This window comes from Nothobranchius furzeri, chromosome 11 (genome assembly GCF_043380555.1).
Source record: "Nothobranchius furzeri strain GRZ-AD chromosome 11, NfurGRZ-RIMD1, whole genome shotgun sequence".
Taxonomy (NCBI): Eukaryota; Metazoa; Chordata; class Actinopteri; order Cyprinodontiformes; family Nothobranchiidae; genus Nothobranchius; species Nothobranchius furzeri.
In genome coordinates this window covers 59,415,560-59,487,464 of record NC_091751.1, presented here as the reverse complement: position 1 = coordinate 59,487,464, position 71,905 = coordinate 59,415,560, and the positions used below count along the sequence as shown (strand labels likewise).

General features: G+C 41.2%; 2 protein-coding genes across 5 annotated transcripts; both read right to left on the bottom strand.

The window, feature by feature from the left end:
- Window positions 1–38,037: 38,037 nt before the first annotated feature.
- klhl20 (kelch-like family member 20) lies at window positions 38,038–50,313 on the bottom strand. 3 transcript variants are annotated; one of them, XM_054736928.2, is made up of 15 exons: window positions 50,193–50,313; window positions 48,562–48,625; window positions 47,419–47,536; window positions 45,314–45,571; window positions 45,126–45,234; window positions 44,812–45,018; window positions 43,019–43,177; window positions 42,839–42,933; window positions 42,541–42,656; window positions 42,239–42,422; window positions 41,948–42,091; window positions 41,449–41,582; window positions 41,078–41,286; window positions 39,258–39,364; window positions 38,038–39,046 (listed from the first exon to the last, which is right to left on the bottom strand). In XM_054736928.2, exons 3-15 carry the CDS (start codon window positions 47,433–47,435, stop codon window positions 38,962–38,964), a joined length of 1,824 nt encoding a protein of 607 aa, XP_054592903.1. In that variant the 5' UTR covers window positions 47,436–47,536; window positions 48,562–48,625; window positions 50,193–50,313; the 3' UTR covers window positions 38,038–38,961. The 3 variants fall into 3 exon arrangements, with proteins under 3 accessions (XP_054592903.1, XP_015812786.1, XP_015812787.1); XM_015957300.3 differs by lacking the exon at window positions 47,419–47,536; XM_015957301.3 differs by lacking the exons at window positions 47,419–47,536; window positions 48,562–48,625 and having other exon boundaries at window positions 50,193–50,282.
- Window positions 50,314–54,251: 3,938 nt separating this feature from the next.
- On the bottom strand, window positions 54,252–61,320 carry lhx8a (LIM homeobox 8a). Of its 2 annotated transcripts, none has more exons than XM_015957740.3 (9): window positions 61,182–61,320; window positions 60,564–60,662; window positions 59,337–59,495; window positions 59,079–59,200; window positions 57,314–57,534; window positions 56,915–57,018; window positions 56,191–56,286; window positions 55,192–55,369; window positions 54,252–55,036 (listed from the first exon to the last, which is right to left on the bottom strand). In XM_015957740.3, the coding sequence occupies exons 1-9, from the start codon at window positions 61,206–61,208 to the stop codon at window positions 54,960–54,962; spliced, it is 1,083 nt and encodes a 360-aa protein (XP_015813226.2). In that variant the 5' UTR covers window positions 61,209–61,320; the 3' UTR covers window positions 54,252–54,959. The 2 variants fall into 2 exon arrangements, with proteins under 2 accessions (XP_015813226.2, XP_054592948.1); XM_054736973.1 differs by lacking the exon at window positions 61,182–61,320 and adding an exon at window positions 60,869–60,970.
- Between the last annotated feature and the right edge of the window lie 10,585 nt (window positions 61,321–71,905).

Genomic DNA, 71,905 nt, shown 5'->3' with positions numbered 1-71,905 from the left:
ATAAATGATGTAATATTTATGCCAATTTAAGCCTTTATGGGTGACCAGGACTCTGTGTTTATGAATGTGGAAGACACCCAGCATCCTGTGATGGCACTAATAACATCAAGAGATAATAAATAAGGTAATATTTAGGTAAATGTAACCCTTTACACGTGACCAGGACACTGTAATCAATTTTTGGCAAGGGAAATGATCATTTGTTGCCATTTTTGAGGTGTTTATGAATGTGAAAGACACCGGCATCCTGTGATGGCACTAATAACATCAAGAGATAATAAATAAAGTAATATTTAGGTAAATGTAACCCTTTACAGGTGACCAGGACACTGTAATCAATTTTTGGCAAGGGAAATTATCTTCTTTTCTTTTTTTTTTTCTTTTTTTTTTGCCATTTTTGGGGTGTTTTTGATGACACAGTAGGCAGTATGAGTACAGTAACATCAACAGATAATACATAAAACCCTTATTTGGTCAATTTTAGCCTCCATGAAAATCTGAGCGATTCAATCACTTTTTGGCAAGTAAAATGCCATTTTAGTTGTCTACAATTAAATCATCAATAAAGAATTTAAAGATATTTTGAGGCGTTTCTTATAGGTAAACGGGAGGGTGTAGTCTATTTGGCAAGTGACAATCTTAATTGTATGTGCTGAAGTGCTTTTATCTTGTTACTTTTAAATAGAGCAAAGTAATGTATAGATAGTAACCTACACAGTGTCATTAAAGCCGAAGCTTGATCAGTTTAAATACTATTTTTCTAGTAAAAAATGTGCCCCAAACTAGTTAACTGTGGCTCCATGTCAAGTAGACTAAAGAAAGGAAGGGGAAAAAATTAAATTGCTGGAGAATTGTTTATTTCCATTTATACAACGTTTACATTCAATACAGGGTGCCATTTTACATTGTTTATTTATTTTTTTAGTATCAAGGCTGTAACATAAAGAAAGCCAGTTCTTACCACAAACCATCTTTCAATCGCAAATATTGCAAAAAGGATTAATACGTCCTCATTGTGAACGTTTAAGACAAATAGCAACACTTAAAACAACTTCCGAACTGGAAAAACTAATGTGGCAAGGTGCAGAAACGAGTGCCCGGGCGGGATTCGATCCCCAGACTCCCGGGTGAGAGTCATACGCTCTAACCAGTCAGCCAAAGGGACATCTACTTGGCCAAGTAGCCAGGGCACATCATCAATCGGGACATTGTGGATGCTCACCACACTGCCACATCTTACTCCCTCTTTCCACAAGCACGTCCTCGTGCTCCCGCGCAGGGTGCCACAAACACTGCCACACTAATATCCGCGATAAACATCTGTTTAAGTACCGGAGAGGTTATCTTTTCTTTCTGAATGTCCATATTGCTAGATATGCTGAGTTTTAGGGCGAAATCCTGGGGAATTTTGTCTAGAAATGCAATTACCTAACCGTGCGCGATCCCGCGGTGGCTAATCATTTTTTGGCAGCGAGTCAATTTATGGCACAACACCGGCTCGGGTTTCTCCTCCTCCTCCCTCTTTTCTTCTCCAACCTGTCGCTGGGCTGAGGCTCCATCACTTCCTAAATTGATCTTACTTGAACCTTCACTACCAAACAACTGTGAGATTTTAACACATGTGCCAGCATCAGCCTGAAGGGACAGTTTCTTTTTTAGTCGAATTTTCTCCGCTCCTCCTTTCCGTTTTTTGTTCTCCATTTTGTAAAGCTCGTCTGTCTGTTTACTGAGATTCACAAACAACTGGCGGGTGCATCAGACCTCTGGCTATTGGTCCAGCCCAGAGTGTATTATTACCAATTGGCCAATCCACCAACTTTTACGAGGCGTCGCGTGGGGCGGCGCGGGCAAGTTGTCCGCAACAACTAGAGGCCAGGAAAAAAAAAAAAAAAAAAAAAAAACAGACACCGGCCCATAAAAGATGAAAGGGTCGGCCCAGCGGGCAGTTGCCCGCTATGCCCTATGGTCAGTCCAGCACTGCCTCCGGGCCACACTCACACACACGGGACTGTCTCAGCTGTTATTTTCGTTAAGGAGTGTGCACGTACAGCATGCGCGCCTCATGCATGAGCCTACTATTGAAGCTGCCGTTACGCTTTTAGCCTGAGGGGGCAATCACGAGCATAAAAAATTAAAAAGTCCGTAAAGTCCCTTTAAAACTAACTAACTCTTGATCAGCATTTTGTCAACTTGTTCACTGATTAACAAAATATGTGAACCCAAACAATACCCTCAGATCATTTTTGATTTTCCACTGAACTACTCCAGCAACAAAGGAGGAGTTTATGAAATTTCTGTTCACTCTTCTTTGACCAGTTGTCTCCTTTGATCACTTCTAAACTTGGTAATCATGATTTACTTGCTAAATCAGTGATATAAGCTTCAAATGTACATAAGAATGTTGCTGTTTAGCATGTTGTGGGCTACAATTACTAGTAATCTAAGCAAAAAGTGCCTCCATCACAGTTTTACAGTTGCTGCAGAATGAATTATGACTTATCAAAATCTAAATTTGTGTAGCTTCTTTAGAAAACTTTAGAAAAAAGAAAACTTTGAGTGAAGAAAAGATGAAACATAAAAGCAGCGTGTTTTGCGTTATCACCAACAATTAAGCACAGCAGGTGCATTAACCCTCCCACTGTCCTTATGGGTGGCCCCACGAGGAAAGTGTACCACTGAGCAGGATTGATGATTTGTCCACGTGGCAGGGGTGAGGTGGTGCTCACTCCTCACTTCCTCCTTTTTTTTTACTGCCAGAGTCCATAATCAGATTTTTTTTGTCAATGTCTTGAATTTTTTTATTATCTTGTTTTTTAAACAAAGCATTCCCATTTTTTATGTACTTTTCAAGAGGTTCCACATAAAATTACCATTTATATTCACAGATTGGGTCTAACTCTAACCCCTAACCCTAACCCACAGACATTTTAAATCTGATATTTTGGTTATAACACAATGCTATAACTTCAGGGTACGTAAGTCCTTTTTTCATAAAAACAAAACATAAACATGTAACTGTCCTTGAGGTCAGAGCTTCCCCACTAAGCTCCTGTTAAACCTGTTAACTGTCATCTAAAATTAAACACACTGTCTGACCAATGCAGTAGCATGCAGACAAAGTGTATTTTCCTAAATGCACACAAGAACATAAACGAGCAATACGGAGAAAGGAGGAGATAGAAAGGTTCCTGACAATTTTAATGAAATTTGCAGTGGATGCAGGAACAAAAACATGTCAGATCTGAGTTTCTAAGGATGACAAATGAAACCACTGAAATAATCTCAGTGCATTTTTTGAGTATTTTTCTGCTAAAGCAAAAAAAAAAAATAAAGCAGGTTCTAAAGAGTTTGAGTTCAAAATGTAAATAAATTAAACATGACTCGACATAAAATCTACATAAGTCAGAGTCGAAATAGTTCTTGTAAAACATCCTGTTAAATGTAATGTTCAATCTAAAAATAAGAAAGTTCTCCGCAGCCTCTGTTTGGTGTGTGAGGAAGCAGGTTAAATGGGGTTAAGTGCTGTATGAAAGAGCCTCTAATGCCGGATATTGATTCTAATAAACTTGAGCACTCCACTGGAATTGCCTCCTGGTGTAATGATTTAGTGGAAGGGAACAGATTAAGCTGTGGTATTTCACTGTACATGTGCATATTTTGATTTTGTGAAAAGGATAAAGCGGTCAATACTCCAATTATAGAGATCACAGGATGAAAGTCATGTAAGAACTGTTAATGTACCACGAGCTTCACTTTTAGTTTTTTTTATGTGGCAAAGTTTTAATTAATCATGAATTTAAGACATTTTTCATGTAATAGCAAATTAATGACATTGTGAAGATATGAATGTAAATGGAGTAGTATATTTACCAGTGTTTTTGTTCTCTCTTCCTGTTGTTGGTTTCTGTTTGGAAAAATCAAGTTTGTAAAATGAATCTTCTCAGAAAGAACTTTTCTTTTACACAACTCTGGCGAGTTACAAATGTTCCCACTGCATCGTTTAGATCAGTGCAACTCGGCAACATTGTGCGCTCTGTTTCAACGTGGCCTTCCTTTCAACATGATTGAGACGACTGTATTCCCCCCGGTACACTCCAACTCCCTCTACTCCCCCACTCGTCCAGATCTGGGCTATCGGTTTGGAGGGTGGGATGTTATTGCGAATGAGAAAACTATCAAAGATGACAACAGCTCATTTGAAACTACTTTGCCATCAAGTTTGGATTATTTAGACTTGGGCTCTTGTTTGAGTCAAGAGCAGAGAGGTACTTATGTCCTTTATTTAAAAGAAAGGATGTATTTGCATCTTCAACGGTGAATGGTGGACCACCCCATTGACTGACATCCATAGCGGTGAATATGAGACATTCGTTGTCCAATAGCATATGGAGCCTCATGACTGAGCTCTGTCTATGGCCAGACTATCTCATGTCATAAATTTGTATCTAAACGATGCTATTTAACATCGACTCACTACTTTAGTGATATAGTGATATTTATATTACATTACAGGCCAAAGGTTTGGACACACCTGTGTTTTCTTTATGCCATTTACAATTGGAAGATTTTCACTGAAGGCATCAAAACTATGAATGAACACATGTGGTTACTTATGTACTTAACCAAAAAAAGTAAAATAACTGAAACCATGTTTAGTATTTTATTTTCTTTTTAAAAAAGCCACCCTTTGCTCTGAAAACTGCTTTGCACACTCTCGGCATTTCCTTGATGAGCTGCAAGAGGTAGTCACCTGAAATGGTTTTCCAACAGTTTTGAAGTAGTTCCCAGAGGTGTCTGTCTATCTGTCTGTCTGTCTGTCTGTCTGTGGATAGATAGATAGATAGATAGATAGATAGATAGATAGATAGATAGATAGATAGATAGATAGATAGATAGATAGATAGATAGATAGATAGATAGATAGATAGACGGACGGACGGACGGACGGACAGATAAATTTATGACATCAGCCTACATAACAGAATTTACCAGCATTTAAGCCAATCTTACAATCAGTATTGCAGGTTGTGCTACATAAAAATCATTTAAATAAATAAATTAGTTTCAAATATGAATTTAAAAGCTGTTGAACTCTTGATTATTTGTGTATGTAGAATGAAGCAGAGAGATTCTGCTTGTTCCTGATCCTTCTGTCAGAATCAATTGCCACATTAGCAGCTAAATGTTCTATTTATCTCATTTTAGTTTGTTAAATAAAACAAAAAACATGCCTCATTTATTTTATTTTTGGTGTACTTGACTTTGTGGCATTTTCATTACACTCGCGTGTGCAAAAGCAATAGAACATGCAAAGCAAGTTTATAAAAGAAGTAAAAGTTATTTGAGGACATGAAACTGCTGCGGGTGAAACATGATCTAAAGCTGACTAAAGTTCAGCCTATGGGGGCGGTGGAGATTTACTGCCCACCTCAAGCAGTAATTTACAATATTGAGTTTGAAATGTACACGGTCCTTTAATGCACCATCAAGGATTAACTGCTGAAGGAGCAAGTACTTCTAAAGTTCGGAGCTTAGGCAGCAGTCGATCCAGAACCAAGTCTGCCCAGGCTGAGGCTGATCGATGAACAGAAACCTATGATTTCATAGGCTAAATTAACACATGTGGGTGTTTAAATGAAAGAGCATCAAGAGTGATTCTACAAAGGCTTTATATGAATACTAAGTGGCTTAGAAAAATGCCATTAAAGGATTGTGGGCTTTTACAACCTATTGTTCACACAACTGAGCAGCAGACTTGATAGGTTTCTTGAAGCAAGTTAAGGGATTTTTCTCCATTTCATAGAAAATGGTTTTAGTATGAACAGTTAATTCCATGGCTGTCTCCTGCCTAAACAGATTTACACGTTGGTTCACTCCAAAAACAAGCAGTAGAGGAAAGGATGTAGGAGTTGTGTAAAGAGAGCTCTGAAGGACAGAACCCTCCAGAACTCCTGTGCACGGGCACTCCTGCAGTAAGCTGGGTGGAATTACAATTTTGCCCCTCCTTGGGACCCAAGAGGGAACCCGGCTGCAGTGTCTGCTGAGGAAAAAAACATTGGTTTGCGTTACCAGATGACCAGTTTTGGTTTCAAGAACTCATGACCCCAGGATTTTATTATTTAATTCCCAGCCAATTATGATCTCTTGGGAATGTGGATCCTGCAGATGAGGCTTTAATAAAACAAGGTTATGGTTAGAGTGAGGATATGGTAGAGGTTAGATTTTGAGGTCAAGTGCCATTAGTGAATCTCGATTTGAGCTAAACCGATTGTTCACAGGTCCCTAGTTAGGGTTTAGATGTATGGTAACTGCATTAAAATTCCTTCTGATTAATTTTGCACAATTTTAGGACACATCGTCAGCAGTAGACCCAGAAATCATCGAGTGTTTCGGCCGTTAGGGTGAGGAGGCAATAACAACGGCATCTACGCTTTTTGGCACAAAGTCGAAACAACTGACTCAGTAATGCATTTCTGGATTTCGACACACACATTTTTTGAAAATTACCAGGGCTTTTGAAACCATATGAGATTTCCTGTCTAGCCCTATGTTAACTGCAGAAATGTACATGTCTCAGAAGCGGCATGTGGCAAAAATAGAACCTAATCCTATCTTCTTCTGGGATGCGCCTGAAATGTTCTGCGTCACAGCTGGTTGGAATCACCCCCATAGACTATAATGTATTCTATTTTAAGCAGTGATGTTCCACTACCGTTCCGCACCGCTGATGCTTTCAGTGTGAAGTAAGGGTCACGCTGAAAATCAAGATGTTAGCTTCCATGTTTAACAGATTGCAAGACAGATAGAGGAGGGAGAGTTTATAAATCTGTCACGTTGAGCAGGGGTTAGGACCCAAAAACGCAGAAACACTCAAGACAGGCGCAGATGAAATAAGTAAGTCCTTTATTTAAAGGAGGAGACGTGATCCAGCGGTCAAAAAATACAAAAACTGAGCACAGACACGGGCAGAACTCTGGAGAAGACAGAACAACGAAGACACAAAACAATGGACCGACAAACACTGAGGGACAAGACAGGGCTTTTAAACACAGAGGGAGGTGATCAGAGGAACAGGTGATAGGTGAGAGTGATCTGGAGGGAAGGCAGGTACATTCAATAAACTAAATGGAGAAAGAACTAAGCAGGAGAACCTGGAGGAGAACAGGAGGAGGCTGGGGACAGAGGGACACAGAACATGACAAAATCTCTAACAACTCAATGGGAGTGAGATGGATCTGAAGAATCCAGTTGAAAGAAATTATTTTTATTATCTTATGGTCATCAAATACTGATGGTTTTATTAACTCCTCCTCCTCTGCCTGTTTGACAATTTGTTACAAATGAAAGCACAAATGATGAAATATGGTGTTTCAATCATGTCAAAATTCAAACGTTTATAAACTTTTTTGAGTAACAATGCATCAACCTGCCAGACCAATAAAAGGACCGACATAGCTGTCTCATTATGTTCGGACCTCAAAATGTGCATGTTTAACTTTTACTTACTTCAAAGTATTTAACCTTTATTTAACCAGATGAGTTGATTGAGAACTCATTCTCATTTACAACGAAGACTTGGCCAAAGTGAAGATCACAAGGATGCCTCGCCATTGTCTTCTTGTGTCTTCTCCCAGTTTGAATGCCTGCTTTTGCCCGTGAAAGAACCACTCCACCATCTAGAGCAGGGGTGGGCATCATTGGTCCTACCTAGCAGGTTTTAGTTGTTTCTCTGCTTAAACACACCTGGTTTAAATCTTCTTGTGATTAACAGGCTGCTGCAGAGCCCGATGAGCTGCTGAACAGGTGATCCATCCAGGAATCAGGGGTGTTGAAGCAGGTAAACAACAGAAACCTGCTGTGTAGTGGCCCTCAAGGACCAGGATTGCCCACCCCTGCTCTAGAGGTTGTTTCTTATTATTGCTTATTTTTTTCGCGGCTCATAAACACACAAACAGTATATGTCTAAATAAATTTTGAATATTAAAAAATAAATGTTGGTCTATCTTTTATAACTACAAGATGCTGAGATATTTTATTTTTCCTCATAAAAACATATATGTCTCTTCAACACAAGTTTAGATTACCTCCAAAGAAAATCTGGGTTTTCCCACTTTCACCCAGCATTCAAACGCACCATGTACACACAAATCTGTCATGTGTGAAAACAGTCTGAATCATTTGTGTACTTGTAAGCTGATCTGTGTTTATTGTAGTTTGTCCATGTGTATCAGGTGGTTTGTTGCTTATTTAATTATTTGAATGTGTAGGTGCTCAAGCTACACACTAATATGTAAACACAAGTTACAAATCAAGGGTTACACGTTGCACACACACAGACCTTTTGAGGCAAATTTCCCTCCATAGATTTGATTATTACTGAGTAAAATTCTTACACATTTTTCCTTTAATACTTATTTCAACTTTCAGGGGGACATTTAACAGTTACTGCATTCACAACACTTTTTCATACGTTAAAGTTATGATTTAAAGTGTGACTGTTAACTTCAGACTAAAACTTGCTCAAAATAACTAATGGTAGTTGAATGTTAACCTTCCAAACTGTAACACCACCTTTTAAAAGTCACATATTCTGTAGTTTCTCAGTCTATCTGGTGGTACTGGAATCGATAAAAAAAGGTTTGTGCTTCTTTGTTTTCTTGAAGAAATGTCACGTTTTATTTAAGGAACTATATCAGATCAAACAGAAATGTGCAAAATACCCAGTGTAAGGTCATTAACGTGTGTCAGATATAAAACAACTACCTTAATAATCTCTCGTGGGAACTGTTGGGATCTTTCATGTGTTGTTCCACTAGCAAGACTCAAGCAGCTCCCAGGAGGAGAATTGGAGGATTTATCTGTAAACTGATTCTCCTTAATGAAGCTCTCACTACAGTTTAAAAGCGTGGTACTCGGCTCTTTTCTGTTTTTACTGAAACTGCTCCTTGGATGAGAAGTGAAACGTCTTAAATGTAATAAAGAAGTCAAGTTTCCTTTTTTATTTAATTAGTAAATGTTTCCTTTTTTCTTGATCCTTTCTATCCCTCACCACGAGAGAAGCCAGCTTATTTTAATTTGTGTTCTTTTAGATTAATATTCTTCTACCTTTGGTTTGGGGTCATTGTTAGGTTTATTCTTCACCTTTCTAGTTCAAGTCGTGTCAACTCCACTGTCGTGATCTGCAGTTTTTGTTTTGTGTTCCTTTCAGCTCACCAGACCCTCCTTCTTCTCACCATCTGTCTTATTCAGCTCAGCTGAGCCTCATTGTCTCACCATTTCACCTTTGCACAGCTCTACATGACCTCGGATCACAGATCCAAGTTCCCATTCACATCCCATGATTATCCCCATCTCTCCCATGATGGATCTCTACAGCTTTTCTGATATCTGGACACTGACCCCTAATTCATGTCACGACCACCGATTTTTGCCACATCCTCTTGATAAATACTTCAACCTCTGCCTCCCTTTCATTGGCTTCTTTTTGGATTTTGTAGTTTGTGTTGTGCATTTTGGAGTTCTTCAATATATGTGATGCCCACAAAGATACACAAACTGAAGAGGAGAGTACATCTGTTAGAGGATGGTATTTTTACATGTATGAAATATCTTTTAGGAGCTTTAGTCAATGCAACTTTTAACATCCAACTGAAAAATATTACAATTACAGTTCTGAAATATTTTCAAAATCAAAGGAGAATCAATGATGAAATTCATAAAAGACCAACCCCAGTGTTTGGTTGAGCAACATTTTGTTCTCCACCTTTGACTCTGCTACACTGCTGTTTTATCTCCACAAATAACACAAGCCTGAAGGGGTTTTGCTGTGTGGTGGAGCTGCTGATGTGATTAGTTCACTTCTACTAACCACAATAATCTCTGGTGTTTCCTGGACACAGGGCAAACAGAGTCAGTGGAAGAGTTGTGTTGCTGTTAGCCAATCAGAGGAGATGTACAAAAATCAGGGGGAAAAAATTCCAAATACTGCCATCATAAGCTCACTTCTGCTCTTGCTGAACTCTACTTCCTGAAACAGGAGCGCCAGAGCTTTATTACCAGATAGATCAACTCACAAGGTAATCATTTATTCTAGAGATCACAAAATGTATTGAAAAAATGAGTGAACTTGGTTTTCTTGTTACGGCCCCGTAATTGCTCAGGAGGTCAGCACCCTGGACAGCACCTATGCAAGCTACCGCTCTTTGCTCCAGCACTGTTTTCCGCTTTCCCATTCAGCCCCATGGAGAGAGGCATGCTGCTGCTCAACACCAGCTGAGGCAAATCAGCCATTAGACAACTTAAGCGTTTAAAAGTCTCCTTGACTGTGGCTTGTGTGTACTCAAAACTATCAACTTTACACATCAAGCTTGTGCAATATTTGCCCACTCTTCTTTACAGAACCATTCAAGTTTGGTCAAATTGGATGGTAGTTGTTGAGGAACCGTAATCTTTAAATCTCCCCTCAGGTTTTAAATGGGATTTAGGTCTGGGCTCTGAATGGGCTACTTGAGAACATTCACTTGTACCTCTTTTAGCCACTGTGTGGTCAAGTTTGCTGTGTGCTTTAGATCATTGTCATGATGAAAGGTGAACCTTCTGCCTATTTTCAAGTTTCTGGCAGAAGGTAGAAAGTTTTCTTAAAGAATATGATGCAATTTTGCCCCATCCAGGTTTCCTTCTACCCTAACAATGGTCCCTGTCACTGAGGCAGAGACACACCCCATACCAGGATGCTTCCACTACCATGCTTTACTGTAGGTGTGGTGTGTTGTGGATGGTGAGCTGCGTTGGATTTATGACAGGTGTACTGTTTTGTGTTGAGGCCAAAACGTTTTTTTCTTTCAAGCCAAATTTTCTAATTTTGCTTGTGTGTCAATACGGTGACGGATGTGTTACTTTGTGCATAGTTTGGTTGTTTATGACATGTAACACGTGTACTTGAGTCTCCTCTGTGTAGAGCCTACTTTACCCTCATGTTACTGTGAGCTGATGAAAAACTGACATGCCAAACGGATAAACAACCATGTCAGAAGAGAAACTCAGTGACAGACACACAGCTGTCACACTCTGATGATTTCTGAAAAAGGCCGATGCTGAAAATTGTTTGTCTGTCTGGAAAATATATGAGATGCCATGTGGCAATTTCCTTTGAAAAGTCTTATTTTGTTTTCTTTCTTTGAAGAGCTGCTGTGAGACAAATAGTAAAAAATGATGATGATGATGATGATGATGATACAGAAAGCTGCCACATCTATGGAAATAAATTGACTGTTTAGCAATTTCCCCCGTTGTTATTCCAACACAAATGATTATTTTGCAAGTAATGCAAAAAAATAAATAAAAAAAAATAAAGACATACTTTATTCCCTGCCTCATAACGTGCTTCTGTATGTTGTCTGACTGTTCTTTTTATGTTTCACTTAAATATGGTGAGTTATGAATGTTTCCTGGTTGTTTTGTTTGTGGACTGCAAAATTAACTCTTCATAAATTACAATGTTGTAAATATTTGATACGTTTACTGGCTATTGCTTTTCATAATCATGATTAGCTTCTAGAACACCACCCACTGGAGTTTACAATAGGTTTTTGGACCAATCTTTAAGTAGAATTGTAATTAAAGACCAAGTTCCCTGAGAAACTGTTTTTTACGTGTTAATTTTGAAATAAGAATGTTCATTATGAACTTCACATTCAGGCTAAACATGAAAAAGTCATCAACTCCTGCATCGTTGCAACATCATTTCCTGCATCGGCCGCCGATAAGCTTTGCTCCACTCCTCTACTGCAGTAGGCAGAGGGATTGTAAAGGTGTCCCATCAGTTCAGTTTGCTTTCAGGGTGTCATGGTTTTTGCTGAGTCTAACTGTGTTGTGCTGAGTCTTCTGTGTGCAGGTGGGTGTGTCTGGAGAGCAGCTGCTACCTATCTGTTCATCAGTGGTCAGGGGATTTAAGGAGCGTTGGGACAACTCATCAGTACCGGATGATACTCAGCATTGGGTAGAACTTTGCCAGCACCTAGCTTATGTCTGAAAACTTGTATTTTTGTGTATCTTGCCTTCCTGAGATTATCTGTCCTGTTCTCCTCCGACCTCCTCAGGAAACTTCTCCTCCACCATCCAAGCCTCCATCAGCTGCAAGAAAACTCACCGGATTCCAACCCTGTCTGCCAGTCCCGTCGCTCACCCCTGACCGCCTGCTCTCCAATCCCCACCTGCCAACTCGGACACCCCCAACTCTGGTACTCAGCTCCCAGCCTCACCTGACTCTCGCTCTACCAGCTCAGCCAGCCGTGACTTGCCTACCCCTCCAAGCCTTACCAACAACCAGGAGACTGTAAGCTACAAACTCATTTCTTTCACGGTCAAACCTGCATATACTCACTCCAGTCTCTGTTCTAGAACTCCACCGGAACCATCGGATCTCAGACCATCATCTCCTTCGTACATTATAATAAACCTCTTTTTACTTACCTTTGTCTCCGTGCATGATTCTGCATGTCGTGGGTCAAAAAGCTGCAGCCCAGCATGACACAGGGAGAATAACGCATTTACATGCATTTTTTTAAAAAGGGTGTTAGTCTATTTAAATGGACAATTCATAAGAATGACATCCTGTGGTCAATTATTGTTAATGCAGGCCACTTTTTGAATCAAAAATATTACTTTTTCACAACCATTCTGTGAGTTTCATGGCTGTTGTCAGTTACGGATCAGCACCAAGAAAAGGCGAGTCATACACAGTAAGTTGATACGTAGATAAATACATTGTCATTTCTGGTGTTAGTACTCTTGGGTATTTTAATGGTAGGAAGCACTTACTGCATTCATTATGGTAGTTTGACACCGGCATTACAGGAAGTGTTGTTTGTTGTCTTGATGTTAGCTTGCTGTTATAGTTCTGAACTACTCATTAAAGTAAATTACCACGATTGACTCATGATTTACTTCACACATACATTTCACTGTAATATCGAGTAGCTTGAGATATTGTTAAAAGAAAAAGATGCAGGGGCTACTTATGGGAACAAGAAATGACTTCTCTTCTTTAGAGCTGCTATAGCAAATCTAATGAACAAGCTAGGTTTTGAATGCAAACAAGGTCACAGGACATGTACCCCTCCCCTCAGGTATCTTCCCTCTTCTGCCAGAACCAAAACGCCATGGTTTGAGGAAATAAGAGGGCCTCATCAGTTGCCATTTTTTCTTCTTCTTATTTCCTCTCCCATGTCTTGTCTGACAGTAAAGCAATTAGAAATTATGTCTGAGTGGCAAAAACAAGCCTTACAGTTATACTCTCACAGGTGGAGATTCAGCTTTAACCTCCTGAGAGCCGAATTTGTATTTGGTGTGATGGAAAATAAAATCAAATAAAAATATAGGCTAACCTCCTAAAAAGTAGAACTAAAAGGATAAAATTTGAAAAAATTGTAAATCAACTGTCTATAAATAATAGAAAAAAAAGTTGAAGAGAACAAAATATTATAGTTCAAGAAGCCAGTGCCTTCATATGTATACACAGAGTCCCAGGAGGAAAATACCCCACCTTTTATCAAAGCTTTATTAAAAATGTCATCTGTCGAAAGTGTCTACCTCACCCAGTTTCAGGAGACCCCCTTCTGGATCCGAGATGTCAGGTGGAGATGATTTCCTCTGGGCACGGGGCTGGTAGAAGGACCTCAATGCGACCAAATCAGTCCTGGGACGTCTACGTGGGTCACACGACTGATGAAACTATTTGCGTCTCAAAATCAATAACTGTGAAGGAGTTTCGCGTCAGCTGGTTATCGTGCGTTTATTCAAAGCTATTCTATCAGCGTGACGGAACAGCAGGTAGAGGCTTCAGGGCGGCCGTTCCCTTATCCTCAGGATGGTGGTTGGTTCACGAACTGAACTTTTGCTGCTGGAAAGTTAGTTTTAACAAACCCCTCAGAACACGCCCACTCTCAGCAAGAAAGCTTTGGTCATGAGTCAAAGACATGTGATGGCAGTTTACTTTTACCCTGTGGTACCCTCTGTGTGAGGCTGGTTACGTGCAAATGACCTTCTGGTTTACTGAACACACATGACTGATTATCAACCATAATCATAATTATACCCAAAGAATAATAAGTCATTTCAGTAATTAAAATACATTTACTGAACCAAGAGATTATTTATGATGATTATCATAACAGTAATAAAGTCAAAGAGTTTATTAAAATTAATATTTAAAAAGTATTATTGTGATCTTGAAGTGTCCTTCAATCTGGGGTGGAACAGCAGCAGATATAGATGATATTCGGCAGACATCATGGCTCCTGGGTTAATCTGTGGAACCAAAAGTTACAGTCTGACCCAGCTTGACCTAGCTGGGAAAATGTGACCTTTGTCACAAATTAGAGGACCTTCGTGACGCTACAAAAGGAAGAAGTGGGGTGAAAAAAAGTCAACAAAAATTAACAAAGGATGCACTGCTTCTAGATCTGCAGAAAGAGAGGATAAATGGACACAAAAATACAACAGAACCAAGCTGTTACTGTGCCAGACAACATCAGGATATATAACAGTAACAAGATTTGCTGAAAAGCTCACTGTAATAAATTCCTGGTGCATTTAGTGCCAACCACAGCTCAAGGTAATGTGTCAAAAACACCACAGTCCAGACTCGTGAGAACACCATGTGAGCACCTGTGCATACACTCGCTTGTGTGTGTAAAGTTTCTCAACTGTAGAACACCCCCCACCCACAGAGGCACAGAGAATCACCCTGGGTGGGGCAACCAGCAGCCGTGCCAGAGGACCAGGAGATCATAACAATGATTACTCAAACCTCTTACTGTTCTGTTGCTAAGTATGCGACTGTGAAATGAATTGAGGACCCAGGGAAGTGAAGCAGTTCTTTTGGTCATGTTAGAATAGTGTTAAGACACCTGAAAAGAAATGTTTTTAGCTAACATGTTTACCAAAATTGCCATAGCAGCTTTAAAAAACTCTGGAGTTTTGTGCCTGTCTTTGTCAAATTACAAATGTCTGTGATGTTGGTCACCTCGCTGCAAAGTGTCAACAATAACATTTTCCCTCTTTTGTTATTTTTAAGGAGAAAACCTGACAACCGGCTGAGAAGGAAATCTGTTTCAGTATAACCTTCCTTGCAACATTGAGATGGACTGTTTTGTGACAATTTCATTGTAAAATTCTTTCCTAATGTTCCTTTTGAAGAAAAGCAAATGAGAAAATTTAGAGAAACATACTTTATCAGAATTGATGTTATAACCTGAATATTTCCTTTTCAGTTTTTTATAGCGTAACAGTTTGACATTAGACATGAAAATAAAATTGCATTAACTTTTTGCAATGCTCATTTCCAAATACAAAGGAATGTTTTACCCTGTGATCTCTCAGATGGAGCCTGACACCACACCATGCAATCGCTAAAAATAAATACTTTTTCAGAGCATGACAGCTCAACGACTCTTTAAAGTCAATAGATGAACAAAATTTATGAGACCACCAGAGCCGACAGTTTGACAAATACATTAAAGAGGGGAATAAAAGCATCCTCTTTTGTTTCATAGTTTCAGGAAGTTTCTTGTTCTTAGCTTGACATTTTATCCAACAACCTTCAGCCAACACATCTGGATGAGTCACTTAATTGAACTAAATGCATTTTTTTTTCTTCCACTCTGTGTGTGTGTGTGTGTGTGTGTGTGTGTGTGTGTGTGTGTGTGTGTGTGTGTGTGTGTGTGTGTGTGTGTGTGTGTGTGTGTGTGTGTGTGTGTGTGTGTGTGTGTATGTGTGTGTGTGTGTGTGTGTGTGTGTGTGTGTGTGTGTTATTCTTTTGTGACTGAGTTTACTTTTGTTTTAACCCTCCCACTGTCCTACTGGGTGTGACTCCACGAGGAAAGTTGACCGTTGAGCAGGGTTGATGGTTTATCCCTTGGGTCCACGTGGCAGGGGTGAGGAGTGAGCACCACCTCACCCCTGCCACGTGGACCTCAAGGGATAAATCATCAACCCTGCTCAATGGTCAACTTTCCTCGCGGGGTCACCCATAAAGACAGTGGGAGGGTTAAAGAACCATTTCATTAGTTTACGGTTTGGGATGTAAGCGCTTATAAAGACCTTACACCTATCCCTTACAGTTAGATAAAATTCAACTCAAAGATAACTGTGACATGACTGGAATCCAGAGCTCTCCGAAGCTTTACAAAGACATTTTTGCCATCTTTGGGGTTGAATGGCATTGATTGTACTGGTCTTCACACAGCCATTATTGATGTCCCGCGTTTCAGAGTGCAAGTCATCTGAACTCTTTTCTATCTCTGCTCTGGCTAAAACACAACATTGGCTTCATCACTTACCGTGCTTTTGCAGTGTGATTCCCTGTAAATGACTTCATCCCGGCCAGCACCTGGAAGGGTCTCTGCGTTCTGTGTAATAACCAGTGACCCTGGGAGATGAAAGCAAAGAGGGGGAGGCTGTTGCAGTGTGCAAATGGAAGGTGCCGAGCCTGGAGTCAGTTACAGGATCCATATTTTTATTGCTCCCACAGATACACACATGCACACAAACAACCATACACACAGATGTACACACATCTATATACAGTGTGTGTGCACAGTGTGTGTGCACAGGGAGATCAACATTCATACCTCCCCCTCAGAGCAAAGATAGAGAGGCTGATTGTGGCCTTGTTCTCACCATTGTTCACCACCAGCTTATGTGTCTCCTCCTCTGGTCCTCTTTACTATGATTATATCTTTTGGTACAATTTTCTGTCTTTTTTCTCAAATCAATTTAAATCTGTTATTTTTAAATCATCATTCTTGTGTTTAAAAAAATATATAAAGTATTTTCTGGTAATGCTTTTATCCTGATGCTGATGTGGAGGGATGCTGTACTGTCCATCCAGCCAGTGCCCCGTCCAGCTTTTTTCCTCCACTTATATTACGGTAGGATTGCAGGGAACTCCAGACATCCTTCTCTTCAGTGACACTCCCTGACTCAGATCCCCAGGTTCTTCCAGACGAGAGAGGATATGTAGTTGCTCCTGCAATTCCTGTGTCTTCCCAGGAAGTAATTTCCCAATTGGATGTTGCAGGAAACCCTCCAGAAGAAGGCAACCAGGGGGCATTGTAATCACACTTCCTTAGCGACCTCAGCTGACTTGTTTTGATGCAGAGAAGTGACTCTACTCTGAGTTCCTACTCCTATCTTAAGAGCTGAGCAGGGCTACCCAGTGGAAGAAGCCAATTTCAGCTGATTACATCCAGAAGCTCTGTCTTTTGGTCATTATCCACACCCCATGACACTAGGCCAGGGTTCGAATGTAGACAAACCAGTTCATTGAGAGCTACACCTTTGTCTCAGCTCCTTCTTCACCGCCACAATGACCTAATTATTAAGAACAAAGCCCCGATCTGTCGGTCCTACTTCTCTATTCTACCATTACTTATTGCTTCAATGGCAAGTTTGGATAACAAATTAGCTTAAAACATTTGTTTCATGGCTCCTAACATTCTTAAATCAAGTGGCTACCATTTCTTGTGGAGATTAAGAAAAATAAAAGTAATAAAGTGGTTCTCTCGCATTCGTCTAAAAACCTCCACCAATAACGCATTTCGAATTTAAAGCAACCATTGTACCACCCGGTTGTCTGTCTGGCCGAACCCCCGCACTTCAGCATTTCTCTGGGTCTTTCATTCATTACCCACTCACACATTTAGCAACAGAACGCCACTGGTGTGAGAGGTTCTCCGCTCAATATCAGAAAAGGGGAAACAGCCGTCTGCTACCGCTTCAACTTTAGGACAAACTACTAAAGTTCCAAAAAGAAATGCACCATTTTAAAGTCACGGACAACAAAAGACATTTGGACCTAGAAAACAGTGACTAGGGTGTTTAGTGCTATCTTGTTTCTTCTTGAAATGCAGGTGTCCAGTTTTAGCAGAAGAGACCCGAGGGGAGGAGTGAGAGTTCTGTGACTATGCTAAAGCTGCTTTAAGAACAAGACACATAGCTACTTAAACTCCTCCACTTGAAGAAAAGACTTATTCCCAACCGGCTGGAACATCCCGTTTTTATCTGGTGAAGAACAATGTCCTCAGCAATGGTGCCAAACTGCTACCCCCACCCCCCAGCAAAAGCAACTGCTGTGTTAATAAATCATTTTATTGTTCACTTAAACCATAAATTGATCTTACTTATTCAAGACATAATTGTAAAACAAAATAAAATATATACAAGTAACAAGTAAAGAAATAATCAGAATAAATGAATATGAACATGTTTCTGCTGCTCACCATTTTAAAAAAGTTGTTATCTCCATAGTTTTTTGTGAACACAGCAACAGGTGAATTAAACTAAAAATAAATTTAAAAATACAATTTGAAAGAACATTTTAAATAACTGAAATTTATTTTTCTGAAATGTTTGTGTTTGTAAACTTTTGGATACATACTCTTTTTTAATAAAAACAAATAAAGGAGCAATGCAATACATCGCCACAGGCTAAACACTACCAGAGTTACCACAAGGACCAGTTTGGTGTGCCGCCCCAACAATTTGGCCACCCCTGTTAACATTTTCTGGAGGCGCCCCTGTCCAGGAATGGACTTCTAATGAAGTTCTGTGTTTACATGATGTCACAGGTGAGTGGTAATAAAAAAAAATAACCAAGATAGGTTTAGGTTCTAAACATTCCACTCATCCATCTTTTAGTCTTCACACTTTCCAAAAACTAGTTCCCAGTACAACTGCCTGACTATAAATCAATAGGCTGTGTGCCCTCCAGCTACCTCCTCCATCTTTTCCAGGGAGCTGTTGTGCTTTCAATGCAGTTTTGAAGCAGAGTCTCTCCAACAGGTCTTTCCAGAAGCCCCTTCCCAGATGATTGTGTCCAGATTTCAGGACCATGTTTTGAACAACATTCCTTGATAGTGAAGAACAGGGATCATATTCCCTGAAGGTCAACTTTCTCAGCCTTTCCCAGAACCTGAAGAAAGCTTCTTTTGGCCATATTTTGTTTGTTTTACCTAAACAGCTGAAAAGCAAAAGTGAGGGTTTAAACTCAGATGATTAGGTCAAAGAAAAGAAGACCTAACTAAGAAAATGTATTATGTTTATCAAATCACAAAATATCTCAATGCTGACCCAAGATCAGCAGAGCACTAATCTGGAATCTGGTTTTAATGGCACAAATAGAACATAGCGTCTCTGATCAACTCGAACAAAAAATTTTCTCATGCACGTTTTTTGTTCTGCCAGAACGTCCAATCATTGAACACTCCTTCTTTCACTTCTGTCTTCTGCTCCGAACCGATCAATTTGATTTAATCCTGTAATCTAGAGCTGGCAGGATTCAGTCATTGACAGAATAAACGGTCCCATCCAAGTTAACATGTTGCTACATCTTTCTCCATGTTCAACACAGGAGCTCATCAGTTCCACTCTGAAAGTGTGCTGCAGGATCAGCACACCATGGTCCATGTGCAGGGCAGTCATCTGCAGGAGTTTAGCAAGCCGGCACAAGTTAACATACTTTTTCTGTGCATACATAAATTCATGTCTAAGGGTGTTGTGAAATTTGAACAGTCGACTCTGGTCTTAATTTTTTTTAAGCATCACCTTTAAATTTGATTTATCTGGTAGAGAATATTCTGTAAAATTGTTTTTGCACATTCAAATTCTTTAGGGAATGTATCTGTGTGCTAATTCAAGTTAATTTGATAACTACTTGACAAAACTTAGCTTTATTGTGAGTCAAGAATCAGTCTGGTATAAATGAATGCCTTAGAAGTCAATCTCTGTGGGGAAAAACGCTCTGGTGCTCCTGTTTCAGGAAGTAGACGTGAGGTAGATGAGTGTCTTTTTTCCTGATATCCAGACATCGAACATGATTAGCTAACAGCAACATGACTCCACCACTGACTGCTTTTCAACTTTAATGTTTTATCTCCACAAATCCCACAAGCCTGAAGGAGTTTGGTCGTGTGGTGGAGTTGCCAATGACAACGGTTAAATGCTACTAGCCGAGACATGCTCTGCTCTCTCCTGGATGCTAAACCAACAACAACCTTCCCATTTGTGAACCAAGATGGGTGAGTCCATGAATGTTAGTTTCCAATGTGACGTAGATCTGTTAAGCTTTTTGAATCTAAGCGTTTCTCCGTCTATTTTCTATCAGGAGCAAATGTAGGAAATAGGGGTAGATGTTTAGCCTGCATGTTAGACTCAGAAGGACCAATCGTATTTCAAACATATGAAGTGAAATAACGGTTTTAATAGTTTCAAATATCAGCTGTCACTCAGTGATCAATGTGTATTAAAATGTAGCATTTAGTTTTTTGAATTACAAAAGTCAGAAAGCTGCATGTTGTGCTATTTTGTAAAATCCCCACAGCCTTACATGTCAGGCAGCCACGGTGAGTATTGACTGACAGAATGAGATTTTGGGTCAACATGATGAATTATTAGACCCACCTTGTCATTTTATTTATTTTTTTATCCTTTTAGACACATTAAAAGACATATGTACAAGCCAGAACAAATTTTTGTGAAACGTCTCTGAACAAATCCCCCTCCCAACTACAGACCCCCCCCCAACTTAAAAAAAAATAAAAATAAATTAAAATACATGAAAAAAATTAAAAGACTTGCCAAGAATGAGACATTGCACAGAGACGATTGAGTATCCTGTCTAAAAAAGTGATGCCAGTCCTCTACTGTGTTGCGCAATTTTTATATATGGGTCCCATATTTTCCTAAATACCCCACTTTTATTATTCAGCCTAAAAGTTACTTCCTCTTAGCTGGCGATTTTTGTCATTTCTCCTATCCATTCGTGTCTGAGGGCCATCCTACACCCTGTTATAAGGGCTATTCTGCACCATGAAATTTGTTCAGTTGACTAATTTATTTCCTCTGGTATAAGTCCCAGGATACAGAGAAGAGGGGATCCTATCAGTTCTATCCTTAAAGTCTTGTTAATGCATGCTATTATTTTTTTCCAATAAGCTTTGTACCATTACGCATCATTCATAAAGCATATGTTAAAGTGTCCCTCTACTCCTTTCACACCTCCAGCATCACTCTGACTCACATAGTTTTAATCTAGCCATCTTACAGGGAGTCCAGTACACTCTATGTATAATTTTATATGTGATTAATCGAGTCTGTATTTCTCTAGAGGGCTTATACCAGGATCTGATTATTTCCTTCCATCCCTCTTTATTTATCTTTACTTGTAGATCCGCCTCCCAAGCCTTCTTAAGACCCTCAACTTTGGGTGGGTGAGATTGTCTCATGAGACCATAATATTTTGATGTTTCCCGTCCGGATTTTTGTCCTTCTTGCGTTAGTTTTTGTAACTCTGTTTGATATACCAAGGGAGTTCTCCGTTGAGTATCTAGTATACAACTTCTCATCTGCAGGTATTTCCAGAAGTCTTGCTTAGGGATTCTATACTTGACAACTAACTGTGTAAAACTCATCAGAGTATCCTCCTCAAAGATATCTCCTATATAGATAATCCCTGCCTCTATCCATCCTTTCCAAAAGAGGTTTTTTTTATTCATCTTAAGAGTGTTGTTATACCACAGAGATGACCTTCTAGTGAAAGAGGGATTTAAACCAGCCATTTTATGTACTGTATGCCATGTTTCGCTTGCGAATGCCAATACTGGATTCCCAGTTGAGACCTCTCCCCCACTTTGAGATATATAGGCCTGCAATGGCATTGGGCAGTAAGTTCCTTTTCAATCTGGATCCAGACCGGGGCCTGGTCCTCAGCCCCATATATTTTTGCCAGTTGTTTGAGAGAGAAGGCAGTCCAGCCTTGGTAGCTCCAGACCGCCATCTTCTTTTGCCACAAACATTTTAGTTCTATTCATTTTATCCCCCCACAAAAAGGCTGCCACTGCTACATTAAATCTTTTCAGTAATGGGGGGGGGGGGGAGCCATGGGTAATAGATATGTAAAGTAGTTAAGTTGTGGAATTATTATCATTTTAAGAATATTTATTTTTCCTAATTCAATTCAATTCAAAAATACTTTATTAATCCCAGAGGGAAATTGATTGCTGTAGTAGCTCATAATAATAATAATAATCAAGTCATCAAAGAGTTATTGTATATTACAATGGCTGTTGGCAGGAAGGATCTCCAGTAGCGGTCAGTGTTGCAGCAAAACTGAAGAAGCCTCTGACTGAAGACACTCTTCCGTTGTCGGACAGTCTTGTGAAGAGAATGCTCAGGGTTGTCCATAATTTTCTTGATTCTCTGGAGAATCCTTCTTTGCATTATCTCCTCCAGTGGTTCCAGTCGTCCCCAGAACAGAACCAGCCTTTTTCATTAGGCTGTTGAGCCTTTTCAGGTCCCTGCTTCTGATGCTACTACCCCAACAGACGATGGCTGAAGAGATTACACTCTCAACAACAGACTTGTAGAAGATGTGCAGCATCTTGCTACAGACATTGAAGAACCTAAGCGTCCTCAAGAAGTGCAGTCTGCTATGCCCCTTCTTGTAAATGGCTTTGCTGTTCTTTCTCCAGTCCAGTCTGTTGTCCAGGTGAACTCCAATGTATTTGTATTCCTCAACCATCTCCACTTCTTCTCCCATGACGGAAACAGTGTTTGACTCCACCCTGTTTCTTCTGAAGTCTAAAATCATCTCCTTTGTTTTGTTCACGTTCAAGGTCAGATGGTTTCCACACCATACCACAAAGCGCTCCACCAGCTCTCTGTACTCAGCTTCCTGTCCATCTCTGATACACCCGACAACTGCAGAGTCATCTGAGTATTTCTGTAGATGACAGGTCTCTGATTTGTACTGGAAGTCTGAGGTGTACAGGGTGAAAACGAATGGTGAGAGTACAGTCCCCTGTGGTGCTCCAATGTTACTGATCACCTAGTTTGATGCACAGTTCTTCAGCCTCACAAACTGTGGTCTGTTTGTCAGGTAGTCTTTAATCCAGGCGATAGTTGAGGACTCCACCTGTGTCTTCTGGAGTTTCTGGCAAAGTACATCAGGCTGGATTGTGTTAAATGCACTGGAGAAATCAAAGAACATGACCCTGACAGTGCTGCCTGCTTTTTCCAGATGACAGTGGATTGGTTGAAGCAGCTGGATGATGGCATCTTCAACTCCAGCTCCATGGTGATAAGCAAACTGCAGCGGGTCCTGATATGTTCTAGTTTGCTTATTCAGGTGGACCAGCAGGAGTCTCTCCAGGACCTTTATGATGTGGGATGTCAGGGCAACCAGTCTGTAGTCGTCAATGACTGATGGACGAGTTTTCTTTGGAACTGGAACAAGGCAGGATGTCTTCCACAGGACTGGAACCTTCTCCTGGGCCAGACTGAGGTTGAAGAGGTGCTGCAGAATCCCACAGTGCTGCTCTGCACAGGCCTTCAGTACCTTGGGGCTGACACCAACTGGACCTGCAGCCTTGTTCCTGTTCAGTCTCTCCAGCTGCCTCTTCACCTGACATCTAGAGACAGATAGGTGGGAGGGGAAGGTAAATGGGGCAGCAGCATCTCCTGACTTGGTTGAAGACAGATTTATAGAACCAGAAGAGTCCTTGACTGCATTAGAGGACAAAAGAGCTGGCGTGTGACAGGAAAATGTTGGATCAGAGGAAGATGGGATGTCTGATTGCCTCGGGACAGGCAGAGGAGGATGCTGGGTTTGTTCCTGAACTGAACCTATTGAAGAACTTGTTCAGTTCATTGGCTGTGTCCAGGCTGCCATCTGTGCAATCCTTCCTCTGCTTGAAGCCTGTGATCTTCTTCATCCCTGACCAGACATCTCTTATATTGTTCCTCTATAGTTTGTTCTCCAGCTTCTTCCTGTTTGCCTCCTTGCTGATCTTGATCTTCAGTTGCTTCTGTATACTCCTCAATAATTCCCTGTCTCCCTCCTTGAAGGCTCTTTTTTTCTCATTTAGCAGATTCTTCAGTTCACTGGTGATCCAGGGTTTGTTATTAGCGAAGCATCTCACTGTTCTGGTGGGTATGATATTGTCCACACAGAAGTTTATATAGTCAGTGGCACATCCAGTCATGTCATTGATGTCCTCTTGATATCCTTGGCAGAGAGTCATCCAATCTGTGGTCTCAAAACAACTCTGCAGGACTTCTTCAGCATCCTGTGACTATTTTTTTCACAGTTCTTCTTGTCACAGGTTGCCTCTGAACAAGTGGTTGGTATTCTGAGCAGAGAAAATGACATGTATGCATGGCTGAGGGTGGTGTATCGAAGCCCCTTCTCCTGAAGCTGCTTCTTTACTCCATCAAACTTTTTACGCCTCTGAATAATATCCTGCGAGAATTCTTGGAAGAATGATACCCGCTTGCCTCTCCACTCCACGCATCCCTTCTCCCGGGCCGCCTGCAGCACCATCTCCCTGGCTCCAAATCTCAGAAAGTGCACCAGGAGATGTCGGTCTCGGTTGCCCCGCTGCCCCGTCCTGTGGGCGTGTTCGATCTCATACTCCGGCCCGACTTTGATATCCAATGCTTCCTCCAGCAGAGCTCGCACAAACTTCTGGATGTCGCTGCCTTCGGCTCCCTCTTCTACTCCCACGACCCACACATTATTGCGGCGGCAGGCGTCCTGCAGTATGTGATCTTCTCCTGCAGCTGGGTAATTGTTTTAGTGGAGGCGTCCACCGTAGCATGCAGGCCTTGGGCCTGGTCTTCGAGCGTGGAGATACGAGTCTCAGCCTCAATCCTTCGGGTGCCCAGTTTCTCCACCGCAATTTGAACTGCGTCCATGCCCTTCTTCAGCCCGCTCATGTCGGCTGAAATGGTCTGTTGCAGTGTTTTAATGCCCAATAGCTCTGCTGCAGTATCCATCTGTAATGGGTCTGAGGTGGTTACCATGTTCTCCATCGTGTCCTCTTGCGTCTGCTGAGAAATGCTTCTCAAACCGTACTGTGTGAGGGTTTTTTGGACTGGTTGCATGCTAAAGATGCTCTTTGATGCTTCCCGCTCTTCTTTTACACAATCAGAATCTATGTATCTTAAAATATAGGAGGGGTGCTGTGAACGGTCTCGCAGCAGTCTCTCTACTCAGCCATCCGATGCTCGCTCAACCCGGAACCCCACCTTGTCATTTTAAAGGAGACATCACTCTGTTTGACTTCCAAGAAGAAATATCTGCCAATTCTCACTCTTCATGCATCAGAATGATCGTGTGGAAAGTTCAGACTTAACTTTCCAATTTACCAAGGTAACTTCAGGTAACATCGTAACCTCACCCAGCTGACTGCAACAGTTTAAAATAGAAGACCTGACTTCTCCAGGTTTTTTACCTTAATGAGAACATCCAAGGAAGAATTGACAAGAGAAAGTAAATGGATGCACGTGGGCCCAAAGGCTTTTAGACTGGCAGCCTCCATGCTGCCTCGGTAACAAATCCAGAATAATGAGCCACTTTACCTGCTTTTCCCCACAAAAAGGTGAGAGTTAGCACTCCTGTCCCAGTTGGTGCATGATCATATTAAGTCCCCAGCAGCGAGCTTAAATTGTCTTCAAGTAAAATTATGTTTGTGGGAATTTTTATACCCTAAATGTACTTAAAGTGATTTGTTTTACTTTGTTTTGCTAAATAACACATGCAGCATTTACATGTTACACAATGAATTTCTTTATATTAAATTATGATATGAAAACTATTAATGATGCTTAGATAGACCTTACTTCCTCTCTCACCTGTATAACAGCTTCCTGTGGGAGAATCAGCCATATTTTTGCTGAGCATTGAACCTTTTTTCCCAACCTCTCTCAGTATGATCCAAAGTATGAGGAAACTGTGCAGATTGGGACTCAACTTCTGCCCAGTGACATCCAGTTCGTGTCATCTAGTAATAGAATAGGTCTTTGTCAGCATTACTCCAGATGTGTTTTTATTCCGTGACATTTTGATTGTAAATGTGCAATTTGTTAAGTTTTGTAACACTGTTAGGGACATTTCTTCAATTTATGAAGAAAACCGAATTAATCACATTTTTGCATTGAATAATTTAGAACTTCTGTAATTGATCTCAATGCAGCTTTGTTTATGTCCAGATTATGAAACATTCGTTCTTAAAAGAACTTTTGAATATTTTTCTAATGATGAGCACAAATTTTTTGGGCACCTATGAAAATAAGTTGCTTTGTTTTGACAAAGCAAAGTGGAGATCAAATAACATCATTGCTTCCTGAGCCTTTAGATGGTCTCTCAGGCTACAACGAATGACTGGATTTTGCACCATATTCAACTGTATTGTGAAAGATTAATGACAGCAGGATCAGGATAAATCATGAGTGCCCAGCTCTGGTTCTTGAGGTGTACCTTCTTACCAACACACCTGATATAAATTTAGCAGAACTCAGCATGGTAGAGAGATGATTTAACTGTTTGATTTTTATGAGCTGCAAACATGTAAAACCTGTAGGACCTTGAGGGCCGGTGTTCGTGACCTCTGGGGAAAAAAGATTCCAGATGAAAACTAGTGAAAAAAAAGACTCCATTGTAGTGTCTGATTTGTAAATTAGGAAAAATCTTTCTTCTTGTTTTTTAAACTACTGCAGAAGTGAATTTGAGCCTACAGACATTAATATGGGGCAGTTTGGTGAGTAGGATGCTCTCTGTGCTCATTTGCTCTGACTCTTAATGGATAAACTGTAATGAAACTGTTCAGAGGTGTTTAAGAAAACACTAGGTCCCAATCCAAAAACGATTAGGAAAAATCTTTAGAGCAATTATCTTCGTGTTTAGGAAGCGGACGCGTTCAGTTCTGCTGATGTATAAGGATGCTTCTCAGCTGAAATCAAAGCTAACGGTATAACTCAGGGACAAAAAGGAGCAAAGGGACTCCAACACACTGCTGGTTTCCATTATGAAAGCTATGATTGGTTGAGAGACAATGCTTTACATGTGTTCGTCTCTGTTCGTGATTCAAAGTGAGTTTCCAGCATGAGTTGACAGATCCAGGCAGGAAGTGAACCAGCTTTGGTTCCTGACAATCCCAAACTGATGTCAAGTTACTTCACTAAACCACTAATAAATAGTACTTGGTATTTCTATCTAACCTAACAAAGCACACTTCATGTTCATCCCAAACTTTTAAAAATACTCTGATTAGGTGATAAAATATGTATTCTTTATGCTTTAGTAACTGGGTCAACTGGATTCTAAATATTTTAAATCCTTTGAGCTGCAGTTCAACATTTTCTCTGATCAATACAATATTTTCACAGTTCCATGGATGTGCACTTGCACGTGCATCAAACTACTATCTAGAGACTACAGCAAGAGAAATAATCTCAACTGTGACCTCGCCTTTTAACTGCAGGTATGTGGACTGGAAAATGCCTTACCTTTCCTGTCTCCTTTTAATTAACTGTGCTGCGATCCTTGAAGATTTAGTTACAATGTGAAGAACAAGGAGGATTGCTGAGAAATTAGTGCTCATGCTGCTTCGGAAAGCCTGAGAATTCCTTAATCTTCCCGTCCTTCTAAGAACAAAAACAAAATATCACATCTTTGTACGTTTAATGTAGCTGGCTCAGTGATCACATTCCAAAGAGAACCAGAGGATTACTCTGAATGAGAGCGGTCTGACTCGCGTGGCGTTGTGAAACGGCGATCTGCAGGTGGCGGTGTCTGGGAGGAGGATTCTACCGTATGTTGGGGGACGGAGTGGAACACTCTTGAGAAAAGTATTTAACCTTTAACTGCCTCCTTTAATGTCACTCTGTCCCAGATAAGGACCACAGAACCTGGCGAACTACTGTGTAGCAAGGATGCCCCCATGTGGTGACACAGAGAACAACACCAGAAAATCCACACAAACGTAAAAACAAATAAAATTCTGCTACTTCAAATTTTATGAATAAATAAGAAAAAGGTTTGTCAATATTTGCAGCTTTTATCAAGAGGATAGAAAAACAACATTTACTTTAGTTTATAATTACACAAATACATTGAAATGTGCATCAGGAGGAGACAACTGAACAAATATTGTTAATTTCTATTAGCCTTTTAAATCAGTCGGTGCATCCCTAGCTAAAACTGTTGCAGGAACTATTTGCAGCTCATTAACATTTATGAGATAAAAGGTGAAGTAATAATTTTGAGCGTAGATCCTGCTCATGTTTCTAATAAACGTTGGTGGTAAACCCTGGAAATTCATTTTGAAAAGTACCTGAAGTTGTGTCAGAACAGAAATTATTCCAAAGCACTTTAAAAATAAACAGGCCAGATAATAAATATTCACATCATTTCTGAAGAAACAAACTTCAAACATCTGAACTACGATAGCTGCAATTTTGAAGCCCTGTGGGGTATAAAATACTTCACTTTCCGGTTCATTTTACAGTTTTATACTTATTTTAAATCTATAGCATTGCAAGTGTTTTTAACTATTTCAGAATAAACTAAAACCTGGATTTTATTTCTGTTTTTCCAAACTGGTGCTTTAGACAGTCAAAAATGAAACCATGGAAACAATTACTGCTGTGTTTTATCTTTTTTTTTCTATTTGAAATGGATAGAATGCCAACTGAAGACAATAAACTTGATCAAATCTTACCAATGACTTCTTGATTAAAAAACATTTTTATAAAAATGTTTTGCATTTACATGCTGGAACCTTTTTTACAACACATTCTCACTCCCAGCGCGTCAAAAACAAACGCTTGGTCAGCCACCCTCCACATCAGACCCCTGACGCCAAAAGTGCCCTTTTTCGTTACTTATGTGCGAAAAGGGGTTTTTCCCTTATTTGACTGCAGATCCCAATGCAGCATAAAACTGACGTGATGGGATGTCTGCAGCCAGGGCACCAAACAAGCTCATTGTACCTCACCTTAACCTTATCCTCTTATTTAACCTTCCCCTCACCCCTATCCTAACCTTAACCATCTTGCTAGCGAACACGTTAGTGATGTGTCGGTCGCTCTAAAAGCCGGCTCTATGAAGTGAACGGCGGGAGGCGCCTCGTCATTGGTCGAGTTTGGACCGAGCCAATGCGAGGGGGAGGTTTCAACTACCACGGTGGAGGTTAAAAGTAGAGGGTATTTGTAACCTCCCCCTCGCCAGATGGTATGTTCTAACGTTCCCCTTGGGCGGCAAATACGAAAATTGACAGTCAGACTCTGACTGTCAGAGTCAGAATGCATGGGAAACAAATGCTTGATCACAGTGAGAGTAACGTTTTAGGTAGCAAGAGGGTTAAGGTTAGGATGAGGGAGAGGGGAAGGTTATAAATAGTGAAACGTTAAGGTTTAGGTGCGGTTAACTGAGCTGGTTCGGTACCACATCAGCGGATATCTCATCACGTCAGTTTTACGCTGCATTGGGATCTGCAGTTACAAAAGGGAAAAACCCCTTTTCGCACATAAGTAACGAAAAAGGGCACTTTTGGCGTCTGGGGTCTGACGTGGAGGGTGGCTGACCAAGCGTTTGTTTCCGACGTTTAGGGTGTGAGAATGTGTTGTTTTTTAAGTGTGTCTGCACTGATCTGCTCCCATCAAGAGAGCCTGCTAATGGAAGCCGATGCTAACAGGTGTGAAAAGTATGATTTCCACTTCATTTTTGTTACAGTCTGTGCATTTGTTGACCTTTCATCAGCGGTCAAGGCCGGATTAACCATATGGGCATCTGGGTAATTGCCCAGGGCCCCACAAACTCTAAAGGGCCCAGGGCAGCAAGAGCACGAGCAAAATACTGTATCTGTAATCTCCCGCTTTATATTAAACTAGTGTGACCGTACATCCTTTTTTCCCCGGGACATGTCCACTTTCACACTCAGTCCGGGGGGGGGGGGGGGAAGATTGATGAAAAAGTCCGGTTTTTCAACCAGGAGCAGGGATCGAATTATGGGAGAGCTGGATATCCTACACATCCAGGGGAGCCGGTAAAAACGTTTTCTAGCTATATTACATCATTCAAGGACTCTTGAGCGGAGAGCGTCTACTCTCTGAGAGTCACGTGACGTCCGGAGCTCTATAGCGATGATCGTTGGTGTTCAGCGATCCAGGCAGCTGCGTCCAGCGCACGGTCCATTCTCAAAGTGGCGCAACCAAAAAACTATAATGAACACACGATCGTTCATGTCCATAAATGTTCTCTACTTTCGGTCTTATTTGTGCCTGAAGCGCTCTGCTACTGCAGAGCTCATCACCTGTGCTGCGGTGATTTCACCTCACTGACGCAGCATCGAAACGCGCTTTCCGCTTTGCGGTCAGGAGATCCCTTTGATCTGCTCAAAAGTTACTGATGAGGTGAAAAAGTAAGAAACCAGGCAGCAGTTTTTCTGGAGAGTTTAGAGGAGATGCAGGAAGATGAGAGACAGACAGGACAGAAAAATAGTTAAATAAAAACAAGAAAACAAAGTAAAATGTAGGTAGATTTATCTCCACTACACGTTTTTACCTGTATAAAACAGTAAGTTACACTCATGTAATATTTATACAGTGGGGCAGAAAAATATTTAGTCAGACACCGATTGTGCAAGTTCTCCCACTTAAAATGATGACAGAGGTCAGTAATTTACATCATAGGTACACTTGCACTGTGAGAGACAGAATGTGAAAAAAAAATCCATGAATTCACATGGCAGGATTTTTAAAGAATTTATTTGTAAATCAGGGTGGAAAATAAGTATTTGGTCACTTCAAACAAGGAAAATCTCTGGCTCTCACAGACCTGTAACGTCTTCTTTAAGAAGCTTTTCTGTCCTCCACTCATTACCTGTATTAATGGCACCTGTTTGAACACATTATCTGTATGAAAGACACCTGTCCACAGCCTCAAACAGTCAGACTCCAAACTCCACTATGGCCAAGACCAAAGAGCTTTCGAAGGACACCAGGAAAATAATTGTAGACCTGCACCAGACTGGGAAGAGTGAATCTACAATAGGCAAGCAGCTTGGTGTGAAAAAATCAACTGTGGGAGCAATTATCAGAAAATGGAAGACATACAAGACCACTGATAATCTCCCTCGATCTGGGGCTCCACGCAAGATCTCATCCTGTGGGGTCAAAATGATCATGAGAACGGTGAGCTAGAATCCCAGAACCACACGGGGGGACCTGGTGAATGACCTGCAGAGAGCTGGGACCACAGTAACAAAGGTCACTATCCGTAACACTACAACGGCAGGGAATCAAATCCTGCAGTACCAGACGTGTTCCGCTGCTGAAGCCAGTGCATGTCCAGGCCCGTCTGAAGTTTGCCAGAGAGCACATGGATGATACAGCAGAGGATTGGGAGAATGCCATGTGGCCAGATGAAACCAAAGTAGATCTTTGGGTATAAACTCAACTCGTCATGTTTGGAGGAAGAAGAATACTGAGTTGCATCCCAAGAACACCATGCCTTCTGTGAAGCATGGGGGTGGGAACATCATGCTTTGGGGCTGTTTTTCTGCTAAGGGGACAGGATGACTGACCTGTGTTAAGGACAGAATGAATGGGGCCATGTATCGTGAGATTCTGAGCCAAAACCTCCTTCCATCAGTGAGAGCTTTGAAGATGAAACGTGGCTGGGTCTTCCAACACGACAATGATCCCAAACACACCGCCCGGGCAACAAAGGAGTGGCTCCGTAAGAAGCATTTGAAAGTCCTGGAGTAGCCTAGCCAGTCTCCAGACCTCAACCCCATGGAAAATCTGTGGAGGGAGTTGAAAGTCCGTGTTGCTCGGCGACAGCCCCAAAACATCACTGCTCTCGAGAAGATCTGCATGGAGGAACGGGCCAAAATACCAGCTACTGTGTGTGCAAACCTGGTAAAGACCTATAGTAATCGTTTGACCTCTGTTATTGCCAACAAAGGTTATGTTACAAAATGTTGAGTTGAATTTTTGTTATTGACCAAGTACTTATTTTCCACCCTGATTTACAAATAAATTCTTTAAAAATCCTGCCATGTGAATTCATGGATTTTTTTTCACATTCTGTCTCTCACAGTTGAAGTGTACCTATGATGTAAATTACTGACCTCTGTCATAATTTTAAGTGGGAGAACTTGCACAATCGGTGGCTGACTAAATACTTTTTTGCCCCACTGTACATCTGATACAATCAGTGACGGTTCTACATGGAATTACTCCCCGGGCGAGAATATTCCTTGTTATGTGTTTTCTGTGTTTCTTTTCATTCTCCATAGTTTTTTTCTTGCTTAATACACAGGGTAGGAAAGACTTTACCTTGAATTGCTGACAGTTTCGGCGTCACAGTCACCACTGTTGTACTCAGCACTAGGGCTCCACAAGGATGTGTACTCAGTCCCTTCCCGTACAGACTTTTTAGACTGTGTGACGGCGAAACTGTCAGCAATTCAAGGTAAAAATGTTGCTACCCTATGTATAAACCAAGAAAAAATAAACAACGGAGATTCTAAATGTATGTTTGAGTCAAGAGCCATCCAGAAAGATCTTTGTTCGAATCTGTTTCTGACCACTTCCTCTACGGAGAACACATGAACTGATCAGGGAGAAAAAAAGTATGTTCATTCATTCAGCAGCTCACATGGGATTTGCAGATTGTATTTTCATTTAATTTTCATCAGCTGAAAACATTGCATATTGCTTTGGTCAATTTACTTTAAATCAACTAACATTATTTTTCTATTTTATTTCAAATTCAATACCAGAATAATGCAGCTTCTATTGTTTTTGATTATTTTCAGTCAGAAATGCAACTAGTCTTCATTAAATGTGAAATTTCACAAGGTCATAAAAGCTCAAACTGCAAATTTAAAAAATTTAGAAAATAGTATTGATCCGAGTTTACCCCAGTGCATTTACTCATGGAGGTTTTGTTTTGACATCATTATGTTTCGAGTCTAGATAAAAATGTAGCGGAAGATTAAAAAAATATATTAAAAGTTGCACTCAATTTTTAAAATAGACAGCTGAGCATGAACATCTTAGGTGTGTTCTTGCTGTGTCTTTGTAAATCCATGCTTTCGTTCTTTTTTTAAACACAGAAACAGTTTTGTTTACCTGTTTGTAGCTACGGTTTCGCCGACAGCTGCCGTCGGAGAGGGAAGAGCGGGCAGTAGAGGGCGACAACGTCCTCTGCTGCCCGCAGATAAATGGAGAAGGAAGTGACGCGCCACCATCAGCGTCAGCCTGAAGAAGACGGCAGCTGTCGGCGAAACCGTAGCTACAAACAGGTCAACAAAACTGTTTCTGTGTTTAAAAAAAGAACGAAAGCATGGAGCTGAGCATGAAAGTTATGTAATCTAATTTGAAGACTTTTTTTAAAGACCAAGTTCACTTGTATTTCTACACATTTGCAGTGGCATAAATGATTGCCTTGTAATTAGATCTCTGTGGGGGAAAAGCTCTGGTGCTCCTTTTTCTGCAACCAGAAGTGAGCCGGAGCAGAGGGGTGATGAAGATGACAGGATTTGGACTCTTATTTCTTGAGATTTGGACATCTCGCCTCTGATTGGCTAACATCAATGCAACTCTACCACTGACTCTGTTTGCTTTGCAACAATGATGTTTTATCTCCACAAATAACACAAGCCTGAAGGAGTTCTGCTGTGTAGCGGAGTTGCTAACGCTAACGGTTAGCTTCTACCAGTGTAGATGTTCTCTGCTGTGTCCTGGATGTTAAACAGCCTTCCCCGTCACGAGCCAAGATGGGTGAGTCCATGAAGGCTAATTATCGTGTGACATAGATCTGTGTGGCTTTCTGTATACTTAAATATACATAAGACAAATATAATAAGAACCATGAGATAAAGAAAAACTGTAAAACTTATAGAGCAGATTAAAATGAAAAACTGGACATCCAAATTATGGATTAGGTGTTACTGGATTAAGTGTGCAGGTATTTTCTGAAAAACACACCATGTTCCTGAAGAAGTATGTCAATCATTCTGAAAAGATATAAAAGTCTGAGAAAGAATCTGAGACGTGTTTACATATTGATTAAAATAAAATATAATTGATAAGGATGTTTGACCATGTTTCAGTTCATATTCCTCTCATGTCAGAGATAGATGTGAATAAATGAATTACCTGCAGATCCTCATGGGCCTTTTCACACAAATCCTTCAGCACTGAAGCTTAAAAGCACGTAGTCTGTCATCCTTTAACCCAGCAGAAACCTGGAGTGATTTATAGTTTAGTGCCTCCTGAGGACAGAGGAGCTTTACTCTGAGAGATTTCCTTTTTTTTGCCAAGATTTTGCAGATTGTAACACAAAATAGGCAGCATATTATTTGCTTCTTTATTAGTTTCCACAGTAACAGCCATCCTTCTACCACAAACCTTGATCTTTTGATCCTAGGTGAGGTGTGAAAGAAAATGAAGCAGACACTTGTTTCTTTTAACTCGAAGCTTATGAGGTAATGATCTTCGTGGTTTTAGAGTTTAGTTTTCTGCTACTTTTTTAAAATTTGCCTCCACAATTTAGGACAAAACACAAATTTTAATGTGATGAAGCAAAATAAAGAACAAAAAACATGCTTTCTGTCATGATGTGGAGTCATGTAGATCATACAACAGGTAGAGCTTCACATATGATGCATCTGAAGCCGTCAATGTGCAACTGGATTTTGGATTTCTTGGTGGGCAGACCACTGTCTGCTCTATTATAATCGACACTGGTGCTCCACAAGGATGTGTACTCAGTCCCTTCCCGTACACACTTATTAGATTTGATTGTTCGGTGGTTTTCTAAAAGTGTGAGTGACACCATTGGTGGAGACTATTTCAACCAGACTTCCTGTTAGAAAAATATTTCGAAAAAAGGTGTTGCCTGGAGGAACAAGAGAACAGCCCTAAGGCAATGATTGCCAGCACCCTCCTCAACACCCCGCATGTGCTCTTAAGAGTTTTTCAGTCAGAAAAAGACTCGTTAATAAGCGGCACACACAAAATGCAAACTCACCGAGAAGAGCAGACACAAAAACTGACTGCAGGAAGGAGGATTTCCTGTTCACCGCGATCACCAGAATACAGGGAAGGATGTTTTTCTTAAGGAGGCTAGCAGCTCTGAGCACCAGCATGTCACATCAGCAGGTGAGTGGTTGAGCCAGGTGAAGGTGTAGCCGAGACTCAGCAGTGCAGCCATGTAGTACTGCCCTGACGTCGCCCAGCAGCTCTACAGCAGTCAGCTGTGGCTGATTCTAAATCAATGTGGAGCCGAGTTTTAACCTGAAGATGGAGATATGTCTGTCAGTGTGCCTCAGGGCAGCTGTGGCTACACTATGTAGCTCATCACCAGGGTGTGAATGTGTGTGTAGATGGGTGAATGGCTGATTGCGTTGTAAAGCGCCTTGGGGGGTTTCAGCAACTGTTAAAAGCACCAACAATTTCTTACAAAAGCTTTTGATAAGAAACAAGTAACACACTTTAAAAAAAATCCTAATTCAGTTGTCATCTATTTCCATCTTTGCACACAAGTCATACAGGTCTTTGGGAAAGTGTGCACACACACTGCATGAAGAAAGCTTTTGAAATTTCTTCCTTTTATGAATACTAGTTTATTTAGGTGTACTCATTACTTATGCATCAGACTTCAGGTCTGTTTTGGGTGGTGAAATATCTGGTCAATACTATGGATGGCCCTGAGTGTTTGCAGCTGCAGAGAGATGCAGATCAAAGAAGGGAGTTGTTCCCCCATGTTCATCCAGTCCTCATAAAAAACTTATGATTTCACACGAACACAAATTCATGCACAAGGTGGATCTGTCGCATCAGAACAAATACAACCCAGGGTTACATATCTTCTCACATCTTTAGACATTTACGGATTACACGTTGTTTACAGCTACACTGCTCTCGTTTCCTCCTAATAAACACCACATACGCATCACCTCCAAAACAGAAATGCAGAATGCAGAAATGTTTCATTCACTTTTACTATTTGTCCACTTAAAGTTCCTTTCATGTGCCATACCGTGTCACAAAGGCTGTTTTAAGCCTCATAGCTTTTCAGTGGACCACATTTTCCTCTGTTTTTGTATTTGTGACACAAACAGTAGAATATAATATCATCAGTAAATGTTTTGCAGAACTTCATGTTTTCTGCAACATGAGGTTTTTCTCTGGAGGTCTGTGGAGCATCGGATGCCACCATGGATGCAGAGTAGCCCGTTTTCTGGTTATTTACAGATGTGTGATATTAAACTGCTGACCATCTCTTCTTTTACCAACAGTAACTGATGTCTAGAAATGAGCTCATAGTCATTCAAAATTCCTACTTGGGGCATGCGCGCGCACGCACACACACAATCCCATCCATTCAAGAGACTAACTCATTTAAGCAGCTGGATGAGTTAGAAAATTCGAACAGCTTTTTTCTGCTCTGGACGTTTTCCACTAAAATCTTTAGTTTTAACCTGTGAGTAAATTTAGGCCATGACTTTATTTTATTTTAGAATAAATGAGGTTAAAATCCAGCTGTAAACTTCATTTACATGGAATACAGCAGTGATGCTGAAAAATCTAATAAAAAAGGAACAGGAAATTATGGCCTTATCTGTTGTTTTTACCATTTGTTTAAAAATAACTCAATTAAAGCCACTCAAAAGATGACAGAAAACATTATGACAGCGAGGCTAAACTTAAATGTGACTCAGGCCATAGCCATTTCATGTTACACTATTTAAATTAGCTTCTGTCACAAATAATTATTAATGATGGTCCGACATGTCCCTGGACCTTACACGACGTAAATGAAGCACCTCCTCTCTGCTGCAGCAGCAACAGGAGACAACTCTCCACCTCCTTTTAAATGGACAGCAACCTCATTTTAAGCGTAATCAAAAACATCTCACAGAAACATTTTGCCTTCTTAAGACACAAAGTTCAAATTCATGTTGAACAGGTTTACTGCAGAGCTGCTGTTATGAACACTACTCAGGAGAAATGTTGATCCAGAACACCAAGAACAGCCGGGGTGCTTGGGTCGGCCATAATCTTTAGGTCAATAGATCTAGAGAAACAGATTTAAGCTGATGCATGTCATCAGGAAGGAATAACTGCTTCTAAATTGGAAAACATGTTTTTGAAAATAAAAGGACATATTAAAAAGCTCAGTGATAGCAGGGTGGTTTATTAGCCACTAATGTATATGTTTATAAGAGTGAAGTGGAGATGCTGGTGAGTCTTAAATAAGCCAGGCGGACAGACCATAGGGCACGCTGCACAGCTCATCTTTAATCTCAACTTTAGACAAAACAGGAAATGTTCAGATTTAAAAATTCAAGTGAGTTTTCCACAGCATGAACATTCATATTTAAAGCAAAGCTAGGGGTCTGTGTCCAGTAATAACCTGTTACACATACCCTAAACTAAACCCAACCACATCTCTAAATATTCAGACACACTTACATTCAGGTTAGGTCCTTCTTCCACATGAGAAAATAATAAAAGTGTATTCTCTTCCTCTGCCTGTGTCTGTTTCACTTTCAGCCTCAAGTCTGTGACAGAGCTGTGATGAACTGCGTGCAGCACCGAGCTAACCCAAACACAAGCTTCAATAAGGAAATATCTCCCTCTGCACAGAGCCGTGGCTGAAAGACCTGAAATGTCTTCTGAACAAGCTGGTCAAACTTCCCCATTTATCTGGAAACATCCATAAAAACTACTGAAATACAGTTCCAGTCACAGTGCAATAAACTCACTATCATGCCCTACGATCTGAGCTAGGATCAGCTCCAAATCCACCGAGTTGTTGCTGCACTACAACCACCCTCCAGCAGATGGTGCCATTGTGACCTCTCCCGACAGGAAAAAGGGCCTGTGAGAACAGAACATTATCGTGGGGAATCAGCATGTTAAAACTGACCGTTCCACATGTTAATTTATTTATTCCTATAGAAAAAAATAATTGTGTTTTTATTTACTTCTAAGTGAGGAAAGGAACTGTTGGGAACTATGAGAAACAAGAAAAACATCCTTCAGCTGCAGAAGAAAACTCCCTACACTGAAAAATGCCAGTTCTGATACTAGAACATTTACACGTTGGTGCTAATTTGAGCGTGAGGCTGAACTTATTGCACAACGATCCTTTTCTGCATAAGTGATGACAATCTGTTTTTACTCCCCACCAGCAAGTATAGAATAACCAAAAGAAACATGGAATACATGTGCAGATACTGTAATATGCACCAGGTTGTAGAACTGATGCGTATTATTCTACCACTGAAAAGCACCCATTTTTTAGACCTGTTTTGACTCCGAAGGCTAAGCTGACTGCAGAAAAAACAGCTCATAAATAAACGAGACACTTGAGTATCTAAAGTTCTGCTGGAACGTTAGCCGTACCCTTTCAGGGGAAACATTTGTAACTTTGGAGAATATTCCACACTTTTTAAACTCTACACATTCAAGGCTAGTGTTCCAGACCTGTTTGGTGCTCAGTAGCACATCATTGTCCTGCACAACATCCCCTCTTTTGCTGATGCTACACGTTGACAGCTACGGCTGGGATGGGTGTATCAAAGCCTAAATGAAAGACACGAGCATAAACAGATTCCATTCTCCTCTGGCTCCTGAGTTTCGGTGGCCAGCCTTCTACTAGAGATGCTTTGAGAGTTCTGAGCTCCTCTGAGCCTCCAAAATGAGATCATCTCTCCGAGTAGCGATAATGGTCACGATGAGCCTCGTCCGTCACACACGCTGATGTAAATCTGGACCCTGAGGCTGGGATGATGAAAACATGGGGAGTTCACAGGAGGAGTTTTCCCTCCGAACCGGAAGCTTTGTGATGTTTGTAAACTTCTAATCTCTGAACTTCACTGTGAGTGCTGTGGATCAACGAACACCACCAGAATAAAGTTAATGACCTTTGAGTGAGTTCTGAGGATGAACTAGAGTTCTAAAGTTTGACCCTCTTTTCCACCCTTCCTCCCATTCCCATGGTTGTTCTCTCACGGTCTCTTTTAGAGGCCGGAGAGCTGGTGAAGCAGTCGTTACAAGGTGATGAGGGCGTGTGAGCGGAGGGGAGGGTCGGAGGTGGCGTTACCATATGTGGGATTCACAGTGAGTCATTTTAATGACGCCCACACCTCCACCTAACCGCCGGTAGTTCATTCCTCCATATAACCTGGAAAGAAATCAAACAAAAGACATCAAACAATCAGAAGGCTTCAATTAACTCTTCAAGAGATAGAAATGAAAATCCAGCAGCAAGTGAAATGGTCTCATTATTAAACAGCTGAGCTTCAGCTTTAGAGTTAGAATACGGTCTGAAATGTTGTTTAACTCCAACCCAAGACAAGCCACTGCCTCACGGCCATGTTCTCTTCATCATTTACCTCCATGTGTTGGCGTCTGGATCATACACTTCTATAGTTTTTAAATATGTCGTTCCATCAAAACCTCCAACTGCCATCAGCTGACCGTTCACTACAGCCAAGCCCACCTAGAAACACACACAGTTAGCATCCAGGCTCACACAACAAACTGCATTATTTAGGTATTTCACCAGGCTGATGAGGTCCTTCACCGAGAGAACTTTTATCACTCATTGTTTAACATGCAGGCTGAATGAGAACATTGTGTCTTACACCTATCTCCTGCTTTAGCGTCTGATAGAAGATAGACGGTGAAATTCTAGGATCTGAAAAGTCAGATCTACATCAAGCTGTGCGGAGAACGTCTTCGCTAGCAGAAACCAACTGTTAGCATTAGCAGCACTCCACCAGGCTTGTGTTATGTGTGGAGAGAAAACATCAACGTCGCAGAGCAAACAGTAGAGTATGTTGCTGTTAGCCAATCAGAGGCAAGACGTCCAACTAACAGGAAGTAAGACTCCAAATCCTGGCGCCTGAAGCTACTTTCTCCCGCATCTGAATTCTCCGTGCCGAAACAGGCACACCGGATATAGCTCCAGCATTACAGGAAGCGTGGTTGTTTGCAGTCTTGCTGTTAGCTTGCGGTTACAGTTCTGAACGACTCATTAAAGGAAGTAAAACGCCACAATTGACTCGTTCGCTTCACACATCCGTCTCACGGGAACATCCAGTTGTTTGTAATTGAAAAAGAGATATTTTTAGAGCTGACTATTTGCTTCTAATTCACCGTTAACATTGTTAGCTCATCATTAGCCTTTAGCCTGCTTCACCTGATTTTAGGGTAAAACTAAAAGATGCCGTGGCTTCTTAAGCCTGATTTATGCTTCTCCGTCTGCGTCAGTGCGGAGACACGCAACGCCATTATCCGTCCTTGCGTAGGGCACGCAAGTACGTACGGAGTCGAGCCCACTTTTTTAAACATCCGTCGAACGAGACGGATTATGCAAGCTTGTGATTGGTCAGGACGCCGCTGTTGTTTACAGCGCCGCCATTGCAAAGAGAGCCGAGGATAACTAGCGGCAGACACGGAGAAGCTTGAAGAATACCTCGCAAAAAAATTCTAAAAATATGAACGTTTCATCCTCCCGTGACTGGAGGAGTGAAAAGATGCGCAGCAAGCGTTTTATTTGTGGACGGAAATGACAGGAAACGTGGGTTTAGAGGTGGGGAGCGCATGAAGCGGTGGGAGAATGAGAGACAAATATGTCCGTGTTAAAAGTCTCTTATATACACAAAAAACACAATATAAACACACGATCCTGGACCGATACATGACAGGATACCACAGAACAGCGCTACGCCCTCTGTGGTCCTGGCGGGGATTTGCTTTGCAACGCTCTCCAAGAGACGGAGAAATATGAGAGCAAAACGCTTCCGTCAATCCGTGCGTGTCTGTCCCTTGCGGAGCTGACGGAGAAGCATGAACCAGGCTTTAGGGGTACAAGAAATTACTTCTGGGTTGCTCCTGTTAACTGGCTTCAGTTCTTTAAAGAACTATGGGCTGATGTTGAATTACAAATGCGTGCTCTGCAGCATGAGCTCGCCACAGATTCGGCAACCTCACAGATTGTAAACAAAGACTACGTCCCTCTGTAGCTTTTATGAAAGGAGAAACCCCTGAGCTGGCGGAGAAGGAAATCTGTTTCAGTATGAACTTCCTTCCAACATGATCGAGACATTAGACTGTTTTGTTATTATTGCACTGTAGAATTCTTCCATGTGGCTCCTTTAAATTAATAATGTGAGTTAAAAGCAGCGAAGTTGTCATCCGGATTACACACCCCACTGCGTCTGGAGGTCATGGCCACCACAGGAGACCACTGGTTGGTCCTGGGGTTGTATCTCTCGGCGCTGCTCAGCTCTGTAGTGTCGTCTCTCCCTCCAACAGAGTAAATCATGTCCTGGTAGACCGCACAGCCAAGGTGCTTCCTCCTGGTTCCCATGGGAGACACGGTGTGCCAGCGGTTTTCCTGAGGATTATATCGTTCCACTAAGAAGGAGATAAGGTCAGATGAAAGATAAAGTTGAAACTTGTAAGTTATGGTTGCATTACGGTGTTTCAGTAACAAAACCCGTGAGCCAATCATACATCTGCAGGTGTGTTTGCAGCTTTGGCGAGGGGTAAACTTTACACTCAAACAAGAGAAAGTACCTGTGTTTAAAGGAGACGTCCCATCAGAGCCTCCAACAGCATAAAGAAACCCTCCGAGAACAGCGACCGCTACACCAAGTCGCCTGGTACTCATCGAGGCCACACGGGTCCACTTGTTCTCTTTTGGGTCATACCTGCACGCATTCCCCCAACAACAAGTTACACAACACCATAACTCATGCAGGAAAACTAATAGTCATCTATTAATTGGACAAAAACAAAACTAGAACAGTTTCATCCACATTTTAACATCATCAGATTAGTTTGTGTATAAAGCTGGGATGTGACTGTACACTGTACTGTTTCTCTCTGGTTTTGTTTTCTTTCTTTTTTTTCTTGTTTGGGTTTTATTATTGTTTTATTGTATTTTATTACGTGTTTTCAGTCAAGTGACCTTGGGTGTCCTGAAAGGCGCTTTTAAATAAAATGTATTATTATTATTATTATTACAACTACAGATGAAAAGGTTTTATATGTTACTTCTAAATTAAAGAGATACCTTTCAACAATATTGAGACAAGAAACGCCATCTTGTCCCCCCACAGCGTACAGGTATCCACCAAGCACAGCGACACCCACGCTGGTCCGACAGGTGCTGGTCGGCGCCACGTCGCTGCTCCACTGGTTGGTTTTTGGATCGTACCTGCACGGGTGAAAACCAGCTCATATCAAATGATAACGTAAACGTCCACTAATCTGAGGATAGTTGTGTCGGTCTAACAAATATGAACAGGTGTGGCTGGTGTGCGGCGCTATCATAAAAGAGCCTGTTCCGCTGTTGCAACCTAACCTTTCCACAGAGTTGAGATACGACGAGCCGTCGTGACCGCCCACTGCGTACAGCAAGTCGTCCAGCACACTGACACCAACTCCACACCGTCGTTTACTCATTGATGCTACCATGCGCCACTCGTTGGTCTGTGGATCGTAGCGCTCCACGCTGGAAATGGCGTCTCCGCTGCACCAACCACCAACTACAGAACGAGCAGCGTTGAGGAGGTTAACGTATTTTGTATTCTGTCTATTAGGAAGTTAAATACAAGTGAAAATGGTGAAATGTCGATTTATGTTTTTGTGCCTGAAGATAAAGACCTGCAAAGAGAACCTCTCCGCATCTGATGGGTTTCCTTGGCCGGGTTCTGGGGCCTTGCATCAGCGGCCTCTCTTGTGGCAGCAGCAGGTAATTCTTCGCCTCGTCAACAAGATCTCTGAAACATCGGACAGAAAGAAATGGTCTCAATCACAGAGAAATTGCTCATTTCCCTGCATCTTGTGTTTTACGTTGAACATTTTGCTTAAAAAAGTTACAACCCGAGTTCAAGTTAAGACTAAAAGTTCTTGAGCACAAATCTGCAGCAGCATTTATTTGCTGGTTAATGCCTTCACCCACCTGCACTCCTCGTCACTTTTAATGAGAGGGTCTGAACCCACAGTTCCCACTAGGAACTTTGGACTGAGAAGAGGTAAGCGAACATGCTGCAGGACCTGCAGAACACACAACCTTAGATCCCTCTCACTTCACAAAATGAAACCCTGAAACGGAAGACGGGCTTTTCCCAAACACACAGACCTGCGGCAGCTGGGGTCTGCGTTCCTGGATGCCGTATTTCACCCAGGCCATCACAGCGTTAAAGACCTGCTCCTCGCTCCGCACGTTCAGCTCATCGCTGGAGATGATGTCGATCAGCTGGTTGGCAGGGAGCAGCATGAACTCCTCACTCTCCATCACCTGAAACAAGAACACACAGAGGGGCATCCGTGCATCAGTAGATCAGCCTTCATGAAGTCCCACAGTTCCACTCTAACGCCGGGGACACACCGGCCGCGGAAGTGCCGTGAAGCTCAGTGAAGCGAATCGCTCACGAAATTCGGCCGCTGCTCGCCGCGCCCCAGTCGAGGCGCGCCTCGGCTCAGCTGTAGTTTTTCTTTTAAGCACTCGGTGTCCTCCATTTCCTCTCTGCCTTTTCTCAGCTCTTTTCCTCTGAGTGCGTGCGTGCGTGCGTGCGTGCGTGTGTGTGTGTGTGTGTGTGTGTGTGTGTGTGTGTGCGCGTACCTATGGTATGAGTTGTTTCTGCCAGTTGAATCTCTTGGAACCCGCTCCAATTCTGCAGCTGTATCCTAGCAGTTTCTTCAGAAATGGGTACGTACATAATCATGTTTTTCGGGGGTCGTACAGCTCCTTGTGTTTCTCAACTTCCATAACTAATTTAAAGTCATCCATCCTAACTGCTTGCCTCAGACTTTCTGCCTCTCTGTCCTGTTTGCTCTGGAAAAAAGACACCCAAAACCACACTCCCTTCACGTGGTCACACACGCACACAAGTTCGATGTGTGTGTATGTGTGTGTGTGTGTTCGTGTGGTTTTTCTGCAGTGTCTGATTACGAACACCTTTGACTATTGCGGAATTTTATTTTGAAATGCTTTATTTTGTTAACTTTACCGGCCTGCCTCTTATGTCTAGGTTTGACTTCCTGCCAGAATTGACGCGATTCACCCGCGGCTCGCGAAAAAATAGAGCAGACGCCGAAACGATCGCTGCACGGCGCGAGGCGATTCGAGGCGCTTCGGCGGCCCATGTGGTCTATAGAATAGCTTAACAAGGGCGCCGAATGAAGGCGGTCCCGTTTTCGCGGCGCTTCCGCGGCCGGTGTGTCCCCGGCGTAACCTGCTTCTCCTCTGCATCGTCATCTTTCATGTCAGACATGAGTCCGGTTAAAGGTTGAAACCCTAAAGCAGCTAATCAGTTTCCGTTCGCGTCAATAATCAGGTTAAACCACCTCTGTGTGTCATAAACAGTTCTAAACAACTGAAGTGCGTTAATAACAAATAACATTTAACGTAAAACTGTAAAAACACACGTAACCAGCGGCGTTTCATCACGATGAATGCTTCATTAGTGAAAGCGCTTAAATTATATGGAGTTGTGGCAAACGCTGAACATCTGCATTAGAAAAGAAAAGTGCTCCAGGATCAGCCTCTGTGTTGCTGCTCTGCACGGTCGGTGAGTCAGCCCGTTTGTCACAATATGTCAGCCACACAAAGAGCCCGTCGTACCTATAACCAACCAGAACAAAGACAGGAGCGAGAGAACGGGGCGGACAAGTTGTGTTAAATGTTCTGCAGCTGAAACCCGTTTCTCTCCTTCCCACTAACAAGCTGGCAGGACTCAAACATTTTTAAACACGTAATTACAGCGTTACCGACGGAAAAGCCACAGAGAGAGGTTTCAGATTCCGACTTGTGTCGGTTGCAGATATGATGGACAACAAGACCTTGAAGGTGCAGCTGCATAAGCTACACGATAAGATAAACCTAAGTGTGAAGCATCAGTCATGCTGGAAGTCCTTTTTGCACCAACACACCTCCTGAAAATTGTGCTGCGTGAACTTGTCAGCGATTCGGAGCAGTTCCCGGCAGGAGTGTGTGTCAGCAAACGCCCTGATGCCCAGACAGTTGGATGGATCCAGCTGCCTCTTGAGGAACTCGCAGCACGCCTCTTGGATCTCCGCCAGCTGGAGAAGACAAGCTGCTGGGAGCAGCGTCTGGACGTTCCCCTCCTCTACAGTCACCTGTGAGGATTAGATGCATTTTAGCTTAGCAGGAACTCTTACTCTTACTACAGCAGTTACTAATATGAGCTGAAGGTGCTGATTCTGAACTGTGACTAAGCTTTTACCTGTGACGTGTAGGCAAAGTCAATGAGCAGCTCCATGGCTCTCTCATCAATGTCACGGATAACCACTTCGGTCTGCCTGCTCTCTGCCAGCTCTCCGGTAAACATCGCCCTGAGGAGACCATCAGATACAACCCTGTTGTCTTCTGTATGAAACGCGTGGACTGAATCCACCAAGTGTCCATCCATACCTGAAGTAGGGGCTGCAGGCGGACAGGATCACACGATGAGCATAAATCTTCTTGGCGCCCACCACCAGCACCACATCGCAAAGCTCCCGGTGTTTTCTCAGCAGGTTGATCACTTCAAGGGTCTGCCGGGGGTGTTTGTCGGAAACGTAAGGCATGCGTGCTGGCTGGGGGACCCCTTCAGGGAGCTTGTTGGGGTCCCCCAAAGTACAGCGGCTGGTGATGTCCATTCCAGTGGCGTCCTGACGTGCGCTGGTGGTCCTTGAGGGGTAACGTTTACATGATTACAAGTTGGCATTTTAACAAATTAAGTTTTGTTAAACCCACCTGAACACTAACCCATAAAACAAGCAGCTGCTGGTTTCACTTTTTAAAAACATTTGGAGGTCAAGGATCCATCATAATAAGTCCATTTCTGCCAGATATCGCTTGTTTTCAGCAGCTTGAGAAGATGAAAGAAAATACTGTCTGATGAGGTCAGAAGAGTTTTTATAAACTGTTCTTGAAGGTGTGTTAAAGTGGAGGTTCACGGAGAAACGTATAACACTTCTTTTATAAATGGTCTGATATCCCCGTCATCAATAATTAAGACAAGCTCGAAGAACAAACCAAAGTGGAACTACACCACATGCACCTCGCTGAAACCGGGTTTACTTCCTGTCTGGCTCATGTGATTTCTTTAACTTTACAAAAACCTGCATGAGGCGTCTGGAAAATTTACAAATCCACGTGGAAACTTTCCAGAGCTCGGCATCCAGATCTGCGCCGCAGCAGGTGTGAATGAGGACTAAGACTCCAAATCCTGCTATTCCTGCCCCCAGTCCTGAAACAGGAGCAGGATTTTTTTCCCCCACAGGAAATAACTCAAAAGGCAATAATTCATACTAGAGACCACTAGCCTGGAAATCTAGACATGTGCCACTCTCCATAGGAGCCTCAGCTAGTCTACCATTGGCCTGAGAAGTTTATTGTTCTGCCAGTCACAGTGCTCCATTAGTGGGTGGGAAGGTGTGACAGAGCAGACCGTTTAAGATGGGATGGGCTCATTTGAAACGGCTTTGGCATCACATTTGGACTTTTTAGACTTGGGCGTTTCTTTGAGTCAACAACAGACAGAGGTACTGGAGTCTTTCATTTAAAAAAAAGGATGTAACTGCGTTGTCTTCAACGGTGTATGGCCGACATAAGTAGCTGTGAGTACGTATTTGTTGTAAAATAGCATGCAGAACCATTTTGAATACCATAGATCCCGCCCCACCACTGAGATTTGCCTATGGGTTGTGGCCAGACTATATATTCACTACAGATATAAGATGTAGCCTGGCCTGCCAGAATCATCCTCTGTTTCATTCTACACAGAGACTGAGTCTGGTAACTCTCGGCAAAGAGCACCATGAGAGGCGGGACTAGCCAGCTCAAGAATAACCAATCAGAAAAAAAGACGGAAATCCCGAATGTACCGCACGACGCTGTAATTTTCTAGTTGTAGTAAAAAAAAAAAAAAAGGTATCTGGCAACAGCAAAAATAGCTTATTTTTTTATTTTTTTTTTAGAAGAAATGCTTTTAGCGCTTCTACTTGTGGTTTTAAAGACATTTGAGTCATTCAGAACAGAGGAAAGAGCCGCAGCAAACTCTGCCGCTGTCTTAGTTGTTTATGAGAAACTGAGCGTGGATGTGTATGTGACGTCCGCGACGCTGTAGTTTTTTCAGCTGTAGTAAAAATGGAGTCTGGCGACAGTGCAAACATCTTTCTTTAGAAGAAAGGCTTTTAATGCTTCTACTTGTTGTGTCCAAGTTATTTAGACCAGAAGAAAGAGCCGCAGCGAACTCCGCTTCAGTCGTCATGTTCGACAAACTCGGTGTTGTGGTGTGTGTACGATACGCTACTCAGCGCTGATTGGCTCGGTTCAAATTCTCACGGGGTGGGGTTATTTGAATAGGAGAGTTCCCAGACTCTTTCTCTGTGCATAATTAAACAGAGGACGAGTCTGGCAGGCCAGGCTAAATAAGATGGCTTTCCAGGCTAGTAGAACCCTTACAACGCTGAAAATCATCAATGGAGCACACAGAACCAGACTGAAACTACAAAAGGATGAGGAGAACTCACAGATATCTGCAGCACATTGTAAAGGGAGAGGAGAGTGAGACTTGGCACTGATCTCTCAGCCACTGAGCTTGGCATCGGAAGTGCAAGTCACTGGGTTTGCACCGACTAGAGGCCTGTCCTGGGATAAATGGAAAAGTCCTGCTGGATTTAAGCTCTAGAATATATGCCTATATGGTACATTGTCACATGAAACCAGCTTTTTGCCGGTGCCTAAACCAGGATGGAGTATGTGGCCATCAGCTGAATACAGTCCCTTATCTAAGGGTCTATTTTTAGCTGCTGTAATGTAGCAGTCAGTGTAAATATAATTACACCAGTCAGTCCTCACATCCTTTAGAACCGTGGACACCGGGTCATTCTGGTTCTGGGATTGACCTCGGATCATGTTCACGGCAACAGCCAGACCTCTGACACTTAAACTTCCAACAGGTGTCATCATCATTATAATCAGGCTCCTCCCGTTACACCAGTGGATTTATATAGAAACCTTCAAAGGTTTAGCTAAGATGTGCAGTCAGATTATGCCGTGCTTTAGATGAGATGAATGAACATTCATTCAGTGGTGACTTAGAACATTTCAGACAACTTTGATGAATCTTCCCTAATGACAGGCAGGCTGTGATACAACACAGGTGTTTTACCAAAAATGGTGATGCTGTTTTACACTCAGATCATGCTGGACAGGATATTTAACCCCAACAGCTAATAACTGACCACAGATTTGAGTTTATATAGTCCATATTGTAGTAGATCAAGTAGGTCAGATCTACCCAGTCTGCAGGAAGTTAGAAAACAGGAAATAATAACCTTTAATCAGATAAAACTACACCATGTAGCATGAATTTGAGTTTTTACATCTAATTCCAGGACATTTTCACCACTAGAGCATATCATTCTGCACCTTTAAGACATATCTTCCAAATAAATCTGACGGTATTTAATGTTTGTGTAATGTCTACATGAGAATCCTGGTGAATTTTGTTTTTGTAAATATTTGGGCATAATGTTTACATCTTACTATCAAGTTATGGTTGTACATTTAAATTATTCTCATTATGAAGTCTAAGGTGAGCCTGAAAATAACACCCACATCCTGTAAGAGTATCACATTTAGCTTACCTCATACTTAAACACCACACCTACCTGCGCATTGGCTTTGTGTCCTTGCACTGAAGAACTAAATTTGGGTTAACGTTTTCAGCTTAGTCTGTGAAGACAAAAAATCAGACTCTATTCTCAGTTTCTGTCCTTAAAAGTTTTTATTTTATTTTCGATAATGTTTGAGTTTTTATTTGACCCTGCGGCTCTCAGAGAGCTAAATAACAGAAGCTTCTGAAATTCCCGTACTCACGTGTATTTGTTTCCCCTTTGGTCATTGTTTTATTTTGACAATTTCTCATTGTTATCAGATCAGACCTGTGTACAATAAACTAAATAACCCCAAAATGTATGAATAAACTCACTGGCAGGAGTTGACCTGACACACAACATAAGAAAATGCATTTAGTTTCTTCTTTAATTTATACAGACTTTTAACACCAACACTATTGTAAAGCTGGACTTGACAAAAACACATATAACTTTGAACAAGAAATTTTTGATTAAATTAAAATATATTTTAAAGAGGTCTCAGCAGCAAACAAACAAACTGGAAACAAGTTTGCATGCACATGCTGATGTTATAGATAAGAGTTGTGACACGTTAAGATTCAAGATGATGAAGGGGAAAAAATTATTTATTCTTCATAGGTCTGAGGTCAAAGGAAGGGAGCTAATTAGTCATAATATGTAAACAATCTAACTCATTTACTATTGTGTTCTACATTTTACATACAATACATTTCTAAGATTTTTGCTGAAAAGAGTGATCAGTTTTTTATTGCACATAATGATGAAATTGAACCGGTCTAAATTCAACTGATTTTCTACAAATATATTTCTTTTTTTTTTCTTTTTCTTTTTTTTTTTGTGATGTTGTGTTTTGTTAGAATACCCTCATTAGGCAAGTTTGCAGAGGAGAACAGAAAGAGGATCTGATGAAAATCAAAACTGGCTCAGCTTTTTATCCAGTTCCATCCAATTAACACACACTGACAATAAAGGAAAGCTGATCACTCTGAGATAGAAATTAACATTTAGGAACATTCAGAAATGTACTCAAAGTTAAGAAAACACTTTTTAAAAGCTCACATTGCCTTTGCTAAACAAATGTTGAGATTTTGCCTAGAAATGAATTATTAATAATAAAAACAACAACGGTAATAAACAAAAATACATTGTTATGAGGCGCTAACACCTAAACAATTACTTGTTTGGGTTTTTTTTATATCAAATGCCACTTTAGTAGGCCTTGTGGTCCATCTAATCTCAACTAATGTTTGCAGTATTTTATTTGTTCTCAAATTGACATTCTTCATTAGAATACGAAGTAGCTTAGCTCAAAATGGCTAACTTATGGTTAGCTTATTCAGACAATGTTCTGCTATTTTGCTGACAAATGATTTTTTTCCACCAGTATAGTAAAATAGAGAAAGCGTTAAAGCACTGAGATGAATGTTACTTAAATCAAACAAAAATCAAACGAAGCAATACTCGCCTATTGACGCTAACTTCTCAAGTTTACACGGCGATGCTAAACCCCACAGCCAGGTCTACAATTGCTAAAAACTAGGCTAACGCGTTAACATATTGCCCCATTACACTGTATATGTTGATAGTGTCAACATTAACAACTACGCGTAAAAGAAATACGCCTGTTTAAAAATTGGTATTACCTTATATTCCCATCCCAATGACTAGGAGAAGTGGCCCGGCTTGCTAGTGTTTACAAACTCCACTCGCTGGGTTAACACTGAAGATTTTCTTCTTCAGCACTAATGTGCGCATGCCAAGTGCAAAGCACCACTTCCGGAAGATTTTTCAAAGTAAAAGTATGTGGAGAAAACGTTGTTCAAATATCTAAAATGTAGCAAAAAGATCACAGACAAACTGTAAACCCACCTGTGGTTTTGCCGCAGTAAAAAAAAGACATTGCAAATACCGGGCTGCTTCATTTTTGCTATTGCGAAAGGGCATAAAATTCCATTCATTTCTGGTCTAGGGTGACTATTTTTCAATAGGTGACTGACATTGAAAATGTTTTGGTAAATGAATAAACTACTCAAATAAATGAAATAAAAGTAAATGCAACTGAAATAACAGTTTCAGGAAAGAAATTAAGTTTGTCCTTTTACTAAATGTTATTTGTCCAAATAGACATTTAATTTCATTAGTTGTAAACTGTCATTTGGTTTGATAGGCAGGTACAATGTCTGTAATGGGCTTATCTGGATTTAGGTCAACTGGACAGAAACACATGAAAAATAATTTAAAGACAACAATTATTAGAAAGTAGAAGACATACAAGACTGATAATGATCCCTTGATCAGGGGCTCCACGCAAAACCTTATACCAATGGGAACAAAACAATCACAAGAACTGCGTGCAAAAATCCTAGAACTACACGTGGAACTAGTGAATGACCTGCAGATAGCTAGGACCAAAGTTACAAAGGCTTCCATCAGTAACACACTACGTTGCCATGGACTCAAATTCTTCAGTGCCAGATATGTCTCCCTTAAGCCAGTGCACCGTATAGGCCCTTCTGAAGTTTGCTAGAGAGCATTTGGATGATCCTGAAGAGAATGTCATGTGGTCATTTGAAACCAAAATAGAACATTTTGTTAAAAACCCTACTTGTCATGCTTAGAGGAGAAAGAATGCTGAGTTGCACTCAAACAACACCACACCTACTATAAAGCATGGGGGTGGAAACATCATGTTTCTGGGCTGTTTTTCTGCAAAGGGACCAGGACGACTGATCTGTGTAAAGGAAATAATGAATGGGGCCATGTATCATCAGATTTTGAGTGAAAAGTTTGTCTCTCATAGTTGAGCAACACCTTTGATGAAAATGACAGGCCTCTCTCATCTTTATAAGAGGGAGAACTGGAGGTTGAATAAAACCTGCAGTCAGTTTGCATGCATTTGTCTAGTAAGAAGAACTAATCAAAATCTTTCGATTAAACTAAATTTTGATAATAAAAAATGCAACATTAAAGGGGCAACATTGCCATCTGCTGGCATTTATGCAAACCATGTTGTGATCAAGCAGCTGTGGTGTCATCTGTCCACAAGGTAGCAGGATCCTCCCTCTCTGTTCAACATCTAAAGCAGGGGTTCCTCAGGGGCTCCAATCCTGCACATTTCTGCTGTATAAATAGCTGCTATAAATAAAGATGCCTTGCCTGTTTAAAAAAACTTATTTTTATTCATACATTTTGAATCTAAATTGAAATATTTCTTTCATTTGAACTAACTAGTTTTTTATATGAATGTACAGTTTATAGTGTTTTAGTGTATAGTCTCTCTGTGTTATTAGAAATAAACGTAGAGATACCCCCCTTTGTGGTGTACTTTGGGGTTTGGGGTACAAAGCCTTCTGAAAGGTCCCTGTATGACCGGTGTTAGAGCTTGGTCCGCATTGCTGTCAGTAAGTTGGGCTCATTTCCGTGACTCCGCCAAGGCTGCCCTTTGTCACAGATTCTGTTCATAACATTTATGGTCAGGATTACTAGGTGCAGCCAAGGCGTTGAGGGGATCTGTTTGGGTGGCCTAAGAACTGAGTCTCTACCTTTTGCAGATGATGTCGTCCTGTTGTCTTCATCAGAACGTGATCTCCGGAGCAGCTGGGATGAGAATCAACTCCTCTAAATTTGAGACCATGATCTTGAATCAGAAAATGGTAGAATGCTTTCTCCAGGTCAGGGATGAGGTCCTGCCCAAAGTGGAGGAATTTAAGTATCTTAGGGTCTTGTTCATGAGTGATGAACCTGAGTCATGAGGGAACGATGGAACGCGAGATTGATAGGCAGATTGGTTCTGTATCTGCAGTGATGCACATGTTGTTACTGGTCTGTTGTGATGAAGAGAGGGCTGAGCTGGAAAACGAAGCTCCCAATTTACAGATCGATCTACGTTCCAAGCCTCACTTAAGGTCACGAGCTTTGGGTAGTGACTGAAAGAATGAGATCATGGACGCAAGCGGCAAAGAGAAGGTTTCTCCGCAGGGTGGCTAGGCTCTCCAGATAGGGTGAGAAGCTCGGTCATTCGGGAGGGGCTTGGAGTAGATCCACTGCTCCTCCACATCGAGAGGAGCCAGTTAAGGTGGCTTGGTCCTCTAGTTAGGATGCTTCCTGGATGCCTCCCTAGTGAGGTTTTCTGGGTGCGTCCAACTGGGAGAAGACCTAAAGGAAGACCCAGGACACGCTGTAAAGACTATGCCTCTTGGCTGGCCAGTGAAACCTTAGGATTCCCCCAGAGGAGCTGGCCCAAGTGGCTGGGGAGAGGAAAGTCTGGGCCTCCTTGCTAAGGCTATTGCCCCCGCGAACTGACCCCAGATAAAAAAGGATGGATGTAGATTTATTTTATTGCTGACTTAAAGCTGAATGTTCTGTTCAGTGACCCAAAACTGAATTAGTGAAAACATTTATTTATTAGTTAATAACCAGAAAACTTATTTGATCCTTAATAGATTCAGTTTTATTTTTGAGTTTATCAAATTGATTAAAATTTTGTTTAACCAGTGAACAAGACTTGGAATTTACCCTTGGTTTATTCTGGGCAAGAAGAATAGTTACAAACTCACATTAAAATATCTATAGATTCCACTGATACTGTTAGGAACCGCTATAAAACACACACACGCACACACACACATACACACACACGAGGAAATGTGACAAAAATGAAACATACAAAACAGATTAAATACAACAGACAACATAAAACAAGTACAATAGACACGGGTGGAAAAACTAAAACAGGTTTGCGCGCTGCCAACACATATATATACCACAGTGGTTAAACCAGGTTTGCATTCAAGTATAATTTAGTGTTTTTAAAGAACTATATATATTCAAATTCATCAAGATGCTTATTTACTGGCATTTTAAAAAGACCAAGTAGTTTGTATAAAAAGGAGTAAATATCGGGTTTAATGTCCCATCACCCCCACCAAATAGTGAGATTGGCCAGAACTTTAAAGAAAATGGCCAACATTAGAATTTGTTTAGCATTCATGTTGATGCCATGTTTGATTAATGCAGCCAGGGGCGATTGTAGCATCAGAGGTTCAGGGGTGCTGAGCACCCACAGATCTGCTCGGTCAGACTAGATACATTTTAGCACATCGTCATTCTCACATTTATGAAGCAAAACAAAAACGCTGTTTCAATTATCAAGTTATGTTTTACACGTATGTTAAACAGAATCTATCACAGTAGCAGAATCTGGTCCAGGTCAGTGGTTCCCAATCTTCTGTCCTTGAGGATCCCTTGGCTGTGTGGTAACCTCACAGCACAAGCTATTGTAGAAGAAGAAAAGGAAGAAGAAATAATTTTTTGTATAGCGCCTCTCAAGACACAAATCACGAGGCACTTTTATGTGCAGAGATCCTCACAATTTTTCTGAGGACCTCCTTGGTGAATCACAGACCCTCCAGGTTGGGAACCACTTGTCCAGGTGTTGTAGTTTTAAAATATGAGCAGATTAAAGATGCTCAATGAGTGAAAAATTGGTTGGAAATGCCCTTTAATATTTGGAAACCTGAAATTGAAGCCTTTATTTCTTTTAGCTTTGTCTAAATTTCCACATCAGAATGAGACATATGCAGCAAGTTGTTCAGCGTTTGAGCATCATAAAATCAGCTGGAATCTTTATATTTAGATTTAATTGTTGCATAAAATGCAGAAATTCATTTAGCAAAATGAATCAATTTAGCAAATCAAACAACATTTTGTGTTATAGCATCACTCTTTAATCTTCGACTTCTTGGATCACATGTGAAGGTCCAAATATTTCCAGAATGTACAACAATCTGACTTTCACCATCTGATGATACATTTGCACATCTTATTGTCTGCAGCTAATGCAGAAACACAATAAAAAATTATATATGGATCTGTGGAAAGTGAACAGTTTTATTATGCAAGTAAAATAAAAACAAGAAAGGTGACCCCTTTCCTGAACCTTCTTAAACAAATCTTAAGTCTTTTTTGCAGACCGACATAGATGATATTCAATTCCCAAAAGGCCCAAATTTACTGTAACACAATTTTGAAAAGATCAACCTTTAACAGAAAAAGTACAAAAAATATCTTATTGTTACCCTTGTGAAACATTTTCTCAGTTCATCAGCTTAACTCATAACTAAATTACTTTTGTACACCATTTTAAAACAAAGTGCCTCGTTTCATACAAAAAATAAATTAAGACATAAATTCATTACATTCATATTAACAGAACTTTCATCAAGCAAAAATTCACGTAATATTTTCTAATTTCAACTTCATTTTATCTGTCTGTGCCTGTGTGAAAGAAAAAAAGAAATTGTGTGCCTTTGCCATTTCACCCATTACCCCTTACATAACATATTTATTACTAATGATTTCCCTTTAGCCTTTCAACCTTTACTAAACCCCATTTGTCCAGGAGGTAAAACTCAGGCCTGGCTGATAGGGAGATGTGCGAGTGAGTTGTTCAGAAGAGGCTGAAGCAGAAGCTGGTCTGGAGTCTGGACTGCAGGAGGGAAACAAGAACAAATATACAGCAAATTTAACGTGGGTTGAACTGATCACCATAAAAAAAACATTATATTTAGAAATTAAAAATGACTCTTCTAGAAGTGTCTGTGTTGTTTAATAGCCTGATGAAGCACATAGAAAATGACTTACCATCCATGTAGGTTAGAGAGGTGAGGAGGGGTGTGTCAGGGGGGATGTAGGTTGTATACAGATCCTCCAATAAGGGTGGAGTCAGCTGACCTGGAGCAAGTGATGTCATTATGCCCGAAGAATTTGGATTTGGACTTATATGCTTCTTTTGACGAGCTCGACAGTTCTGAAACCAAACCTGAACGTAGGGAGAGATTTGACTCATGACCTTCTAGAAAGAGTTGTGGTGTTTTGCATCCATTTTTGCATTAGTTATAATTTTGTTTCAATTTCCAAACTATTTCAATGATGCAGTCTAAAGCCCGGGCCACACTGTGCGTTTGTCGGCCATCCAAGACAAATCTCTTGTTGTTAACAAAAAACTGCGAACATGTGGGTGATTTGCAGATTTGTGTCCGGCCCAGGGACAGCTTAATGAGCACTCTCACGACCAAATTCAGCTTCCAACAGTCATCTGTGTGAGAAAGATTACAACTTCCATCTGCAAATCAAACAATGTCAATAAACCTGGCAAATAAACTAGTGATGAGGGTAATGAAGAGTAACATTAGCTACAATGGAGGCTACACCTACCCGCAAGAACATGTGGACCACTCCTTTTTGGAATTCGGTTCTTATAATGGTGGTGTCTTTTTCTATTTCCATCATTGTTACTTTGGCTAGCTGTCAACTTTTGGTGATGTATGCTCTAAGTGAGTACATTCATGGAGTTTCCTTCTAGAGCAAGACATCAGGGCTCAAAGAAATTTCGGACCACAGTGTGCCACCTCTCTAGAGTCCTCACAGTGTGACATGAATCTTTGGGACAGCTGAAAAACCACAGTGTGTACCTGGCTGTAAGCAAAGGTCTTCATGATTTTTAACACAATTGCAGTTAATCAAGCATGAATGTTTTTTTATGTATTGGACACAAAATAAATTACAGCCCCAAATAGGAGGATCTCAGCTGGTTTCTGATTTTTAGCTCAATGACAATCCCCTCGATGCCAAATGTTTTACCTGGATCACTCTGCGACTGAGCCCAGTCCTTTCTGCCAGTTTCTGAAGTGTCTGGGCATCGGGGTTGTTATCTTTAGCAAACTGGGTTTGCATCACCTAAACAGATAAGATTTCATTACATTTACACTCAAAAACCCGCTGCACACAGCCACATTCTTCCAGTGACTGTAAAAACACAGAAAAACACAAACTAAAGTCTTTTTTAAGATTTGCTTTTCTCAGGAGTGGAAAGTCTGACTAGTTCCTATTGATGTTATAACAAGGTCCTGAGTGAAACACCCCAAGATAAAGTAAAACTTGTAAGCCAACGAACATCCCAGATTTATTACTGCCAGTGAATGACTGACTGTGGCCCATTTTTATCATCAAGAGTGACTCAGAACCGTAAAGACCCATGCAAATGCACATTTATTTGCATCGGGTTACCTCCTAGAATGCATCGCGACATTACATCACGATTTTTAGCTCCTGTAAAGCACGCGAGTGAAAATGGCTTCAATAGCAGCCCTAAAACAAATGGCTACAAGGTTCTCGGATTTGTTAGTTAAGCATTTTTGTTATAAATTTATTTAAAGAAATAATATTTATGGTAATTTTTAAAACTAGACATAAAAATCCTGCCAATCCAATCATTCCATGTTGAGAAACTCCAAATGACTTCATGCGTTTAGTCAGTGAGACAATGACTCATTAGTTAACAGACATTAACACCTACGAACGGTACCTGTAACTGGTCCACAGTAAAGCTGGTTCTGGCCCTCTTGGTGGGTCGGCCCGCAGTACTAGTATCATCCTTGTTGGTTGTCTCTTCATCTACTTTTGGCTGCTCTTTGGTAGAAGACAAGGCAAAATATGTCAGAGTGTCTGCTGTTTATAAGACACACTAGATGTGGGTGTGTGAGCAAAAGGGTTGTGCATCTTGTTCATGGCTCTGTGGTGGAACACTGACCAGCCCCGGGTGTAACCTGGTGACTGCTTTTGAGAGACACAAGCTCTGTGCAACACTCCATGGAAAATAGGATGTAAAATGAATGAATGAATGAATAAAGTTGGACCACATGCCTGAGAGTGGACCACGTCAAAAGATAAACAGTAACAGAACCGCTTGGAAGACTGGGCGTACCATTTTCTTTAGCACGTTTGAGATTCTCCAACATCATGTCATAGTGAGCGCGACAGAAGACCCTGTTCTCTAGTATTCCACACTCCTCTCCAGTAGAGAGCTGGCGCTTGCAGGAGGTGCAGGAAAAACACGCCAGGTGGAAGGTGCTCCCCCGTGCTCGACGCACCCAGTCAGTAGAGCGGATGTTCCTGCCACAGCGAGCACAGCGAGTGCCATACCTCCTGATCAAAAAGGAGGAAACAAGAAGTCTGATTAAATAAAACAAAATTAAAGATACAGTGGCAAATTTGGAAAACAGATTTACTTAAAACATTTTTTCATGCCTCTTAATATTGTTCTACCATAGAATAGCTAAAAAAATAATGAAGATTAAAAAAATAATAAAGTGGTTTTCTCGCATTTGTCTTAAAACCTATGCCAATAACACATTTTAGACCAAGAGTAACTATTGGACCATACGGTTGTTGATCTCAACAAGCCGCCACACTTTGCCGGGTCCTCACTGAAGTAAGAGGTTCTCCACTCGATAGTATCGGAGAAGGAGAAATAACCGGCTGCTACCACTTCAAGTTTAGAACAAACTACTAGAGTCCCAAAAAGAAAAACACAACTAAATACATTTGGACATAGAAAACATTGACTGGTGTTTAGCATTCTCCTGTTTCCTGTGGCATTGTGGGTTTCCTGTTACCGTGGATGGTGATCCAGGAAGGACACCCAAGGGGACTGTGTTTGTGTTTTACTAGCTTGTTTGCTGATTCGTTATAACAGCCTTAAATATTTCGTCACAGTTAGTTGTTAAAGAACCACATTTTCATGGTGAAAGTTCCCGTGGCTTCACAAAGCCAGCATCCATACAGATAAACAGCCTGAGACCATGTTGAGAGTAGGATCTTCTCAAGAGGAGTAAGAATGGCAGAAACAGTGAAGCCACCCAGGCAGACAGAAACCATCTCTGGCAGGACTGTCACTTACTTTAGTGCCAAAAAATACTAAATACTTAAAAAATGAGTTTGTGGGTTAAATAAAGTTCCAGAAATAAAACTGAGGCACAAAGCTAGAAGCCAAGCTGATTAAGATATTTCCAAAGAGCTCACCTACTTTGTCATGTTTATCATTCACCCAGAAGCTTCAGTGAGCTCAGTAAGGACTTCACTGCACATGGAAACTTGCTATGCTTTGAATCTCAAACCGTATCCTGTGTGGAAGACTTTAACTTACCTAAAAACTCTAAGTCCCCATAAAAAATAATGTGGATAAACAAAGAATAAAAACTATCAACAGACAAGGGCTAGAGTCCAACCAGACAGGTTTCCAGTACATCACATGGGAATCACGCTTTCTAAAACTCTCTCCCAAGGTCACTTCAAAGAACACTGCAGAAATCTACTCGTACATGAACATGCAAACTCTTCACACAACAGGGCAGCTGATATTTGAACTTGGGACCTATTGGTGAGGAAACGCACCACACTGCACCCCCGTGCAGCCCATGTGCATCAGGTAATAGCAAGATGGTTTATCGATTTTACAACTTTGAAAACAAATAAAAATAATTCAGATTCACTTGGTTGAGATGCTAGTTTCTTAAAAGGAATTGGACTGCTAAGCAATAATCTGTCCCCTTCTGAAACATTTACCACTTTTTCCCCTTTCGTTGTTCTAATACTCTTTATTTATAATAAACAACTTTCCCATTTTAATAACAGACCAACAATTATAAAACAGAAGTTGTCTAGACATAAGATGACACATCTTCGCATACCTAAAGTAGTCAAGTTTGCAGAAAACCTGTCTATCTTTCACAAAACAGCTCACATGTCTCCCCAGTGATGCTTCACACACGCTGCATGAGAGGCAGCGCACGTGCCAGCAGAGGTTGTTCACCTGAACAGGAAAATTCAGAAAGACACAAGAGTTACAGCTAATACGTTGAGACCTACTTATTTCATTTCAACATCAATGGCTTTGTTGGACTTCTAGAGGTTTAATAAACCACTTTTAGTGGTCTTATTAAGTTAACCTTGAGGAGGTATCTGTCCACGATCTCTAGGCCACAGGCGGTACACACGGTTTGCTCCTGCTGGGAAGCCACTGTTGGGGCGGAGGAGAGGGAGGATGCAGAGAGGGAAGAAGGAGAGTAAAGCTCATCCTCAAAAATGTCATCAGGTCCGGAGGAGCACTGTCAGAAATAAGATGGCAATGTTAAAATGTGTTAATATGGAGGAATACAAAGAGTTCTTTGAAAAACACTATTTAAGAGAAAATTACTTATTTCTCCATTATATATATATATATATATATATATATATATATATATATATATATATATATATATATATATATATATATATATATATATATATTAAACAGCCAAATACAGTTTTAACATAGACCATTTTATAATTATGTTTGTTTTGCTCTTTAAAACATTTAGACTGATGTAATGAAATAATCCATAATTAAAAGTTGATCATTTGGGGAAAACAGCCATAAATTATTTTTTGAATGACACATTGTAAAAAAAAAAAAGTTATACTAGAAGGTTTCCAGTAAGGCGACTAGATAAACTAAAATCTTAAAGGGAGGAATGCGGATCTTCAGTTTTCGGGTTTCTTAAACAAGTAATTTTAAACATCCATGTTTAGATTTATTCAATTAAGAAAATAGCTTCTAAATACAAAAAAGCCTGGATATTTTTAGAATAGTGGCCTATCTAAAACATTTGAGGCCTAATATGGCACTTTTTAAAAGATAAATACCAGAAAGAGAAAGATTTATAGAACAGACTCAAATTGGATAAAATTATTATTTTTATTATTATTAATAAATAAATAATCAAGTCTGGTAATATGGCATTTTAATATTTAGCATAATAATCTCCTTTCATGGTCATATTTCTATTTCTTTGACACTTTACAAATATCAACTATGTGCCTAAAGATTTGTTTATCACCTACAATACTTTGTTTAAACTTTAAGCAGGTCTGCTGTTAAGAGTCATTTAGAGAGACTTCCTGCAAGTTTTGACAGTGAAAACTACAAAGAAGGCCTCTACTTGTTTTCAGTCTATTTATTAAACAAATGTTTGTAAATGTTCAGTCAGTAAAAGTAAAGTTTTTTTTAACCTCGCTTTAGCACTTTTAATGTCGCGTGCACCGAGCTCGCGCTTGTTACTTCATCAAACTTCCCACCCTTGGTCTCTATTGAAAAGAAAACAAGCTGTTAATTCGAGATTGAAAACACCTACTGTGTCGTAAAAAGTTTGCCCGTGTTGCAGCTGAGTGAAAACAGCCTCTGCGGTCTGATTTTCTCCCTCCGACATGGTGTGGAGACCGCAGCGACGCACCTGCATCCAGAGTGACAGAAAGATGGAGCCTCTTCATATTTCCATCAAAACCACACTGTTAGCGAGTGTCTCTAGTCCACATATTAGCTTAAACACCAGAATTAGTAACTATTATTGTGTTCCACTTTTACTGCCCAGACAAAGCGCACCAACAACCAAATATTCTTCATTAATAAAATCAATTTAATTAGCAGGATTTTTTTTACCTAAGGACATTATTTCTATCGGTCTTGCGCGCAGGTGCGTCTCATTCTGACTGATTGCGCTGTGCCTCGCACGTGCGCATGGCAGGAGCCGCTGGCGCTCGCATGTGAGGATTCTGTCACGCGCGCGCCACTGTGGTCACCTCTGCTGATTTTCATTTATACTATTCCAGAATTTGGTTACGCATCAGCTGCACGCATTTTGAGTGAATAAAAAAGGCCGAGTAAGAGGCTTAAAAAAAGTTATTTAGTTAGGAAATGCTGGTGAACTCTGCACGTGAATAAATAAATACATTAATTCATTAATAGTTCTTACCGAGCTGTTGGAGGCAGAATTAAACATTTTCAAAGTTCATCCCGGTGCAGCCAGATGTTGTCCAGCAGCAAATGCTGGTTTACTCCCTGTTGGTTGCCTCAGACCTTCAGACCCCCTCTGATTGTCTACTGTCAAAATCCAGACTTGTTGTGTCTTGACAGAAATCCAGCACCTCCCACTGTGGTGGTCAGACCCCTAGATGAAGTTCAAATTTCCGTAAGGTCTATATTCCTTTGATCAGGACAAAAACTCTGAGTTGTTCATCTGAATTATTAACTGCATAAGCAAAGCTGGGACTCACCAGACAAACTAAATTTGAAATGTTAAATAGAAACTTTGATTTCAGATTTTCCTCCTGCAGCACTCTATCTGAGCAGGCAGACAATAAAGACAGTTTCAGAAACATTCAACGGACTGATTATTTCCTCTGGGTGATTGAACAGACATGACCGTCTACTACTGCTGTAAGGACAACGCCATATTGATAATTGTTTCATTGTTTTTCTACAGCACAGAAAACAAGAACAGCAGAAAATCCTTCATAAGTCAATTTAAAAAGACATTTTCCTGTGAGAGATGTTGAGTTTCTGTTATCCACTCTGACTTTATCAGAATCCTCCATCTTTTCCTTTCCTGCCTTCAGGGATGTCAAAACCAACACAGCTCTTGCTGTTTTAGGGTTAGAGTTATATGTTTTCTGACATCCATGCTGCCTGAACCAGACTAAAAGTGTATGTAATCTTTCGTACATATCAGGATGCATTTCAACAGCGGGGTTGTAAGTTTCGATGACCTGAAACTAAAGTTTTTACACCTCTCACGAGAGCCAGTTTGGTGTATTTTTGTAACAGGCCAATTTGAATTTTAAGTATATAATTTTAAATCTTATATTTATGATCAGTTTGTTGTTTTATTTATATACGTATTTTTTTTCATTTGAACCTTTCTATTTCTTCCACCATCAGCACGTTTTATTTATTTATTTTTGTCAGACTTTAAAACTATTTGTTTACCAAACGGTTCATGTTCAGAGATCCCTTTGTGAATGGAAAGGTCAAGAATCCCTTTGGGTCTCATCCATTAATGAAATCCAACCCCCCAGCTTCCACAGAGCTCAAAAACTGGGTCCTTTTAGCAGTTTGTGAGCAGAAAACTGTCAAACATGTCTTTCAAACTGATTATGGGTCACTTTTGTGAGTTTGGCTGTAAAATAAATCATCTGTATCTCAAAATACTGGATTATCTTCTGAATGTGTTATTTAAATTTTACTATTTTAAAATTTAGGTTTTGTCCACGTAGCAGTTAAAAAAATATTTGCCCTCCCAAAAAATAGCGTCCATACCACTTTGTTTTTAGAAAAAACTCCAATCAGAAGTAAGTGCATTGTTAAGCATATTTATAGGCATGCCAGACCTGTAGGTGGCAGTATTTCCCTCAAATCCTATACATTTAACTGCATCACTTGTTTTTTTAAACACAGCAAGAGTTGTTTTTGCTGATGTTTCGACTAACACTCAGAGCTTCATCGATGAGGAAGACTAAAATAGCAGCGAAGCAAAAACAAGATAAAAACAACTCCTTTGCTTTGTTTAAAAAAGAACCAAGTACTCAACTCACCTTTATTTATAAATCGCACCTTACAGGCAAAACGATGCCACCAAGGCACTACACAGATCAACTAAAAACATAAAACATTAAATCCAGAAAATAAAAACATTGTATCACAAGATACAGATAAAAAATACAGTAAGTGCACAAATCGCTATAAGTCAAACAATAAAAACTAGTTAGAAAGATTAAAAGACAGATCATAAAAATAGGTTTTTTGCCTTGCCTTAAAAACCATCACAGAGGTGGAGGCCCTTATGCTAAGAGGAAGCTCGTTCCAAAGCTTAGGACCTGCCACAGCAAAGGCCCTATCACCACGCGTCTTTAGGTGCGATCTTGGGACCGAGAGGAGCATGAGGTTCTCCGAGCAGAGTGACCGTGCAAGGGTGTACGGTTGAAGCAGTGACACCAAGTAAGGAGGGGCCTAACCATTTGACATTTTAAAAACCAGCTAAAGTATCTTAAAATGAATCCTTACATCAACGGGCAGCCAATGAAGTGCAGCCAGGACAGGAGTAATGGGGTCATACTTGCGCCTGCCCTCAAAACCTGGCAGCAGCATTCTGCACTACGGTGCGACGGTGGCACAGGAGTTAAGTGCTCGCCCCGCAATTGGAAGGTTGCAGGTTCGAGTCCTGCTCAGTCTGTTGCTGTCATTGTGTCCTTGGGCAAGACACTTAACCCACGTTGCCTGCTGGTGGTGGTCGGAGGGACCGGTGGCGCCAGTGCTCGGCAGCCTCGCCTCTGTCAGTGCGCCCCAGGGCAGCTGTGGCTACATCGTAGCTCATCCCCACCAGTGTGTGAATGCGTGTGTGAATGGGTGAATGACTGATTGTGTTGTAAAGCGCCTTGAGGGGTTCTAGGACTCTAGAAGGCGCTATATCAAATACAGGCGATTTACTATTTGCAACCTGGCTATTGAGCCCTTGTTACAGTAGTCCAATCACACCGTAATAAAAGCATGGGCTACCGTCTCAAGATCATGTCGTGACAAGAAAGGTTTGATCTTTGTCAGCCGAGGAAGGTGGAAAAAGGGGGAGGAGATCACCCCATTGATGTGGGTATCAAAACTAAGGGCGCTATCTAGTTTAACACCAAGATTAGTCACTGATGCACTCAGCTGGCCATTAAATGACCCACAGTCAGTTAGGGAAGAGTCACAATGTATGCTTGGAGCAAACAATATAGCCTCTGTTTTCTGATCATTTAAGCTCAGAAAATTTCCACTCATCCAGGTCTTGATCTCCCTCAAACAGTTCGTAAGAATAGAAATAGAGAGACCACTTGACATGTTCAGAGGCAGGTACAGCTGACAATCGTCAGCATAAGGTGGTAGTGAACTCCAAGCTCACTACAGATGTCACCTACGCGCAGAATGTAAACAGAAAACAACAAAGGTCCCAATATCGAGCCCTGTGGTGCCCCCCAGGGTAGATCAGAGTACTCTGAGGAATAACTTCCCATCCTTACACACATTTTTCTATTTGTCAGGTATGATCTGAACCACTCGAGGGCTAACCCAGAAATCCCGACATTATGATGGAGACGGTGAAGCAGCACTTCATGGTCTATCGTGTCAAAGGCTGCCGTGAGGTCCAGCAGAAGTAACAACACATCAGTAGCGAGATAAATGTCATTTAGCACTCTAACCAGTGCAGTCTCCGTGCTGTGTAGAGCTCTGAAGCCAGACTGGAAAGTCTCAAAAATGGCCTGTAGTAATGCAGGTAGATGAAACACACAGAATGAAGGTACAAAAGATACCTATCCGTATTGTTTTCCTGCTCAACTTCAGCAAAACATGAAACATGGTGCCTAGCTCGTTTGTGTGGATCAATAAGGAGGTAGAATTGCTAAAAGATAAAAAGCGCTTGCACAATTGATAACGTGAACACAGCTCTGAGGGCAGCCATGAGCATTTCTGTCGCAGACAGTGACGTTGTGAAATCTAAAACTCCAGTTGTTTCTGTCCACTCAAACGCTTAAAATGGAAAAATGCTAATCTTTTATTTGGCCAAAGTTTTTAAAAAGATTTATTTTGGTTACGTAAATCTGCATTTTTATTTTGATGGCAGGCCGAATTGTAGAAATTTACCTTCGCTTTGGGAGATACCCGGCTATGTGCGGACAAGGCCTTAGTCGTGGAGACATTGATGTTTGCTTCTTCTCAATTAGAGTTTGCTAAATCAATCCTAGCCCTGATTTGTTTTATTGACACAAAAATCCTAGAGTCTGGACAAAAACAAATACATCAAAACAATGTAACAGAAACTTTCATTGGTGTCAGCAATCAAGCTGTTGTAACAGAAAAAAAACTGCTCATAATTTTTGTCCACTAAATCTAACATAATTACTTTTCAGAAAAAGCTCACTGAAATTTGTGCTACAATCATGGGTCAGTCTGAACAGTAGAGCGAGTCTGTTAGTTAACATGTTAAGACTTTTCCAGATCTGCATGCATATGTATCATAGTAGTTTGATCCTACTTGAGAGGTTATCTACAAGGGCTGATGGCAGCTAGCAGAAAGTCTTAAAACTGCTCCATGGAGGTCTGCAACTTACCCAGACCAGATCATTGTCAGGAAGCTCTTTAAGGTGGAAAATTAAAATGTGATGATAAATACGATGCTGTTGTGAGGCTTTAAACTCACATCTTTGGATGAATCTGTAAAAGATCAGAAATAGGACATTTTCTTAACATAACATGGTTTATAGCGTCAGCATGATGATTCCTAGAGCTGTTAGCTGGAAACATTTATAACTGAAGGTTGATGCCTTTCTAAGGTTATGTGTCAGATATTATTTGCTGCATCGCTGTCTGTATATATTGAACAGATTCTACAGTATATATAAAGAGATTTTTTTGGCACATTTGTTTTTATTTATTTTAGAACATCTGAGTTGTTAATCATCATGACGCCAGGGTTCGTGAGCAGTGGCAGTGTTTGTCTCTGGGCTTGGTTTCCCTCCTCAGGCAAAAACATCCCAACATCCCACAAACACACAGTCGTTTTTAGTTTTCAGACGCTGTTGCTTCAGCTTATCTTGCCTTTTAGGTGTGTGTGTGTGTGTGTGTGTGTGTGAGTGTGTGTGTGTGTGTGTGTGTGTGTGTGTGTGTGTGTGTGTGTGTGTGTGTGTGTGTGAGAGAGAGAGAGAGAGAGAGAGAGAGAGAGAGAGAGAGAGAGAGAGAGAGTGTAAACTGACTATGAATCGACAGTTTTTATGCAAGTGGCCATGTGCAATTTGTTTTTTGCCACTTCTACTCTGGATTTGATAAGGAAGAAGAAGAAGAAGAAGAAGAAGAAGAAGAAGAAGAAGAAGAAGAAGAAGAAGAAGAAGAAGAAGAAGAAGAAGAAGAAGAAGAAGAAGAAGAAGGCAGAAGAAGAAAATAGCATTTCTATAGCGCCTCTCAAGATAAAAATCACAAGGCGCTTCACAAAAACAAAAAATGTAAAAATATAAAAAATAATTAAGAAAATGGTTAAAAATATATTTAAAATGAGCAAAAAATTGACAATTGTGATTAAAAGAAATGTTAAGAAAGAGAGAGAGTGAATAGGAAAGAGGGAAATCAGGCTGATCTCAAGCTCAGGGGGAGAGAGTTCCAGAGTCTGGGGCCACAGCAGCAAATGATCTGTCACCTTTGGTCTTTAGCCTGGTGCTGCACAACCAGTAGGCTTTGATCACTGGACCTCAGGGACCTGCTGGGGGTGTAGGGACTAAGAAGATCACCAATGTAAGATGGTGCTTGTCCATGTAAGGCCCTATAGCCCAGAACCAGGATCTTGAAATGAACCCTGAAGTTGACTCACAGCCAGTGAAGCTGGAGGAGAAGCGGGGTGATGTGGGTGTATTTGGAGGACTTGGTCAGAAGCCGAGCACAGGCATTCTGAACCACCTGTAGACGGTTCAGGGAGGTTTTGCTCAGACACGTGAAAAGAGAGTTACAGTAGTCTAAGCGTGAGGAGATGAAGGTGTGGATAACTGTCTCAAGTTCAGAGCGGGAAAGAATGGGACTCAGCTTAGCAATGTTCCTGAGATGGAAGAAGGAAGAGTGAACAAGAGAACTGACATGAGAATCCAGGGTGAGAGCTGGGTCAAAGGTCATGCCAAGATTCCTGACGGAAGGTTTGGTGTGAGAAACAAGCTGACCAAGAGAGTCTCTGACTTTGGAAACCAGTTTGTCTGGGGCACAGATGAGGATCTCAGTCTTATCTTCATTCAGCTGTAGAAAGCTCCCAGCCATCCAGGTTTTGATAGAGTCTAAGCAGGTGTGTAACAGCTGCAGCTTAGACATCTCATGGGGCTTAAAGGAGATGTACAGTTGGATGTCATCTGCATAAAGATGGTAGGAGATTCCACTGAAGGAGCTCAGGATGTGCTGAAGAGGAAGCAGATAGAGAAGGAAGAGCAGAGGCCCCAGCACAGAACCTTGTGGGACACCATGAGTAAGAGAGGTGGTGGAGGACCTAAACTTGGAGACGGCCACAGAAAAGGAGCGCTCAGAAAGATAAGAGGAGATCCACTCCAGAGCAGTTCCTAATAGGCCTACCCAGTCTCTCAGCCTCTCCAGTAGCACGTGATGGTCAACAGTGTCAAAGGCTGCAGTCAGGTCCAGCAGGACCAGAACAGAACAGTCCCCTGCATCACTGTGGGTCAGAAGGTCATTAGAGACCCTAAGAAGAGCTGTTTCAGTAGAATGAGCTCTACAAAAACCTGACTGGAAGCAATCATAGATGTTATGTTCATCAAGAGCAGCTGTGAGTTGTTTAGCCACAACCTTTTCCAAGATCTTGGAGATGAACGGAAGTTTAGAGATGGGTCTGAAGCTGCTATGGAGAAGGGGGTCGAGACTCGGGTTTTTAAGAAGTGGGTGGATTACAACATTCTTAAAGTAAGCAGGGACCTGACCAGAGACCAGAGAAGCATTAATTATAGAGAGCACGCTGATACCGATGGACAGAAATGCACTTTTAAACAAAGATGAGGGTAAGATGTCGAGGGGGCATGCAGAGGTCTTCATAGAGTTAACTAGTTTGGTTAACTCAGGCAAAGAAACAGGAGCGAAGCTATCTAGGATGACGGGCCTGGTTGTATTCGGGAGAGGCGGCGATAAGGCTGAAGGAGAGATGCTAGATCTAACCTTATTGACTTTGTCCACAAAGAAAGACAGAAAGTTCTCACAGTCTGCAACAGAGTGGATGGAGGCTGTAGGAGAAGCAGGAGAGACAATGCTGCTGATGGTGTTAAACAGCACCTTGGGGTTCCCTTTGCTCTGGGACACCTTGTTGGAGAAATAGGAAACCCTATCGTCTCTGACTGCAGAGTTAAAGGATGTCAGAAGATCCTTTAGGTGCAGCGGATGGACGTGGACATGGGTTTTCTTCCACAAGCGCTCAATTTTTCTGCATTGGCGCTTTAGGCTGCGAAGGCTGTCAGTAAACCAGGGAGTAGGGTTCACTGCAGGAACTGATCTGGTTCTGACAGGGCAGATGTTGTCCAGAATGGAGAGGCAGTACTCGTTAAACTGGGAAGTTAAGGAATCTGGGTCGCTTTCAGAAGAACAGGGTGGATCAAAAGCAGCAGAAAAATTTCTAGCTGTGCTCTCATTAAGAAAACGAGAACTAACCAGACGGCGAGCAGGAGGTGGGGATGCAGAAACTGACAAATTAAAGAAAATGCAATGGTGATCTGAAATATAAACGTCCTCAGGACAAACATTGTCAGCGTTTAGACTCAGGGTAAAAACAAGGTCTAGAGTGTGCCCCCTGGTGTGTATGGGGCCAGAAACATGCTGGGTAAAGCTGAAGGAGTCCATAAGGCTGGAGAAATTCATGGCAAAGTGGTCCGAGGGATCATCAACGTGGATGTTAAAGTCACCAACAATCACCAGTCTGGACAGCTTCACAGTGGAGGATAGAAAGTCACTAAACTCCTGAAGAAAAGAACTGTTTGGACCAGGTGGACGATAGACCACAGCACAGTAGAACGGGTCCTTACGCCCGACTTTAATCAGCTGCAGTTCAAAGGAAGCAAAGTGACCAGAGGTTGTAGAGCTACATGGAAGATGGTCTCTGAAAACAACAGCTAGGCCTCCACCACGACCAGAACCCCGGGGCTGGCTAAGAAAAGAATAACCACTCGGGCAAAGTTCAATCAGACCAGAATAATCAGATGTTTGCTGCCAAACTTCAGTCAGAAACATAAAATCCAGGTTTTTAGAGAGAATTAAATCATTGAGCTGGAGGGACTTATTGTTAACAGAGCGGGAATTTAATAGAGCCATGCTGAGTGAGGTGGAGGAATCAGAAACTACAGAAACAGCTGGAGTTAGTGGACATAAATTAGCAGGGTTAGATCCACGGTGTTTATAAAAACCACTTATGGAGGGAACAGGAGGAGAAACCACTGAGGAATGAAGATAAACCGACCTTAAAAAACTTGGATGGAGAAACCGCGCCGCAACGCGGCCTGGCGGGAGTGCGGAAGTGGCGCTCACACCGATGTTTACTAGATAAACCACGCTTTAAGAGAAGTCTCTCACCTGGATTCCTGCTCGTTTACCTCTTTTCCTCCGACATTTTCCCAGGATCAGATAAACATCACTGGAGGCGCCCTGGTTGGAATCATTGTTTGGCTCCGGGCCAGTGCACCACTCAGATAAGCAAACAGGGAGGTACATCCTTGGTGCATCTTGGGCGATAATGAACGAACGGAAGGACAAAAGAGTCTGGCGTTCATAGGAGATGGTAGCAGGGACACTACCGAAGAGGATCGCAGATAGGAGCAAGGTGGAAAAGAGGAGTTTAGTGGAGAAAAGTTTGAAAAAGTGGCCGGTGACTGCGGCTAAGCCAAGCACAGGCACCATCTTGTTACCAACCAAATTGATAATGAATTGGATCGATAGACAGATTCAATAATGCCATTGAAAGTGATAAAAACGTATCAATTTCCACCTACTGAAAGAACTATTATAAGTTTTTGTAAAGAAGCCAATTCTTTTACACATTTCCTGGCAGTTGTCAGCCATATTAGTGGATGAGTTATTTTCCACTGACTGCAAAATGTAACGTTTTGGACTCGTCCCAGAAGCAAAGGAATGCTATCATTATATTTGGGCTCTACATTTAAAAAAAACATCAAATGCCACAGTTTAGATAAGGCCAGACAGGAAGTCAAACATGAGAGCAGTGTAAAACATCTGGAAACTTTCAAAATAAAAGTCACATGCCAGTGGCGTGTCCAGATCTTTTAGAATGGGGTGGCCCAGATGAGGCACTACTTTGTGCATGGGTGACACCAATGGTTATGCTTTATTTTTTTTTACCCCAAGCCTTTTGTGGACAATGAAAATACTATTTAAATGGAATTCAGTGTGGTGACACATAGGGTGGCCATTCAGATTCCAAGGGTGGCATGTGCCACCCCAGGCCACTCCCTGGACACGCCCCTGTCACATGCAGCTAAATGTATGTCATTTCCTGTGAAACCCCCATAGCTAATGTAAACAGGACAGAAAAAAATACCTGCTGTGTTTCTTCATGCTTGTGGACTTCTGAAATCTTGTGTGGTGTTGCAATTCTCCCTTGATTTTGTGACTTTCGTGACCAGTGGCGTGAAATGCTTTTGCTCCTGTTTTGCAGCAGAAGCACTCCCAGTTGTAAGGGAGCTTGCTGGTAAAACGGTACTATTTTGTTACACGCCACTTTCAAAGCCGGTGAAAAGCCGAGCTAAGACTCCAACATTCTTCTGCCTTATTCTGTTTGAAATTTTGCAAAAGGTGGCAAAGATTCTTCAAGAACTTTCTTAATGTGTATATTTACAGTTTTTTCATTGCACAAACGTCACCATGTTCCCTTTGCACCCTCCATAATGCAAGCAAGCAGGTTCATGGAATGAAACAAGAGGTCTTTTAACACAAAGACAGGAAAGAAAATGTAACATGTTTTAATGTGTAAATAAAAGTAAAGTAAACATCTCTTTTATTTCTTCTGTCACCATTTAAACATACCTTTGATAAATGCATAAAACAGATGTATAAATAACATTTTGTTTGCACTTCATTTTCATTGATGTGATTTTCCTTGTTGCTGTGGAACGGGAGATCAAAGTGGTCTTTCATTCTGCTGAGTCATGCAACAACATATCAAAGGCTTTAACTCCGTTCTGTTATTAGAGAACTTTCATCACTCTGTCTGCTAGAGCACGCACGCCACTGCTGTTTATAGAATCATATCATAATCACAGCAAATTCCTTTGTGCATGAATCAGAATTCCAAGCTAATGTCGGAATATTTATATCTGTCTTTGTTTACTATAACATCTATATCTTCTTCTTTGCTGGTATTTTCTGTTTCTACTTTTCTTCTTTTTTCTGTCTCTCATTCATTTTTCTTTATAACCCCATTCATCACTTTGCTTTGCTTATTCCTACTCCCTCTCTTCCTATCTGTCTCTCCATCTCTCCTTCCCGCTCTCTTTGACATGTCTCTGGGTTTCCTGTCCTTTGTGAAACTCTCCTTTCTGTCACATCTTGTTTTCCTCATTCTATCCTGTTTAAATCCAGCTCCCGCCTCCTTTTAGGCAGAGTCACGCCATTGGCGGAAACGAGGGAACAGTGGCTGCTGAGTGACAGGCTATTCTGAGCCGACTGAGGAGGTAAACATAGCGAGGTAATGGAGGTAAACGTCCGGTCACTTGGTCGGGCGGTACACAAACAGAAACCAGCAGGTTCCGGTCCAGGCCATGACTTAGTAATCCACTGATATCATTATCACTGAGATTAAACATTAATGCATGCTCTCACCTAAAGCCTCGCCTTGCCCTGTCTCCATACGGGATTAAAAAGCTTTCTTTTAATCTACAGGATTCTAAAAATTAAACAAAGATTACATCTGCTCATTTCTTTTATCAAACTGTATTTATTCCTGGAGCGAGGAGGAGAAATCTGAGATGATTTATGTAATTTAAAATCTATTGAATCTGATGGTCTTGTTTACATTTCAACTCAAACTGAATCTGACTGTTTTAGAAGTAATTGTTGAAGGGAATGATTCTGATCTGGACCCATTCACCTAACTGAGGTAGTTTTTGTTATGAACAATGTAAATAAACTGAA

What these genes read in the sequence shown, in the direction of transcription:
- klhl20 (XM_054736928.2), bottom strand. An exon ending in GCAGACCCCAGCTGCCGCAG is followed by an intron (nt 42,934 to 43,018) that starts GTCTGTGTGTTT and finishes TGTGTTCTGCAG; the next exon opens with GTCCTGCAGCATGTTCGCTT. An exon ending in TGTCTCAATATTGTTGAAAG is followed by an intron (nt 41,583 to 41,947) that starts GTATCTCTTTAA and finishes GAATGCGTGCAG; the next exon opens with GTATGACCCAAAAGAGAACA.
- lhx8a (XM_015957740.3), bottom strand. Translation starts at nt 61,208, where the DNA reads ATGTTTAATTCTGCCTCCAACAGCTCG. An exon ending in ATTCTGCCTCCAACAGCTCG is followed by an intron (nt 60,663 to 61,181) that starts GTAAGAACTATT and finishes CTCTGGATGCAG; the next exon opens with GTGCGTCGCTGCGGTCTCCA. An exon ending in TTACTGTGGACCAGTTACAG is followed by an intron (nt 56,287 to 56,914) that starts GTACCGTTCGTA and finishes TTATCTGTTTAG; the next exon opens with GTGATGCAAACCCAGTTTGC.